At 31.1% G+C, this 72,089-nt stretch overlaps 5 protein-coding genes and 1 long non-coding RNA gene across 6 annotated transcripts in view; 2 read left to right on the forward strand and 4 right to left on the reverse strand.

Annotated features, from left to right (window-relative positions):
• Positions 1-2,015: 2,015 nt before the first annotated feature.
• Positions 2,016-6,838, reverse strand: LOC132746706 (synaptogenesis protein syg-2-like; the record flags this gene model as incomplete). The annotated part of the gene is made up of 3 exons (XM_060735922.1): positions 6,741-6,838; positions 5,542-5,877; positions 2,016-2,156 (listed from the first exon to the last, which is right to left on the reverse strand). Coding segments are annotated over exons 1-3 (529 nt in total), but the record flags the coding sequence as incomplete, so codon positions are not given.
• A 10,322-nt stretch (positions 6,839-17,160) lies between these two features.
• LOC132746702 (uncharacterized) lies at positions 17,161-18,768 on the reverse strand. Its single transcript, XM_060735918.1, has 5 exons — positions 18,735-18,768; positions 18,277-18,624; positions 18,018-18,129; positions 17,700-17,752; positions 17,161-17,300 (listed from the first exon to the last, which is right to left on the reverse strand). Exons 1-5 carry the CDS (start codon positions 18,766-18,768, stop codon positions 17,176-17,178), a joined length of 672 nt encoding a protein of 223 aa, XP_060591901.1. The 3' UTR covers positions 17,161-17,175.
• A 263-nt stretch (positions 18,769-19,031) lies between these two features.
• Positions 19,032-30,523, reverse strand: LOC132746705 (hemicentin-1-like). The gene is made up of 8 exons (XM_060735921.1): positions 30,412-30,523; positions 29,268-29,597; positions 22,955-23,275; positions 22,415-22,714; positions 21,884-22,174; positions 20,395-20,670; positions 19,879-20,169; positions 19,032-19,408 (listed from the first exon to the last, which is right to left on the reverse strand). Exons 1-8 carry the CDS (start codon positions 30,464-30,466, stop codon positions 19,047-19,049), a joined length of 2,226 nt encoding a protein of 741 aa, XP_060591904.1. The 5' UTR covers positions 30,467-30,523; the 3' UTR covers positions 19,032-19,046.
• Positions 30,524-36,101: 5,578 nt separating this feature from the next.
• On the reverse strand, positions 36,102-55,867 carry LOC132746703 (basal cell adhesion molecule-like). The gene is made up of 7 exons (XM_060735919.1): positions 55,784-55,867; positions 55,059-55,152; positions 45,347-45,679; positions 42,712-43,002; positions 41,981-42,283; positions 41,295-41,597; positions 36,102-36,283 (listed from the first exon to the last, which is right to left on the reverse strand). The coding sequence occupies exons 1-7, from the start codon at positions 55,865-55,867 to the stop codon at positions 36,102-36,104; spliced, it is 1,590 nt and encodes a 529-aa protein (XP_060591902.1).
• A 6,092-nt stretch (positions 55,868-61,959) lies between these two features.
• Positions 61,960-69,127, forward strand: LOC132746701 (uncharacterized). Its single transcript, XR_009628027.1, has 4 exons — positions 61,960-62,105; positions 62,234-62,280; positions 66,833-66,894; positions 68,834-69,127. It is a non-coding gene; the product is annotated as an uncharacterized LOC132746701 (long non-coding RNA).
• A 1,835-nt stretch (positions 69,128-70,962) lies between these two features.
• Positions 70,963-72,089, forward strand: part of LOC132746704 (fibronectin-like) — a gene marked incomplete at its 3' end in the record, with an annotated part of 8,277 nt that continues 7,150 nt past the window's right edge. The window contains exon 1 of the mRNA XM_060735920.1: positions 70,963-71,890. Within this exon, the coding sequence (XP_060591903.1) occupies positions 71,869-71,890 (22 nt within the window). The remainder of the gene's footprint in view (positions 71,891-72,089) is intronic.

Raw genomic sequence — 72,089 nt, forward strand, 5'->3', positions numbered from 1 at the left:
CCGGCCTTCCCTCGGCTAATTTTTTTTTTTGCCCTTCCTCCCTTTTATTTTTTCCCCCGTGGCTATCCCAGGTGTATTTTGGGAGAGGTAATTCCTTCCGAAAAACCGGTCAAATTTTATTTTTGTCTGTTAAATCTTAATTTTTGGGCGTGCTGTTTTTAATTGTCTCGTTCCGGTTTTGAAATTGGTTTATCGTGGAAAGTATGGCGCATCTATGAATGTAATTAAATGGCTTCCCCCTTAAAATTTTTTTTATTATGTACTGGCCCTAAATTTCCTAGTTTTCTTCCAAATTATTTGAATTTATCAAACCCCCGGAAAACACACAAAATAAAAAAATTCCCCTTTTTCAAGGGCTTTAAATAAAATCGTAATGATACCAAGGTCTTTAATCCCGCGAAAAAGTTTTGAATAAGATAAGAACACTTTTTTTTAAAGAGGTTAAAAATTTTTTTCTAAAAAAATTTTTTACCCTAGTTAAAAAAACCTTTTAATTTGGCGGTAATAGTTTTAAAAAATTTAATTTTTGTTGGAAAATTTACCCGTCTGAAAAACTTTTTTCCAAATTTGTTTAAAAGATTTTAAAAAATTGTTTTGGATCAGTTTTCCCTTAAAAAAACCCAAATTTATAAATTTTCATGTACCCCCAAAATTTTAAATAGAAAAACCCTGATGAAAAAAAGGGGAGTGTCGATCCTTTTTCGACCCTTTTCCCCCCCCCTTTTTCCCCCCTTTTTCTTTTCAAGGGTGTTTTAAATTTTTATCGGGAATAATTTAAGTTATTTTAAAAAAAACCCTTTTCCTTTTTAACTGTCCCCTTTTTTTTGAAGGTAATGGGGTTTCCTTTCAAAATTGCCCCAAGTTTAAAAAAATCTTCTGCTAAATTAAAGTCCTCACATTTTTAGTTAAAATGGGCCTTTTTGTTCCCCTTGTTAAAAAATTCAAATTTTAAAAAAAGGAAATTAAATTATAAAAAACCCAAAATTTTATTTCCCCGACCAAATTATTTTTTCCCAAACGGTAGGATTTTTCCCTTTTCAACTGGAAAAAGAAAAAGAAATGTTAAATTAAACTTTTGGGACATTTCTTTCAAATCCCGTTTTTAAACAAATTTTTTTGGGCAAAAATTGGGGATTTTTTTTAGAAATTAAAAACCTTTTAAATTCCCAACAAAAAAGGAAAATTAAAATGAGAAAATTTTTTTTTTGGAATTTTTTATGAAGTTTTAAAAAGGGTTTTTTAAGTTTTAAATCAAACTGACCCGGGCATCTCAAAAAGTTTGAAAATTTAGGTGTAACAAAAGAACATACACAACACCTTTTTTGGAAAAGGGATTCATTTTGTCCATCACATGTTTACCCTTCCCGGGCTTTCAAAATTTTTGTTAAAAAGCAAAAAAAACCCTCTTTTTTACGTGTTGGGTTAATTTTAAATATTTGGGTTTCCCCTTTTTCTCAAATCCGCGGGGCCTTTTCCATTTTGGTATTTTTGAGCTTTGGGTTGCTTTTATTTTTGATTTTTTGGGCAGGGTTTTGCTCAAAATAACAAAAATTTAACCGTTTGAGAGGGTTTTTATTTGCTAGGGTCTTTTTTGGTTTGTTTTGGGGGGCCCTTAAAAAACATTTTCAAAATTTTATCGATTTTTGGGTTTAGAAATTTACGGGATATTACTTTTGGGTTTTAAAAATGAATTAAAGAAACTTTTTGCTTTAAAAAAAAAATTACAAAATTTCCCTTTTAAAAAAGAGGGAAAATTAAATTTTCGGGTTTTTTAAATTGTTTTTTTTAGGGGACAAACGTCTTAATATAAAACAAAACCATAACACTAGTTATCTATCTAATATAATATAAAAATAAAACCTACAAAGGAACATCAATCATTACAGTTGTAGTTTGCGTTGTTCCAGACCACAAATGATGTGAAATACAAAGACAAGATGACTGACCACGAAACCTGACCATGTAACAGTACTGAAAACTGTTTTGTCTTCAGTGGTAAATAGATGCTGGTTTACTGTTATAGCAATTCCATGTCATAAAATTAGCTAGTGGATTTCCGCCATGTGACGAACAAGATAAGTTGCCAAACTCAGATTCTATAAGTGAATACTTTTCACCGTCTGTGAATCCAATGATAACAGGTTTCTGTGGAGGATCTTGAAGTGTTTCATAAAATATTTTCAATAAAATATCAAATAATTAAAATTAACAATAGCTATACAAACGTCATTGATATCTTTAAACGTTACTAAACAAATACTTCACTACTCGACTAAACATTTAAGCAAGCGTTTATAATATAGGAATTTTTATTACACTCCTTAAAATATTTGAGTTGTATCGCTGTTTCTACTTGATTGAACAGACACTATGAATAAAACGTTGGATTTATTAAATTAAGATTGCAACATCTTATATGTTTTCAGAACAAGCTTAGATATCTTCCTCCGCTAAATCAGTTCTTACCATTAAGAAAAACTACAACAACCCCCCGTTCCAAAAAAAAAACTAACAAATAATATGTTTGTCATGCTAAAATACTCATATTGCCAGTGTTTTTCTTTTATACGTTGCGGACAGTCTCAATGTCGTTGGGCCGTGACATGGATATTTTTCTTAAAAATGAGATAAATGATTGCATGTTATAGATTGTTCTTTCTCTATATAAGTTTAAGGTCGAAAAACTTAGACAACGCTGATGCAACAATCTTTTATTAATTTAGTAGATTCAATTTGTTCTTAACAAAAGAAAAGAAATATGTGTTTGCATTGATTGTTAAATGTTAGAACGTTTTAGGTTTTAACTGTTTCTGCTTCACGAAGTTCTTAAATGTCAGACTGGGGACCAATGAATATCAAGAAATGATTAAACTAATTTCCAGTTATGTACGCTTTATTTCCAACATTACAGTTATCGATGGTAATTTCTATAAATTTATCAGAATATTGGAGATACAACTAAAATTTTCGCAAATACTTATAAACATATGTGAGCGTTATCTTTTTGTCAAAATTCAGTATTATAAGGAAAAGGGCAAATATCGGAATATAGGGAATTAGTAATGTAGACAATAAATGGAATGTTCTAATCATTACAAACAAAACATTTAAAATACAGCTTGTAATGACGGCTGTTTCTAAGCAATTGTTTAGGGTATCAATAAGAAAAAATAACCATATTTTAATTTCATCATTGATTAAAAGATTTACCAATTCTTAAGAAAACAACTTACAAGCAATATTCAAAGTCAATCTTTTGCTATGGACTGCTCTGGTTTCGTCGTCTGTCCACGCTTCACAATTCAACATCCAGTTGTTTATCGATCTATTTGGGTAAAACTGTAAGGCACTTTCGACATCTATAAGTCCATCCTTGCTTTCACTGAGTATCTGTGTTGACGAGTTTACAGTTATCTTATGTTTAACGCTTTTATCAGATTCATGGAGATACCAACTTACACTTGGTTGTGGTCGACTAGGTGATGTCTTACACTTGATTGTTTTGGTGAAAATGCTCTTTTATGTAACTTTGGTTTCCCGTTTGTTCCCACTTTTCAAAGAAACTGAAAAAACCTTTAAATAAAAAATGTAAGAAAGTTAAAAAGAATGAATTTCAAATTTCAATTTTTTTGCATAAACAAATTTTAATTTTTAAAAAACAGTTTTTTTGAAATAAAAGCTGGTTAGGACTGATAACCAATTTGGTTGTATTTTTACGTTTTCTTTTTAAGCAGCCAAACAAACTTTAAATTTTTAAAGCCCATAAAAAGGGTTTTTAATTTTTAAACCTCCCGGGAAAAATAATAACTCAACAAGAAATTTTTGGAAATTTTTTTTTTAAATTTTTTTTTTACCCTTTTTTATTTTGATAAATTTTTTTTCCCAAACAATTTTTAACTTTTTAAAACATTTAAAGAAACGGGGTAAACGTATTATCATGCATCTAAGATGAATTAAAAAAGCGTTGACACACTTCAAATGACTTATATAGAATAAGCTATTTAAAGAAATACTTGTAATATACTTATTCTATATCAATACATTAATCCCATTTCTTTAAATGTTTAATTTTTGTGTTTTTATTGCTACTGTTCTTTCTAAAGTTTAGTTCAGAAAATAATGTTATCAACTTGAGACTTTGTACATTGATGGATAATGTTAGAAAAATAACATTGTCCAAAAAGCATATTTCTCTTTTGCATTATTTGAGATGGAAAGGGTGTTTAAACCATAACAATAAATTATTATACACACAATTATTTACAATATTTACGAATATTATTAAATGATATTGGAATTAAAGGTTAAAGATGGAGTGTGATGGATAAGGAACGATGGGTGTATGGAAAGGAATTACTTCTAAGGAAAGGACGTACTCCCGTAGACAACAAATTACAATTTTGTTTTCTTTACGCTGATTTCAGACATTTTGGTCACGTCTCGAAATGCAGCCTCCCTCAGCGGGTTAAATCCTACATAATTTATTACAGTAGAACTTCTATGAGTCGAACTTCGATTAGTCGATTTTTCTCGATGTGTCGAAGTAAAATGAAAATCCCGATTTTTCCCCTTATATATTCCTTATAAAAACCTATGTATGAGTCGAGATTTTATGTGTCGAGTTTTTCGATGTGTCGAAGTTTTTTTTTTGGTCCGTAAATAATAAATCTACAATTTACCACAAATTAGTCGAAGTTCTTTGGTTATTTTGACACCTTCGGCTCGAGACATTTTCAAACCTATCTGGCCGCGAAGACGACTTCCGATCAAATTTAAGGACAGGTGTTAATTACACAGCCGAGTGTTCAAACAGTCTTTGTATGCGTTTAAATGTGTGCTCTAATCATTACTATTTAATTGCTGAAGCGGTATTTGAAAGTACATGTAAACAGTAAAAACTATCATTTGAGTATTTCCGTGACCCGGTGTCGCGTGAAAATCACACGCGAAATATTTACTAAAAGCTGTTTTAGTTATTGCCCTTTTGTATTGTTCGCCTTTTGTAACTTCATTGTATACGTCACGTCAACAGGGTGTCCAAATCATTAGCCGTGAAAAGTAACTTAACATGTCATATTTATCATTGTATAATGTAAAATATCAGATTAATGAATGAAAGAAAAATATAAAATAGGTTACATTATAGATATTATAATTAGGGCTAATCACGGGTTGAAATTTTGGCATGAAATTCAGACCGATTCATGAGTCGAAGTCCCGATGTGTCGGGTCCCTCCAACTTCGACTTACCGAAGTTCTACTGTACTAATTTCCAATTTCTATCGACTATTTATACCATTTCTGACAAAAAACCTATATTACCACTGTTATATTTCGCCCTAAGAGTGATATTAAATGAATCCGAATCAAATAAATGTTTATCGGTTGTCATGGTTACAATAAACGATATAACTAAAACAAGAAATTTCGCAACTAACTCTTCAAATTGTGCCAGTATGCATGTGTCACATTTAATACAATATTAATAGTTGGTGTTTAATCATATTCATTATTGTGAAAACGTTTAAGTACCTTTCTTACCTTCTTCGAATATTTTAACAATATTACTTTTTCTGTCACGATCAAAACATTGCCACTGCGTATTAATATCTTCTTGTTGTACACGTAATATAGTTACGGTAAAAGATGTATCAGATGGACAACCAACTATGTAAATGTTGCCATCAGCGAGGATTCCACTACCACTACAAGTATTATCTTGATGTCTTACTGTTGTTGGTGTAGCTTGGTTATTTACAATCCACTTCGTCCATTCTACATTGATGTAACCAATATAGGCGCAGGTTAACGTTAATGACTCGTTTATATCTACGTATGCCTTGGTGGGACTTAAAACTATGCTTTGACATGATATACCTTAAAAACAAACAATATTTAGTCAGTTAAGTTTAGCATACTATTTTTTTTCCGCCGACCGCATATTTATGAGAAAATTTGAACACGCAATTATCCTAAGTATATTCTATGCTCAAATTTTATTTTTAAAAATATCAATAATTGCTACACAGTCTCTTTGTATGTAAAACATAAACATGTTTGGAATTCATTTTAGGTAGATATCATATGTTTTGAACTCTACACACTATATGTAGTCACCATATGAATATATAGTGTCATTAAAATAACTGGCAGTTTTTTAAGAAAAGACCAATTTTACTTGACCCGTAATAGGGAATGCAGCTTCCCATACATAGTTTATTCATTATTTTATTCAAAATAAACATATTCAGTAAGAATTTCATGGATTTTTAATGCATTAATTAATTAATACTTTACCAAAAGATGAGCATAGTATATCTTTAAATTTCGAAAGAAAAAATGAACATTTCCATACCTTTGGGAGATTAACTTATAGTCTAAAAATGTTTTCATTGCATTGGAGCGGATTTTTGTATGAGAGAAAATGAATATATATATATATATATATATTCCGTAAGTGGATATATAGTAAGCTATTAAGCTGTTTTCCGGACGGTAGGTTTATTGGTTTGTTTGTATTTTGTGTGTGTTTTTCGTCACTCAGAAAAGGGTTATACCCTAAACAACTTAATTGCAAATGCGCTGATAAACCATAGCACATTGCTAAAAAGATTTATGACATATGAATTGAAAATGGAAACATATTGTATCGAAGAAATTAGTTCATTATATAAATAAGATGCAGCTGTACTGAAAATTATTATTAATTGCATTAACGATTGACTGATTTTTGTACTTACCCTGAATGAAACATAGAGCAAGGAAACTTAAATGAAATTTCAAGTTCTGCATTTCCGAAAGTCAGCATATTACCTATAAATATTCAGTAACCTGAAAAAGTATTCTGTATAGTTACACATGGCTACATGGAGTCGTAACACTGTTTCAGTGAGCATTTAAATTTTCAGCTTGAAAGGAACGCTGGTTGATTTATTATTAATGTAGTATTAATTATTTTTCACAAAAGAAAAAGCCGTGTTACCGGCGTGTCGTGAAAACGAATCGTCATACAGTTACCTTAGTAACGAAATACCGGAGCACGACACAAAATTTCTTTCTCATTTGAGACAGATTTCCCTTTCAAGTGATATATAATTCATGCTATTATATCAATAACTCTCACGACAATAACTGCAGAGCACGACTTTTTTGGACAACCCTCGTATAAATAATTCGAAAAATTATATAATTATATTATTATAGACTTCCTTTTCTGCAAATTTCTCGATTCTCTTCTCCATATTACTAATTAATCAAAGCGTTTTATAAAGCGTTTTAGATCAATCTTGCGTAACATGTTTATAACGAAAATAAAATTAACTTTATGCAGGAAGTGTTTACTTTTATGATTTTCTAAGTGCATAAACTGAAAAGGTAAAAACTATAATTTCTCCCGTGAAACCAGCAGACAAGCTTATCTGTCCGGATTGTGTTTGTCTGGACGATAACTTTGAAATTGTTGATGTAAGTTTAAGAAACTATAAACAGTGATGAAAGGCAAAACGAAAAGGTGCATAGCGCCAAAACCATTTCTATTTTCATGTCCTTTATACTTAGAATTAGAATGTTAGTTTAAACAATTTTTTATTGATAATCCACACATTTACATAATAAATTACATAAAATAAAATTTACGGATTGAGTAGGAAGCTTGTAAAGCTTTTTTGAAAACTCTCTCCGTAAATTAGAATGTTAGAACTATAGAAAATAACCTAATACAATTTAAAGGAACTTAGTATAGTAATAGTTGGCTTTGAGAGAAAATATTAAACACAAGAACTGAACCTCTGAATTTAGGACGTTTTGCATTATTTTTCTTCATGTTTTTTCTTAAGGTATGTCTCCTTTTAGTCTTGTTGATATATCTATGTCATTTATCAAATAATTTCAATGATCAAATCCCCCTTTGAATAATATCCCGTAATTATAATAGAAACCCGGTTCACACGCTTTAACAATGCATTCATGTCTTTCACCTCACTATTTAAGGCCCATAACTAAGCATTTTATTGAATATAAGGCCTTTTTAGCTACACAACTTTTGTTTAATTTTACTTGAAAGGTCAATCTTAACAGCAATGTTGTATTGTTTTCCATGAGGTAAATTGGAGAGAACTAGAATCCCCGGAGAGTGTCCAATAAAAAATAAAAATAGTTCAGACTCTTCTTTAATGAGCCTGTTAATGGACGGTTCTGCAAAGTGTAGGTTACCATACACCGCATTTCACCGGCTAAAGCAATTTTCCAAATTTAAACAGGTAATTGTTAAATACGATTTTAGAAACACATACGGTGGTCATCATGAAATATTCAATGCGACATTTTTGTGCTATACAACGAAAAGCGGCATATTGTCCCCAGGTTAAAAAAATCATATTGCCCTAAAGGAGGAAACAATGAGCGGATATCAGGTATTTCTTTGTTTTTTATAACTACCGAAGGTATTTAGTTAAAACTCAACATTCATTTTAGGGTCGGAAACGGATGATTGTGTAATGTCTTGCATTAATTTTGATTGAATAACAGCCCGTTGAAAACTAAGAATTCCTTGTTCAAGTTTTATGTGAAAATTAATCTCGACATTTACTTAACATACTTACACCGAAATTCAAATAAGTATGCCATTACGATCGTACATTAGGCTTATTTCCAAAGACACTTAAGTGTAACAAACAATTTTACTGGAAAATGATTTGTTAAAATTTTGCGTGCGAAATACTAGTTCAGGTATTCTCTTTTAACTTTCCGGTAAATACAATTGCACAATTACGGAACAAAGAGTTTACACACAATGTTTCCAGAAAGGGAAATGTTATGGGTATCACACGTTTAAGATGAACAAAAATTTGTAGTTGCAATTTTGTCATATCATACTCAAAAACTAAAATGAAACAACTTAGCAAATGCTCAAGCCGATAAACAAAATTGTTCTGTCTCGCGTTTCTTTTTAAGACGTAAAAGTTTCAGATCTATTATTGTTTTGCTAACGACAAAATATGTTGCCTTTCTTAGCACACCTGATTTTACTCAGGGTTAGCTATAATAATCGATAAATGTATGTCGTCTGAAGTTCGACGTTGTTTACAATTTACCTTTAACATTTGCCTTCATCGAATATCAAAAATACTGACAACTAACACCTAGGGGGAATACCCCTCAAAGTATGCTTTAATCAGATACTTTTAGATGCCTGTTGAGGTCAAGAAGAAATTATTCTAATTATGAATTCATGCGTTTGTTGTAGCATTAAATGAACCCGGACCAATTTTATTACAGACTATCCTCATTCCCTAATTATTTAATGAGGGAGCTTAAGACAAGTTTTATAAAATTTTACGCCGCAGTAAGCATGTCGAAAACAGAACACGTTGGCTAAAATGTATATATATATGCATGTAACATTTTGAAGAAAAAATATGAATCTTGAAAATATATTGAAGTTTAGATAATTGGTACTTTGTTAAGATATTTTAGCGTTACTAAATTGATATCGGATAATTTTGAATATACCAATAAATAACTACTTACGTTAAAATGTATCCTTGTTGATAAAATAACCTGCAGTGGGTATAAATACACCGCTCCATAACTTCCTGATTTGAACGATTTGTGTAAAACAGTAATCTAAGTATACATTACATACCTATAACGATTAAGGTCATTTAGTAATAAATGACGTTATCTATACTATAACGTATAATATTATCGACATTATATATTGTTTTGTTTTCTCCAAGTACAATGATCATTTACAGAATTGGTGATATATAATAAATATAGATCGAAATGCCTTTAGGTTTACCGTTTATTCGTTAACACGATTCATGTGATTTTTAAATGCATAGAGAAAACTAAAAACTTTAAATACCCAATCCAACAAACGTACATTTTGTGTTTTCTTAAAGTATTCACTTCCTTTACATTTAGGGTATAATGTCTCTGTCGGTTGATACATGTCCGTATCAATTTATTTTGCATACGTTTACAGACTCGGGTACGATGTAATTTCTGTCATCATATAGAAGAAAAAAAAGTATAAACAAATCAGAAAAAATAAAGTTTGCATTTACATATATCCCGTTTTATATTACAACTTAAACATAAAACACGCTTTGTCATGCTTGGTACATGTATTAAACGTTAAAAAAGTAATGAATCATGTTATATATTATCTAGAGCATAAGCTCTAATAATTATGAAATTACATCTAGAAAGATGTAACTATTTCACTTATTTAAATATGCATCTAACAGTGAATATAGTGAACATTGATATAGTTTTGAATATGAATTAAATAAATCATTTCTGTTCACTATGGCTAAATAGATAAATTTGCTTAATATGTTATTTTGAACAGGTCTGTTGTTTGATCAACGATATTTATGAAATTGTAAATAAAGTAGACTGAACGTTTCAGTTTGTCCAAAATAGCATTTTTCGCACGTGCGTTTTTCGTATAGCATGCGTACGTACATGGTGCAATGTACGTTTGATAAAAGCGTTTCAAAAGCGTGCATCGTTTCAGAGAGTATATCATTTATCGTTTTTCCGTTTATCGTGCGTTTGAAAGCGTGCGTTTGTTATCCTCAGAAACATTCAACTTTCGCTTGCGTCCGTGTTTTTTTACCGGATTTCGGTTCACGATGATAAGAGATTTAATCATACTTTACAAACCCTTTTTGGAGTAGAACCATCCCAGCCTGACTGTGAATCGAACCCGTAACCATCATAATACCATACCAGAGCTATCCGGCCGCTTACACATTATCTCCCCTAAATAGCGAGCAGTTCTAAACCAAAACATATTTCCAAGCTATATTAAAACTCTTCATTTGATTTCTCAAGAAGGAAAAAATGTGCAGTTTGACAGTGACTCGAACCCGTACCTTCAGAATACCATACCGTAGCTCTACCAACTGAGCTTTCCGACCGTTTACACTTTATCTTCTCTAAATGTCGAACAGTTATAAGTCATAACATATTTCCGAGCTTTATTGCAATTCTACCTCGAATTTCTCAACTTGAGAAAAATATGCAGCCCGTCAAGTAGTTCGGACCCATAACGCATAGAATACCGTACCGCAGTTCTACAAACTGACATTTTCGGTTATTTTAATATTATCTCCCCTACATTGCGAACCGTTCTAAAACATAACATATTTCTAAGCTATATTGAAATTCTCGAATTTCTCAGTTTAGGCAAAATGTGCAGTCTCACACGAACCCATGACCCTCAGAATACCGAACAGAGGCTCAACCGACTGAGCTATCCGGCTGCCTGCACAAAAATAGTCATTATCTTCTAGAAAGTGATTAGTTCGAAACCGTATTAAATCTCCCTACTAATTGAAATGTGTCCTCATGGTCTCATGTTTACAGAGCAATGTGAATTGAACTGGGCTGGGTCTGGGCTTTATAACGGCATAAAATAACCTGAGCGGGACTCAAACCCGTGACCTATAAAATACTTTAACGTGGCTCAAGCATTTGAGCTATTTGGCTGTTTACATATTTGCTTCCATAAATAATGAAAATTTCTAAACTGTGGCCGATACTTTTAGACATTTCAATTAACAGTTTTTTTAATTAAAATAATAATTGATACTTATTTATTATTATTTCTACTAAAAGGACGGAAACAGTTTTAGATATTGTTACTATTTATATCAGGTCAAATTAAAAATAAAAACTGTACTAATACATGTACTATATATGTTTCTTTGTGCAGATAAAAAATTGAAAATCCTTTTAAGGTAAAAATAGTTTATGGTGGCTGATTTATGCCATATTGTATTTAACCTATAGACAAATCATTGCATGTTTCATCGTTTAAAAAATTAAAGGTAAGTCACATCCCTTGAATAATAATAGTATCATAACTTTAACTCAGTCTGTAAATACATACATATTATACAGTCTCATCATATCGATAGGCATACATGTATAAAGCATTCATACTTTGCAGTATCTATTAAATATCATTACATGAACTCCATTAATATTCGTACTTGGATGGAATTTGGAATATATTAGATAGAAATACTAAAACATATATTCTAAGTATAAAAGTAAAAAGTAAAAAAAAACTCTCAAATAGTCTATATTTTGTGAAAATTGAGTTGTGTCTAAACATCACATGCATATCAATTACTGTCCGCCTTCAAAAAAGAAACACTGAAGTGAAGTTCGGGGCAACTACCAGGTTTATGCGCAATGGTAGAGGTGATTAAATTAATACATCTGTATGTAATTAGTGACATTAAAAACGCACTGTTGTTTTTAACTAAGCAGATAGTATACCTACTTTTTAGAACACAAATTGTCAAAATTGTCAATCTATTTCCCATCGCTGTGTTCAAGACATTTACCTGAAATAACAATATTAGGCTACACTAGTTTAAAAAGATAAGGCATAAACTAAGGCTATATAAAATTTTGAAACAAAAAATGAAATACTTGTCAGAGAGAAATATGTTTGTATGTTTCCTTAAAAGCGAATGTTGAATGCACAAAAAAGCTAAACTGTTATCATCCTCTGTTGTTCAATGTATTTTGTCTACTTTAATCATTAGAGCTTAATAAAAGAGGCATTGTATGCTACATTCCTATCAAAATGTTCATAAGATTTCCGACCATATTCACTGTTTATAAATTATAATTAATTTATTTAATTGGATATAACAGATTACCCATTGGGTAATTATAGTTTAAAAACATAAGTACATAAAGCTATTTACAATTTAAAAAAAAAACAAATTTTTACAATACCTGTTTAAAAGAAATATATGTGTATGTCTTATTAAAAGCGAATAGTGCATGCACAAAATCAATGCTTAAGGGTTATTATCCATTTTTTTTATAATGCATTTTGTCTACCTGTTATATTTATCATATGTACTAAATAATTCGTCTCTGTATGTATTAGATAAGACAGGTAAGTCACTGTTTTTAAATCATCTTTGCCTTAAGAGTAAATGTGTAAGAGGCCAGATAAGTAAGAGCTGTGAACCGGACGCACACATTGCTTCAACTGTGACGTAATGATTTTAATTAACTGGACAACGATTATAGAAAATAAAGTTCCGTGTCAATCAGTATTTGATCCAATTTATCAATATTTGCTTGGGTTTACCTGCATACGTATAGTTGGTAGCAGTAAGTAATTTAAGTATTTATAATAAATTAATATATATAACTGATGCTATTTGAAACGTACGCATCTACAACAATAATATCTAACATTTAGATTCGGCTAGCGCCTAGTCCAACGTACATTTAAGAAGAATATGTGCTCGTCGCATACGAGGAGTGATGTACTGAACAATGATTAATAACTTCATATTATTTTATATGGATATGCAATTAAAAAAGACTCTACTTACCTAAATCCGTATTGTAATATTCCATGCAGGCATTGTCCTTTTATTTGCAACCTTGGATTTAAATTGGGCACTGGTAAACCGCATTTATATAGTGTGCATAGGTTTGCATAACTTCCTGGTTTAAACATTTTGTGTAAAAGATATCTTACATGTACATAGAATAAAAAACTTTTAAAGCTTCAGTCAAATAAAAATATCTTCTATCGCTTTTATCTATGTTTAATATTTAAATAAATTGAGATTGATTTTTAACGACACTCTACTACCGAAGTACTTGTAAATGTTTTACACCACCTTTTATTTGTCGCATTAAATATAATTTATTACAACACATGCATTTAACTTCATAAAATATTTGACTGAATAACATGAATATGACTTTAATGTTAGCTTATCCAGGGTTATATTGTGATTCCTACCAAGTTCTGTCTGAATCTAAATAATACTACCACAACGAAAGATGGTTTAAATAAATCTGGTACGATATCAATATACATAACACAGACATCGTGGGGATGGATATGTAATGATATATACAATTATTTAATTCTATTTCAAATTGTATTGCCATTAAAATATGTTGGTTACCACAGTATGTTCAAAGGTAGAAATTATATCAGTGTTTTGTTATGTGGATTCAATATCGGTCGTGTTAGAAGATGCAAGCTGGTGCAAAGCTTTTATTTGTTCTTCTCCATACTCATGTGCGTTTATTTTTGAAATTTATGAAAAATGTAGACTCATCAGTCAACCAAAAAGGTATCCAATTGCGGTATAGTTATTGTTCATGTTCACAAGCCAAACGTAGCTTATATGCCAAAAGCACACTTAAGGCAAGACGTCTGGCATTCATGCTACCATCATTTAATCTATTTATTATTGTCTGGATAGGTACCCTACATTTGTTGCATTCCTGAAGTTGTTTTTTTGACGAAGTACCCTTCCCCCCGGTAACGGTTGCACCGGGTCTGAACAACAATATATGGGTCTAATGCATGTGTCGTACAATTAAAATTACCACCACGGTTAAAATGTGCTAAACTTCTTTCGATTTGGAAACGATTTCACATTCGATGAACAACAATACAGAAACATTCAAATTTAAGGTACCGGCAACCTGTATCTGAGACATGCCTGTCTGCAATATACCACATTTCAATTTCCTCACCCTTTCATCGGATCAAACGTTTCCTTTTATTTATCGAAACAAGTAATAAAGTTAAATTATAAATAACAGAATAAATGACGTAAACGGACCAAACAGACGTCTACGTTAAGTGAAACCACATTTGGCACTTATGAGCGTTTGGGTTATGCAATTAAATAAATCATAAATTTCTGCTTTGTATAAACAGAAAGGACACTGTTCTTTGTTTCACTAAAAACACATCAACACTCGTAAGGTCTTACATTTACTTGGAAATGACTATCTCAGGCCAGGTGCCTATTTGTTCACGAATTCAGGCCCGAGTAGAACCTACGAACTTCCGAAAGCTAGCTTGATAGCTTCCTGACACGAACTAATCATAATCAGGGGTGAACGACCTAAAACACAAGGGACAGAATCTCTAACACTAGGCAAACCTGATAGACAAATACTAAGCACTACATTGTTCTTAACTAAATTTTGTGGTTGAATTGTTCTAAACTGTAAATGCATGTACATAGCGCTACAGGAAGATGTAAATGCATTGTATGTAAAACGTACAAAAGGAAGTACTTTCGAAGTAATTAAAATAGTTTTTTCTTGAGCATTGTACTTCTATTTAAATATTTCAATTATTAGTAAATTTTCAAGTTCAGTTGAATACTTTTGAGTTTTGATTTTGGACAAAAAAATAAATGTATGCAAACGTTTCTTTTTTGATTGAGCGGAAGCAAAGACGTCCCAGCCAAAAAGGCGCATATTTTGTGTAACCAAACTTAAACGCAATCCGACGTATTATTTCATTAGCATTGGCAAAGAAAGTAGACGCACTATCCCAAAGAGAATTAAGACATATTCAGGTATACCAACTAGGAGAACACTTTGTGGAAAGAGCTAAAAATGTATTTAATATGTTTAGAATCTAATACACAAGATTTGCAAATGGAAATAAAAATACTAAATGAAAAGGACACGTCAGTCAATTCATTACAGATATGTTACATCAATGTTTAAGCTGAGTTTAAACGAATTCACATCAAAATAAGGAGAGCGTATTTTTCTCTGTGGAAATCGATCTCGGGCATAGAGTAATTTAAACGTAGACATAAGTCTGTCACTGCTGAATCAAAAATCAAGTCTGATTAGTAAGTAGTCGGTAATTTGCGCATAAAATTGTTAATTACTGGTTGGTATAACTGAAAGTTTTTTAAGTGGATCAGCCGACGAGTTATGACCAAAATGTAATAACATTGGCATACATAGCCAAACAAAAGACAAACAAACAGTTTATAACTTGACAGCATGTCACAAAACACGTATAATCATATGGTTAAACTTTGTATCTCCTTCTCTCTACGTCGAAAGCTAGCAATTGTCTGCTTGAATGACAATGTCATAATGTAGTGTAAAGATTGTTTGTTTCACTCTTCAGGATGTATAGTAAACTTGTTAAATCAATCGGGATGTAAACTACTCTTAATAGTCCTCGGGATGTACAATATATTTGTTAAGCCCTTCAGGTATTGTATTAATACTTCCTTAACTGTAATAGTGTAAAGGGTCTATGTAAACAATCGAGTGGACCCGTCATTGTCTACATTTAATTTAGTACAAATTAACACTTGATATATACTATCTGTTCAGTATTTGTTTTCATAATAAAATATACACTATAAAAGAACATAGCAGACATTTTTGATTATATTAACATTGATATACACATTGATATTTCAAGATGTACATGATATATATTATATGCTACATATACAAGTTAAAAACGATAACAAAACTGACAAATATTTACATGATTTACAAATATTGAAAACGCAAAGTTTCTTACATTTGTCACAATCTAACATTAATATAATCTAAACTATAAAATGCAATTTTACAGTAATCTTTGGTAATAGTTGGTATATAATTAATCGAAAGGCATAAAAGATATAATTTTTTATATAAAAATTCACTGCATAAACATCTGATAAATTTCAATAGTTTAAGAACATTAAAGTACGTTTTACTTAGCGTATGTACGAGTGTTTTCAGTGTTTGTTAATATTATATGTTATTTTATAATTCGTTTATAGACATCACTATTTAGTTCTTACACAGCATATACAGTAATTATGCTGAAAGTTCAAGGCAATTACAAACATAATAACTATTAACCAGTATAGATTTCATAAAGATTTTTGTCCTCATATTTTCATATTCATATATATTGCTTTATCAAAGTCTTTTTGCAAGGTCTCCGGAGCTGAATCAACAAAACTGTTGTTGGAAATATCATCACGGTTGTCATCCACTGGTTTAAGTTTACTGTACTGATTACTGTCTTTCAAGATGTTATCAAGTTCTTCATAAGGATTTTGTGGAAAAGCTTCCGTACGTGTGCCTTAAGTGAAATCCAATGTATGATGAACAAAATTTATTTTAATGTGTGACTTAAAGAACAGATTAAACTAATCATTGATTTCATGAATTACCAAATGTCGTCCAGTTACAAATATATTGACATTATAGTTAATTATAATAGTTAAAAAAATGTCATGATATAAAAAGAAAATTTAATATAATCACATAACCTATTATCTTTAAATATCATAACATAAAAGTATTGTCAATAAGCATACACTTATAATTAAATTAACACACACAAAAAAATGACATACCTGTGCTGTTTGGGTCATTCGGTTTTATGTTTGCTCCAACTGCATAAAGATCAATGCCCTCGTATTCAGTTGCCGAATTGATCGTTTGCGTTGATGGTCCTACACATTTCGATTATATAATACTGATTTTAGTTTGACTGACTATGAAAATTAATTCATTACTGTCTCGTTTGAATTTCGTTTATTTATCAGTGTAGGCATAAATTCAATTGAATAATATAATTATTTATAGCATTTACAAAATCCTTTTACTTCAGCTTTCTAACAAATTCGTTGTTACAAACTATACTTATAAAAGGCTAGACAAAATTGTAAAAAGAACTGCTACATTTCCTCTAACATTGGCATTTTACTATATTTCAGTCAGTTTGTATGTGACAAAAAATTTAATCTATAATCAAGTGTGCATTAATCAAATATATTTAAAAATGTGTGTGCAACATTTATGGCATCAATAAAGTTACCCCATTATAAAGAATTCGAAATAAGATTACAAACCATTAGTATTTTGATATACACTTTTACTTGTATGTTGATATCTCAGCATAAACCTGAAATTTATGCAAAGTTGCAACACACTATGTAACGAAAAATAAATTCACAAAAAGACGTTTTTCTAAATGGTTAGACTTTTCAGTGATTTAACGATGTATGCACTGTTGCAACAGTTGTGATATTACAGTATATAATTTACTAACAAATTAATGCACTTCAACTATATGAATAGGTGTGTACGTTAAAGAAAAAGTATTTTGACGAAAGTCATCTTTACAATCGGCGTTATACATAATATGAACAGTTTTTAAATTTATTTACCTTCTTAATGCGTATATACCAACAACTAGAACAAGCAAAAAGAGCACAACACCGATACAAATTCCTATGGTTGTCCCAACGACACTGGTGTTACCATCTGTATACATCCCTTCTGAAAACACACGAAATAGTTGCCTATAAAAGCTGAAAGATTTGTTGTTGATTGTTTAAGATAAAATATGTGACAGTGTATGAAATGATAGTAAAAATCATGACTTAACAACTTGTGAATATGTAATTCTTAAAACAATAAGAGTACCTTTGGTCTTGATTTCAAGACGTTCAGACAACTTGGATGATCCTAATATGTTAACGGAATATACAAATATGTAATAGACAGAATTGCTTGACAACCCATTTATCGTATAAATAAGAATTGGTTCTCCCGTGTCTTCTATTTCTTCGTGTGTCCAGTGTTTCTGTAGAGATTTCGAGTAGTTCAATACAAAATGTTGAGGTTGTCCACCATTAAAAGAAGGAAACCATTGTACTGTTGCACTTGTAGCCGTTGTTAATTTATTGAGAACCCGAAAGCCCGTCGGAGGAGTTGGTCTGTCTAAAAAAATACCGACAGTTGAACACGATAATGCGATTAAACAAAAGAAACCTCATTTAAATCAGTGACTTATGGAAGTTGTATTTGTAAAGTAAATAAAGCATTATAAGTACAGCTATATAACAATCTAATATAAATGATATACTAACGTCAAAATTTACTGTATTTGTCACCATTAAACCGGTCAATAGGCATGATAGGTTCGCAAAGTTATACTGCATGAAGGCTTCATGAGACTCTTAATTAATTCATTAGTACAAAGAACATACATAAAATCATTTACATTATTTTGTACTTAGTATCATAATATATAAATATGCAGTCAATAACAAATACCTTTGTTTACAGAATGAATTTTAAACGTATATGTTCATGCCATTTTGAATAATATATCATTATATAATGACCAATTTTATTAAATGCACATTTTATTAAATGGAAATAAATAATTTCCTCTTTTAATAAACATTTTATCAAAGATTATTTGGATAATAATCTAAACACATAGAACATGAAAGTGTGCATAACTTACCTTCAGCATTGATGTAGTAGTCTTGTATGTATGAACCAACATCATTAGAAATAATTAGCCTATATCGCCCGAAGTCGGTCTCCATCATGTTGTATATAGATAAACTTACATTTAACTCATTATTTGATATATTGATATTACTGTTTGATGTAACACTTATCCAATTAGACTTTGAATATTTCTGCCAAATAACACTTTCTGGTTTAGGGTAGGCAAGGATAGGAAAATAAAGAACGGCAGTAACATTACTTGCTACTGTTAAGTTTGTATTGAATGGAACTGTTGGATTAGCTCTCGGTGAACCTATATCAAATCAAAATAACATGATATGAGCAACTTAATTTGCTTTATACCAAAACAAACATAAAACTAGCATATATTATACAAATTTGTAAAATCAAATAATTAAAAATATGAGATGATGTTTTGTGTTGTTGAATAATATAATTTATTAGATTATTCAGTGTAATTTATCGCTATTATTTGCTGAAATTGACAAGTAATATGTGTGTTAGTTTTGAACTACATATGTATATCAAACGGTTTGTATTGAAATACATTTGCAAAATTTACTCGGTTTACAATTCATATTGCAAATACCGTTCATTAACTGTATTGCAAACAACCAAGTCTACTAAATTTGATATACATTATGTTCAAGGAAAAGATGGACAGCTTTGCTATCTCATATTATTGAGTTACTTGATTACAAAATCATATTCTGCTTGTATTTATATCATGTAAAAACAGAACTTAAGTTTTTATATACTAACATCTTATAAATAAATTCAGTTGCTTTGTTGAACCGACTCCGATGTTGTGTTTGTTTTTGCCGAAACAAAAAAAGGTTCCAGAATCTGTACATTTGGCAGAGCTAAGTGTAAAACTCAGCATATTTGAATGAGTCCAAACCAAAGTTTTGTCCGTCGTAAATCGTAGACTCGTATTCGAAATTGGTTTACTGTCAATGTCGCAAATAAAGGTAACGTTGTCATATTCAGTTGATGTCACATTACGCTCAGATTTGTATCCATTCACGTAAAAATCCTTTATTGTCGCAGAGTCTGAAAATGAATCATTTTGTTATGAATTAACTTCATGGGAATTTCTCTTCAATCACTAAACGGAAAGAATAGAAGTTTAATAAGTATGTAGAATCTAAAATTTTGCGATAGATAAGATAGATAAACAACATTTCACTTATTGTGTTGAATAAATACCTGTAAGACAATTTTTAGAACTACATGTATATAATATTATATGGTTCATGCAAAAAATATAGTACATACATTCTACAGATAGATGCCACATTTTACTGTCTGTTCCTTTAACAGGTGATTTTCCAGTTGGTGTCATAATGTTGTAAACACTGCAGTTGTAATTCATGTCGTCATCCCTTGAAATGTTACGTATTGTTATATATTGACTTGACCAGGTCATGTGCCTCTCAGATGTCCATAAAAATACCGTTTCCTTTGAGTTTCCATGAGTAACCGAACATGAAAAGTTAAGATGATCTCCTTCTACCAATGTCAAGTTTTCTAATGTGTTAATTGTAGGCGGATCTAGAAACGTTTCAAACGTCTAATAAATAATTTATTATTCATATCACGGCGACATTCCATTTTAATTTTATTTTTATTTTCTTATGATTTTTTAGTTTTATTTATTTATTTATTTTTTGTGGGGATAGGGGTGTGATAATTATTGTTTTTATTTATTTTTTTTTGTTTTGGGGTGGGGTTGTTTTGTTGTTGTTGTTGTGGTATTTCATTCCAGTTGTTTTGAAGGCTGAGCTCCACTGAGGTACAAACCCATAACATAAAGTTTAAAATCTTAATATGCTTATCTTCTTTATTGTAAGGTTTGAAAGCGGATAAACAAAACGTTTCAAACTTTTATTTATTTTCAAATCAACGTATGGTTTTACTTTTTTTTTTTTCAAGCATCTATTTTCGTGCACACCCACTATTTTAAAACGATTTGTATTTGAAGTTAATGTAATAGTCTTAAACATACTTAATCTTTAGAGAAGCATCTTTCCAAACATTTGCTCATTTGTACATATTGTCATGACTTGTGATATTTGTACTTGCCACACATAATTACCTGATTAAAATGGAAAATTGCAAACATAATGCCCGGCTAACAAATGTTTGACCTAATTTTCAGATGTCCTAGAGTTCTTCTGATAATATTGAACATGTTCTAGATTTCTTCTGATAATTTTTGTTACTGCCAGCTTAGTCACGGCGTGTTTTAGCGTTTTTTACAGGTCATTACGTTTCAAATATTTGATATTCTTAAACATATCAGTGAACATGTCATATGAACCATTTACAGTAGTTTAAAATCAACTTCTGCCTTAAAAAATTAAGGGATAGAAACATTTAAAATTTGAAGTTTAGAAATAATAATAATAAAAATAAATACATTGTATACATTTGATTTATCTTAAAAGTGGCGGCTACAATTATCGATATCTTATCAACATTATGATTATTATAATACTGCTTGTTTTGTGAACATTAGTAGAATAACCGATGTTCCGTTAGCCAGCCAGATACACGTAGCTTCCTCACATAAAAAAATCCAACATCCCTGAAAGGACATAAACCCATAGCGGAAAGGGACAATTGCTTTGAAATCAGCGACTTGCATTCTACAAAAGTTCTAGAGAGCTGATTAAAGCACGAAACTACATGTCAATTTATATTTTAGTTTTTGTTACGAGTGTTACAAGTAAATTTCGGTGAAGAAAAGTAGTACAATACTTACAAAGAACATGGACTTCAACACTGCTTCTACTTGAACCATTCTGTATTCTCTCGGTTGCGTTCATTGTATTTGTAACAAGACACGTATAATTTCCTGCATGCATTTTGTCTGTCACCAGAATTTGCAATGTTTTATTGAAAGTCACTGGTATGTGTTTTGCTTCCCATTGATAAGTTGGAGGGGGCTTACTTTTGCTTCTACAATCCAACAACAATTGTTCGCTTTGTATGATATATATATTTCCTGACACATTCAATGATTCATACGTGAGTATTGGTATGGTAGGAGGATCTTCAAACAAAGAAAAATAATTAGTTAGTTTATACTTAAATGATTTAATGATATAACTGGAAATAAAGCTAAATTAAAATATCCTTATATTTGATATATAGCCGACAAATACAATGTTCAGCCCTTGCTTATATGTCTTAATTCAAAATTCATACATATTGTAAATTTATAAATATTAAATAACACGTTCATTATCAATTAGAACTTATTGGATTTAACAAGTGTAAAGTTCAAACTTACATAAAACACTGACATTGATAGACACAGAGTCATTTCTTTCCATTTGTATGGACTGACAAGTGCATGATCTATCAGTGTCAGACATTGCCCGCCAAGTCAACGTATTTGTGGTAGATTCTGCTGTCGAGAAACTGCCAGAACTTGTATAAATTTCATTATCAAAACATCTAGTCCATGTCAATAAAGGCTTTGGATTTCCGCCAGTGATTTTGCAAGTTAAAGTACCTGTGTTATTTTCAATTCCATAATAAATTCCATTTGAGAGAAATCCATTTATCATTAGCGTTGTATCAGGTGGATCTGAAATAATAATTAAAACATATTTGTTGAAACAAAGGAAATAATAAAAAAACAGAAGACAAACTACAAACAATGGGATTTAAAGCTAAATAATTAATTCACAGTCATGATGAAAAGACAATTTCAAGTTAAACTATATGAAGATAAAATAGAAAAAAAGAAAGAATCCCCTGAGAAGACTCAAAACGGCAAAAATTAAAAATATTGCATGCTCAGTTTGACTGAGTCTGTTAGACTTACATGTGACATAAAGTGATATTAAACTTGATGATATTTCTTTCTTTTGCACTTCCGACCCGATGACAACACAATAAAGTTTCCATCCGTTGTATGTTCTGTTTGGTTTGTAATTAAGAGCACTCTCCGCTGAAGTCAAACCTATAATGTTAGATTTATTTGTTTGCTCTCCAGTTAATTGCAAATGGCTGCGATCCTTTAAAATCCATTGAATCTCGGGAATCGGCCGGCTGTAAGAAGTGTTGCAAGTAAACATTGTTGTGTTGTTTTCAGAAATCTGTATCGACTTCTCGGTAGGCGTGATAGTCAATGTTTTGACTGGAACTAAACGCACATTACATATCAATACCTTCATATAACACATCCGATATTGAAATTTGTAAGAATATTGCCTTATCTCCAGTTTTGATTTTCTTTGTATTTTAGATTATATTTATCCATTTTAGGAATGTGTTTATTTATATTCTAATTTGCATAAACATTAAAACATTTTGTTATGAGGATATGATTCTACTTTAATAAACATCAATTCCTGAGAGGATATGTATTGCTGTTAACCCTATGGTCATCGGCAGTTGTAACACATCTTCATTTATTATCAGGGTGTCGAACGTACAGCGATGCGATACTCCTTTAAGCGAGGTGAAATCATGCGATACGGACGAATGGCGGATTTATTCGTGTAAACACACGTCAGAGTGAGTGTATTTTATTAATAAGTTTATAAATTTACGATTACAATTGCATATTTTGTATTGTAGATGTGAAGATAGGACCGACACACATTTCATCAAAATTAAAGAGGCTTAAACTCATTATTAAAAAATTTATTGAAGGTAAACTGACGGCAACTGATTTCGTGTCGGTGAATAAAATCGCTTAAAGCAAGCTTATAATAATATACTTAATTTCCTTTTTTTTATTATATAAGGGTAATCATAATTGAGTTGCATAGCAAGTACCTTTGTGCTCAGATATACATAGAAGCTTACTGGTCAAAATATTTAATGTATTCTTGGTTTTGGTGCGATAAAATATCTGTACGCTGTTAAAAGTTCATCACATCTGTTGTACCTGTTTCCCTATAATTACACTAAGATATATACCATATATATGTCCGTTTCCGGATTTCTGAAAAAAAAGTTTTTATATCTTCTACTTTCCTTAAGGATTTACTTCAAATAAAAGTTTGGTATCACAATCTATATAAATGTTATTATTTGAACTAAATTTTAATAGTTAGATATCTACCTGTGATAATAAGTAGTTGGAAAAAGTAGCCTTTACTCTAAAATCTTAGATATCTATAGTTTGTGTTCTCTCATTTTTTAACAGCATTCATAGTTTCTGTATCTTCATTCAAAAAAAGTTTCGCCCTTTTCAACAACAAGAGTCTTGTTTTTTGTACTGTATCTTGTTTGTGATTTATTTTTCCTTTTGATCATGGAACTTGTGTTACGTTTTTTCTGTAGTCTAATTTATTACTGAAGAATCTATGAAATTTAGATGTGTTGTTTATTTTCCACTTTCGTTCATCTAAGATATGTCCGACATATGATTTTGCCAAATTATTTCGAGCTTATTAAATGAGCGCTTTTTGCGTTGAATGCATTCCTGCGAATGTTTGTATCCGCAAAAAAGTTGCATGTAGCAAATTCGCGAACATTTATAGCTTAGAACTTCCACAGCGCTCTTCATTCAAAATCAAAATGTTTTGTAACTCCAACTTGCCACTAAGGCAAGAAAAAACAGCAGTTCCCACACATTAAGAAAGGCACTAGCTTGAATAGGAGATCAACAGAAGCATGTTAAAGGACTCTTTATGGACCTTAACAATAATAACACAGTATATGCTATCATTCCTTATACCATGTTGTACATTTCATTCTGCAACTTTTATATGTTGATATAATACATTTTGTAGTTTATTTTTATTTACAAAGTAGGGATAGTAGGTTTTTTGTAAAAAACAGTAAGAGTATGGCAAAAAAGTAGAAAAGTATACAAAAGTAGGACTAATTTTAAGCATGTATAATAAAAGTGCCACAATGGCTTTAATTTTTGACTTAAAATGACTTTGAATAAATAAGGGTAATCTTATAGCCTTTGTCAATGTTTTTTTTTTAATTTATTAAGTAATTTATAATATCCAATCCATAGATGAAAGCAAACCATTATTGTTTCATAAAATTTCAAGACCCATTGCAAAAATAACAGCAAAAAACCACAACAACACAATTTATTACATGTACTTCCCAATGTATTGAATGAACATAAAAACGGATGTGGGCTTTTTTCCGATTAGTGCATGTAATACAATAGTAGATCCACTTCTCATATTTCTATTGTTTAAATAAAGTTATTTTTTCTGAAAACATAAATATGTAATTAATAAAAGAAAAACATATTATTAAATGATAAATCCTTTACTGAATAAATGGAATAAACAAAACGAATATTATCGTTACTATTGGTTATTTGATAGAATTTCAAGTTTAGAATTTCAAGTTTCTGCGCAATAACTTATCTAATTTTAATATTTAACCTTTGTGAAAAAAGAATATTTAACTTACATATCATAGTAAAATACATTAATTGACACTGATGTTTTAATTGTCACAGTGATTTGCATATGGTTAACATACAAACACAGGACTTCATCAATATTGAATAAGAATGTACTGTAATGAGGAAGTCCCTGTCGCTACAGAAAAACACACCAAAATGTGTGCGTACAGTTGGTTTATCGAACCAAATATTAGGCGTACGATAAGAAAACTGGAAACATTGACTATATTTTGGATAGATATGGAACACTTCTCTTGTGTATCGTATTGTTATCAAAATTAAACATGTTGGGACTTAATCTAATCGAATATCTCGTTTTAAAACTACTGATTAATTATTCATTTTCATGTGCTTATCAGGTTGACGGTTGAATTTGCAGCAACAAATACCTGAATAACTTTAAATTCTCAATACTATAAAATTTAGTATTTTATTTTGACGATCATGCACAACTATAAGTTCTGATCAGCATGCACAAAGCTATTCTTAAAGAAATTACAATATACAACAAATATTTGAAAACAAACATGCTCGTAGTCACTTTCGTTTTAGCTTTCGTCGGCCATAAGTCCGTATCGCATGATTTCACCTCGCTTAAAGGAGTATCGCACCGCTTTACGTTCAAACCCCTGTATTATAAATTGCCAGGTAAAAGTATATTAATTTACATTCATTTTTCGCTGAATTTATGCATTCATATCATTATAATAAATCAATTTCATTTTAGTTTTACCTCATTTGACATAAACAATTGTGTTTAAAATGAAATATTGAATGCAGTTTATTCTTGTTCAATTGGTACCTAACAGATTTTATAAACCATTTCTATAATTTTTAACAAAAATAATACATAACTTAAGCTTGAAATTTTGACTATGATAGGTTATTTCAATAAGAGCGGACCGATAAATCCATTTATAAATATTGGATAATAAGATACTTTATTTTTATACGTGCCTTTGACAAATAAAGATGCTCTTTGATTTAGGCTGTATGTCATATTTACAACTGTACAAAACCAGGAAGTATTGTGATCAGCACTTGAAATGTTTGGTATTTGTAAAGAAACGGTTGTTTCGTTCTTAGAATCGTTATCACAAGTACACGCGATTCTGTCTTGTGTTGCCGTTAGAGCAAAACAATCACGTGTTGTAAATGCGCATATATTACTCCCATCTTTTCGTTTCCATGTCATTCTTAATCCTGTTCCATTGTGAACACATTTGAAGGAAACGTTGCTTTCATCAAAATCATCAATTACTTTTGGTATGATCATGACATCTATTGATAGATATCCTAATTCATGAACAACAAAGCAAAATATTGTTAAATATATGTCTCAAACGTATATTAGTTAATCCCCTGCAATATACCGGTATCCATGTTTACATTATGAATAAAAAACGATTGTGCATCTCATTTTTCAACTTTTAATGAATGAAATATTAATATAATTTAAAGCGTTCGAAATAAAGAGGCGGACGTATTATTGAATTGAATTATTTACGTTAAAATTGGGTTTATTATGCTGAAATTTGAAAAAGAAGTATAAGGATAGGAGTAACTTGTGTTAGAAGAACACAACCATTATAATTTTAAAACAAATACGGTACTAAAAGTATGAAGATTGAATAGTTTCTTTATGTTTATGTGATCAGAAGCAATCAAAATTGATTATCCAGCAAAGAAGGGATCAGTACTAAAACACCCATCAATTAGAATATCAAAGCAAAAGCAAAAACATGAAACAAAAAATGGTTCAAAGCTATGAAATGGGATCTTCGTAAGTACCTTCATAGTTTTATTTTCCCATCACATATAACCATGTTATTTCTTGATTTTACATAATGCGGAGTTCATTTATATGTTGACCTATATTGTCTTTAACTTAATCAAAGTTAACTGAATAAGAAGAAAATACACAAATGTACATATTTGCTTCTCATTGACTACACACATAAACAGAACATATAATTAATATATAAGTTACCATAATACTACATAGATATTTATATTGGAAATTAAACAGTAGTTCTTGTTCGATTAATTGTTGCCAACAATTATCAAAATACAATTTCAAATATATGATGCGGACTATTAAGAACTACATTGACATGAAAGGTGCTATGTAGGTATTTGATAGACGCATGACCTCCGCTTATGTCTCAAATACTACACGACCCCTTTCCATTGAAAAGTATTATGAATTGAGGGTAAATCAATGACATTGAATATTTACATTAATTTGACCGACATAAATGTAAAATAGTATAAATGTATTTAAAAGGTCATACCTACATTTCACATTGAATCACAAATACATTTTTTTACCTTGATTTAAAACGGCCATATAAATCACAAAACATAACCAATTATTGAAATGTAAATCCATTTTCAAGATTATTTAAACCTTTTTTCCAATAGGTTTAAACACTTCGTCCTGGCAATGAAATTTTGTTATAAAGCTTTTAAAAATTAGCAAACTGTTCACAAACTTCCTGGTTTGCATTAAAGGTAAAATTTCAAAGGTTTGTTTTTATGACGAGTATCCTACATAATTGCAGTGACAGTCTGTTGCACGCACATACCAGGTTCAGTAATATCAATGCGGTGTTAACATAACAGTTTACTTTTAATGTTTGAACAAACGAAATGAATACTTGCACGCTACAAACTAATGAATTAAAGTTTATTTAGCATACTACATAATAATTATATTCAATACAATGAAATGTAATTTTAAGACTCAGTGTCCTACACATCATGCAAAAGAGAGTTATTTGTTTCACAATGCACATCTTTGCAATGTAAAAATATGTAAATTGTGATGTTGAACCGTACCTCCTACATATTGTAAAACTATTCACTTCTTTTCCCGAACATCTTTGCATTTCTGAAGTTTAAACTTATTTCTATAAATGCCCCATGAACATAAGAAAAAAATGATAGCAAAAGGCAATACACCTAATGTAATAAATATGAAAGGTTGTAGCAATAAACATTTCTTCAATTCTTCTGTTTCTTTCTTTTTTTTTTGTATCTCTCTAGAAGTGGGTTATTCGTAACTGGATGTATCAATATAAAAAAAACTATTCAATTTACTGAAAAAAGTACTTAGTCCGACAAAGATTGCTTAGATATATATGTTGAAAACATATTTGTTTGACCTTTTGTTTGAAATTAACACAAGGAGCTATGACTAAACACGGACCGAATACGAATTTTATTGTTTGTTAATTAAACATCTAAAAATTTATTGCATTAAACTTATATCAGGTCTCCGTAACTTAATGTCACGTTGTCTCTATTTTCCCATTTGTATGTCCGTGTGTTCGGAAGAATCTACGTGTCGATATTGAAATGTCAACCCTGCATGTGTTTCTTATAGTATCATTGTATCACATTTTTATATTCCTAAATGTCATGGTCAAAAACATTTTGACTGTTTTAATTTGTTTGGTATAACAGTCAAGATTGGACATATTTAGGTATATCATTGCACACATGTAGCCTTCGAAAACAAATACAGGCAACGAAATTGCGCAGCAACAGTAACTCGTCATGCTTATTGTATTGTTATCATGCAACATTAAGTTCTCTTGGTTACAGGTTTTATAAACACTTTCTAACATTTATTTTATAATTTGCTATTTTAACATTTATAGATCTACTTAGAAAATCATTATTTATGTTATTACATGTATAAGTGTTTTAATGGAAAATAACACTTCCCATCAATTATACCTACCTTTTACATAAAGTACTGCCCCTTTGCTCTCTACACCACTTAAGGAAAGTATCATACAACTAAAGGACGTATTATGATCTTCCCTTGAAATAGTCGATATTTGTAAAGTCAGTATTGTGTCACTAAATGTTTTGAGACAGCTGCAGTTGAATTTATTATTTGTTGGAAGCGAAATTACAATGCACGAATCTATGTCAGAGTGGCAAATGTTATTGTCATTAATGACCCATCGAATTCTTCCCGCAGTACCATTGTGTAAACATCTGAAGCTTGCTGTATTGCCTGTAATTTCATCTAAAACTGAAGGGAATATTCTTACAGAAGACTGAACTGTAATGAAAATGGCATTACATTACATCATAATATAATCATTAAGATATAACGGTAAAGAGTTAGTAATAATATGAAATCAACACATGTCTGTCATGGTAAAAGTGCATGAAAGCAACCCGAGAACTGAAGTAACATCCGATGCGGGACCGAAGGGTTTATTGCAGTTCGATGGTTGCTAAAATTTACCCTGAGAGACATGTGTTATTGTTTACAGAACACCCTTTTTCAGTAAAACATTTTTTATATTTTAAACTGTTTACGTAAATAGAGCGGCAAGTGGGAGTATTGCAAAAACGTCACCTGTTTACTATTTCCTGGATGATAGATCAAAATAACTATCTAGAAAAGAAAAATGTTTACGTGTAGTAAACTGAAACAAAACACACACTATCTTGTGTATAACATGTAAATGTATATTCTGTCATACATTTATCCATATATTGTTATTTCTTGGATTATTTGTTATGCAAAAGCGTCTCAGAATGAGGCATATGAAACATAGAGTTTGTAATTACAACAGGAATAGAAAAATCACAAATGAATAAGTGTTTTTGAGAAAATACAAATTGGCTGTTTACTGAAAACTGTTTGCCAATAATTTGGGTTAAATATTTTATAAAACCAAAACATAATTATGTTTGTATGTTGAAATATGGTAATTATGTATCCATGTCAACACTGCTATTAATATTGATATAGGTAAACAGTACACTTGAAAATTCAACTCTTCGTAAACAGATTAATTCAATAACAGGCTATATTTATATAACCGTTTAATGAATTTTAAAGCCACAATTACTTTTATATTCACCTTCATTAGAAACTGTCATGTAAATCACAAAACATAACCAGTAAAGTGAACCCATTTCTCGCCTTTTTAAACTTTCCTTTCATAGTATCATCACACTTATTTTGTTCATAAATTAACTTCCTCGTTTGTATTGATGGGTACACTAAACGGTATAAATTGTAGTCAATACCCTACACACTCGAAATCTGATATATGACTCATTCGTAATAGTACAAACTATTTTTTTATATAATATTTTTGTCTCATTGAAAAAAAGATAAGTCTTCGCTGATAAGCAACTTATTCAGAATACAAAATTAACATAAATGTTTATGTAACAACCGTAATCTATTAGTTGATGTTTAATAATATTGCGCGCGAATAGCTTTCAACACATTTGATCTTTTAATGAGCTATATTTTAGCTATTTATATAATATATGTACCGAATGAAATATTTAATATTTAACATATATTGAAAACACACATTTTTTCGTTCAATTTACATTTAGATAATATGAAAAGTCAAGGGATTAATGTAAACTTAAATTATCTTTCCAAACTTTTGAGAAGAAAGAAAATTAAAGAAACAAAATCATATAAATAGTTTATGCAGAGATTATTCCTTTTATCACATTAAAAATATGATTGAATACTGTATCAAACTTGATTTTTGCCCAGCAATTGTAAATAGTATTAACGTTACTGTGAAAAATAAAACGTGTTACGACGGTAAGGGTCATAAGGGTACAAGAGTTATCTCCCTTAAATAATTGTATACTTACTTACGTATTATATACTTTATATTTGACTAAAATTATTTTGAATTTTCATTACATTTCCTGAAACTAATATTATTATATTACTAACTTAAAACAAGCCTGAAATAAGGACTTTAAACAAACGTAAGAATTGAAGATTTACGTTTTAATATTACTATTCAACATGCACTATGTACGCTATAGCTTCATTTCTATGAGTCTATTACAAAATAAAATAATAGTGATGTAATTTCGAAAAGTTTTCGCAAAACATATACCATATATAGACGGTGTAACATAAATGAAACATTTTCTAAATAAGCTAAAGTTAAAGTAAGTTAAACTAATTTGTTTTGTGAAATTATTGTAACTAATATACTGTACCACAATCCTCAAAATAATACATTTCTGGGACCATGTAAATATAAATACGAGTCAAAAGGTAAAGGAAATATGTCATTAGCCCAATTTTGAAATGAAAAAAAAAGGTAGGAACAATGTCCCTATTATATGATTCTAACTTTTCAGTGAATGGAACAAAGATATGATGTGAAAAAAGTCGACAGTATGCAATTGTTATAATTCAGATATTTTAATAAATCGTTTAATATGTAATATTCGAATGTTAATTATTTTATTCAAAATCTGTTTGTCCTCATTAGTTGGGTGATTCGTTGAAACTAATTAAGAAAGTCTTGGATCGTTTAAAACTTGAACATTTGCATTGATAAAAAGTGTGTGTCAAACCTGTAATCAGCTAAAGAAATTAAGTGTGCAAGAAACTTGATTGACTACCGCTTTATTATAAGATCATGATCATGTGCCACGCATTTCATTCTCCTCAAAAATTCACGTCTTTTGCATGTACACTAAATTTTAAGGTAGAATTTTAGGTTAAAGACAAACTTTTTTTTCTTAATTTTCATGACAATAAGCATGAACCTGAAGTCATTCTTCTTTGAGACGTTTAATGTAAGTATGAATGAAAACACTCCTTTTACAATATTGCATAATAACTTTGACGAGTCATCATAGACATATTGTGTTCTCCCTTTAATTGTGAGCTTTGCTAAAGTTAAAACACTACTGCAATGTTAATGGAGTCTGATTGTGTTGAGTCTGATTGTGTTCAATCCTGTTACCAACACTGTTAAGATGATACGGTGACACTCAAGCATTGTCGGCTGCCAATATTATTCGCCTTAATCTTAGCGTTAATGCAACAAATATTTTTGTTTACACGCATGTATCTGTTATGTTCTTTTAAATCCTAAAAATTGAATTTGTCCTGTCTACAACTAAGAAGGTATTTGTTTTGTGTGTGTGTGTGTTTTTATAATATAAGTGTGATAAGTGGTTTTTAATGGTTCTGATCTACTGACGGACCATTTCATCTTGTTCTTTGGTTTATAAGAGTTAAAGTAATGTAAATGTTTTGAAAGAATTATTTTGAAAATCATTTGTTCTCAATAAAAAGCAAATCATTTTCTCGGATGAATATATATATATATCACTTTTGATATCGTCTTCTTGACAAGACCGACCGAATGTAGATTAAAATTATGTATGAGAAAACACTTTTTAATAGGGATCAAAGAGGCGACATACATTGAATACTGTTAAGGAAGATTATAAGGGTAAAATTTGCATAATTGAAGTAAAAGTTCTCGGGAGTATCGGCAATGGATCCGGATTGTATTTTAGTGTCATATTTAAAGATGTCTGCCTGTCTTCCAATGTTATCCGTTTTATGTATTTACATTAAATTTGAATTGTATGCGAACATTTACATGTTGCAAATTTCAATTCTTCATGTAACTATCTATACATTATCTTTCGTGTTGAATCATTTTTGTTTTCGGATTTTGGCAAATAAACTGAGAGATAATGAAAGACAACTTTTAAACGAGCAGTTATTTTTGCACACGTGTATTTAAGTATTATGTTTGGAACAAAAATATATTTTATCATAGGGATATACAACATACAGTCAATGCTATTGTAAACGAATATAAGAACACATGGTTAAATTACATATCATCTATAAAAAAATAAAACATTTTTTCTTCCTGTTTATTTTAATTTAAAATATTTTTCTTCCTGTTAACCAAATATTTTAGGCAATTTATTTCAACACGCAACTTTTGTCAAGTGTGTTCGTACTTGTGTTCGTCTCTGTATGAGAAATAACACGTACACGAGTAAGGTGTATTTGGTTTATATGCATATTTGAAATTATAATATTCGTTATGTTTCTTGTATTTGCTAAGTAAATATTTAAATAATTTTACATGTTTTCAACTAAGTGTACTGCCAATGTGATTTCATAAATATCAATCTTTAATCCTCAATAAAGTTTGCTACAAAGTTTAAACGTCGAAACTTACATAGAGAACACATTTTATAAAATTGTTTTCGCTTCTTTGCCTTTTGAAAATTGTTAAACAATAAATGACAGCTTGTGTGCGAATATATTCTAAAACCTGTCTTACAAAATAAGTATAGCTGAATTGTAAATGATGATTTTATAGTTTCACGTATATAATTTTATATCATCTTGTACGTTAAGTTTACGCGGGTGATAAAGTATTGTACTAGTTTTTAAGGGTAAAGTATTTATATGTTCTATCAATATTCAATCCTCATTAAAGTTTGCTACAAAGTTTAAACGTCGAAACTTACATAGAGAACACATTTTATAAAATTGTTTTCGCTTCTTTGCCTTTTAAAAATTGTTAAACAATAAATGACAGCTTGTGTGCGAATATATTCTAAAACCTGTCTTACAAAATAAGTATAGCTGAATTGTAAATGATAAATCTTGTACGTTAAGTTTACGCAGGTGATAAAGTATTGTACTAGTTTTTACGGGTAAAGTATTTATATGTTCATATTTATATAAATATTGGACTGGACGATATTTCGTTCTTTTTCGCCACTAGAAAGACTTATTTTAGTTCCAACTCCTGTACCAGTTTCTGTCTCCTTCATACTATGGAGCTGAGAGTACTGGTTAACATCTTTTCTATTTTCTGCTAGTTTCTCATATGTAACTGAAATGTCGCTTTCGTCTTCTATTTCTGAAATTTAAATGAGGTATTTTATCAGACACAAATAAAGAAAATATAGACCTGTTCTTGCATTACATACATACGTACGTATAGCTACAAATTTGAAACGAGACTGAGAATAAAGTTAATGAAATGTAAATATTTTTCCTGAGTGGAATGACCTTTTCTCCTTGTTATAAATTTGTGTTGAGAAAAGGTTTCTCACTTTAAAAACACAAAAACACAATTGCTTGTTTACAATTAAAAGTATTATTTCTGTCTCACCTTTATCGAATTTTTGTATTTCCTTGACTGTGCTTTCCACTTTTTTAACATTCATACCTACTTGTTCATACGTTTTGTCATTACCTATCTGTTGATTGATTTCACCTATTAAGTAGAACATTTTAATTTCAATGATAAGAAATTAAAGTATATCATGTAATTCAAGAAACACGACAATGCCATGAATCCGGTTTTTGAACAATTGCTACTGAAAGCAAACGACATGTACTCAGTAAGCTTAATACACAAGACGTCTTTCTTCTAAAGATCTATAACCAAATCTTTCAAAATGATACCTGATAGATAACATCCTTTGTGTGTAGTAATAATACTTACCCATTACAAAGTTCAATAATGTAATGGTATGTGTTTATGAAGAAACAACATACTTATCTTTCAAACACCATAATGTTAACAATAAATCCTAGTGTTATTCGATGCTTAATTATCGGTAAGATATTAATATTATCTTTCAATTTTGTATTTCATAACTTAAAATTAAAAATGATTTATCATTATTATTGCAAATGCTTATTATGTGTATTACAATTACTTTCTTTAGATACAATAATTCATCACTTGCATTCAAATTGATGTATCTGTGAAATGTCCTTTATCATCCAATTTGAAATAAAAACCAATGAATAACGTACGCACAACGTTTAAAGAAAACCATTAACTGTCATCACTTCACAACAATGGAATTACAATTAATGCTTTTATTCTGCGCCGTTTAAGTACAATAGTCTCTTAATTAAAAAAAGAATAAATCCTTAAACCATTTTATTTGTATTTGGATTGTAAGGCTAGCAAATATCTACGATAATTGTTTGTATTAAATTTTAACCTGACCCTCGTAATACATTATATTATCGCAAACTGATTGCTTTGTAAGTTATATAACAATGTATCGTTCCTTACTTAAGTAATCCATCGAGAACATAATTATTTATATTTTAGTAATAGAGACCATGACCTTGACGAGTGGTCCTTAGTGAGGTCACAAAATAAGCTTGTTATATTCTTGATTACAATATTTTATTTCTTTCTTAAGTCTCCAAACGGAAACTATTTACTTTTTTTATTTTAGTGATTATAGTGACATTGACATTGCATTTATGTTCCATATTAATCCTAAGCCAAATCTTCAAATAACCTTGTGATCTACCTTTCTTTGATTAATTGAATAAATTGCCAGTTATAATTACTGATTATGTAAATATATAAAGGGAACGTAAAGGATATTAAAACTTAATTTGAGGAATCAGTTCAAGTCAAGCTAAAGTAAGCCCGTTTAATGAGAGAATTTTAAAAAAAAAATGAAGAAAAATCAGGTTTGTTATTTTAGCTCAACTTATTCTACTTAAAGGTCTAGTTAACACCAGATACAATTTAAGATTTCACTCTACCTGATACATTTTGATACGAATGGTTAACATCTGTCTCTCCTGTTTTATCCTAAAATTAAAAAAAATCAGTAAAATGTTTATGTGTGTCGGTTATGTATAAAACATCATTGTCATTTATTTGTAAATCAGCAGTGTCATTATCATCTTTCAAATTGCATGTTTCGAGTTATATCAAATTAAATGATTCATTGAGATAAATGTTACGTTTCACAATATGTGAATAGTATCAAGGATAAAGTAAGTGCACTCCGACACAATGGAATGAGGAACATACCTTCTGCACAAAACCACACTTACACTAGTTACAGTTGTTACAATGAAAATTAAAGCTATTGTTAATCCAATAATGAGTCCAGTTTTGGCAAGTTCATCAGACTGTGTTGAGGCCGCTGAAAAAATGAATTAGCTTATTATTATTACTTTGTAACATTCCATGTTTTAATTTTACCACACTTTGTATTATTTGCCTGTTTCCTTTTCTTCTTAGTGAATCAAGTATCTCCTATAACACTCGTCCAAATCAAATAAAGATTTAAAAAAAATACCACCCTGGATGAAGAAGTTTTGTCACGTGACCACAAATGCAAACGCCGATTTAACATTTCAGCAATTACGGACCCGATTTCAGGTAATTATTTGAAGATATCTTTTTTTCTACTGCATCCACAAAATTATGACCTAGACCTTAGGACCCGGCCTTAATTGAGCTTTTATTTTATATATGTAGTAATTGCGAGACTTATGTGTTCTTTTAAAACACTTCGACACAAATTTTCTTTTTGCAAGGCAAACGCCGATAGGTTTTTAACTTTTCTTATCTTTTTTGTTCACTGGAAACCCATGTAGAGGGAAAATAATAGAAGATATATGTCTTTTTACAAGTAATGTTCGTACCTAACTAATCTATAATTTCATTGGCAAGGTTATATTGGATATAAACCCATGTTTTCCACTTATTGTCGATTTGCAAACGTCGGTTGGTCATGTGAAATATATGCAAGCGCCCGTTGATGTCTTTTTGAACGCTGAACTATATCCGTCTCATTTCCAGAGTTCTTCATCATATGAAACAATTTCATTGCAAACTGGTTCTAACAACTCCATTCTGGCCACGACGCCCATGGTTTCCAGATTTATTGAATCTATCGGTAGCTCAACCGTTATGTCTTCTATTGGTTACAAATCTGTTAATACAACAACCAAATCTCAGATATGTCATCCAAATCCAGGTGTTCTGAAACTGACTGCATGGTTGCTATGGACAGACAGTTTAGAGAAAAAGGTTTTTTTTTTCCAAAGCTTCTTACAGCCATCTGAAGAACTGGTACTCAGAAAGATTACGACAATTTATGATATGGTGTCGTCAAAAGAATATTGATTCCTTCACAGCATCCTTAAATACTTGTGCTGATTTGTTATCAGATATGTACAATAAAATAAAGGTTTACAGTAGGTTACCGCTCTATTTTATCTGCAGTTTTACCTCCAGTAGATAACACTGGTTATAAAAGTTTGTTATTGAAGAAGAAGAATGTTTTAAAATAAAAAGAAGGAGAAAAGAGAGAAGTCTTTTGTTCAGAGAATTGTAATATTTGCAACTTGACTTAAATAACCACCGGTTTATAAGAATCTTACACCGGCTGCCGGTACAGACCGGAATATCTGTCGAGTTTCCGCTAAACAGTTACCCGAGAGCTGGATATTCCCGTCTGTACCAACAGCCAGTGTTTGATTCTTTTTCTTGCATATTACATGTCAAATATTTCCGGAACAGAAATTATAAAAACTGATATATATATATATATATATATATATATATATATATATACTTATATATCTATATATATATATATATATATATATATATTACGCACTTTTCTTATAGTAGCGTATAACATACAGCTTCATTCATAAGGAAAATGACGTCATCCTAAGAACGCGATTCATTCATCATAAAAGGCGCGCGTCAATGACGTCATTTAAAGCACGCGACTTGTCTTACATGGGGGTGTAAGACAGAGTTTTCCAGCACCGATGTAAACGGTAGATAATCTTGTCTGAGATGCAAGAAATATATATATTTAAAGACGTTTTCGGGAGTTTTCATATAGACATATAGACAAAATAAAAACTGTTCAAAAGAATTTTTTTAACTTGGCTTGTTGAACAGAAACATTTTAAGCGAAAAAAAAAATTGGGGTCACCGTTCTCATTTTTGAGATATCTGCCCTTGAAATGGACTTTTTTGTTAAATTCAAGGGCAGATAATTTACAATGAATGGTAACAAAACAATTTTTTCTTCCTATTTTCATGAAGCTTATCTTCGTTTTAGTTGAAATGCAAAATTTCAAGAACAAACTTAGAGTGGGTAGTTTTTACATCAACTTCTTTTTTTAACCTGTGCATTTTTTCTAAAAAAATGGACTAGATCTATTTTTTAAAAATTTAAAGTACCTTTATTTTCATTGAAAAAAATTAACAGAAACGATGTAAGGAATTGCATGTTATTATGTATTATAGCATAAAATCGGCTATTTTTTCCCTCTTTTGCCAATGTTATAACGGGACCAAAACCATGTGTTAACATAGTCACGCGCTCTTGTTATAGCCCGGTTTCACCTATGATTGATTCGAGGGCCTCAGTCGCATATTCAAGTAACTATGCCGGAAAAACGGCGTATAGACATCGGTGCTAATATTGGTTGTCGCCCTTTCTAAGAAACACGGACAGTTGTCAATGTAAACAAATACAGTAGAATCTACCTGTCATTCAGTTTAACACTCCGATTAACCTACAAAACTAGACAACACAAATTTTTAAATTAATATGAGAAAATGTTTTTTATTTATGTTAATGTTGATAAATGCTCTTTTTATTTCTTTGAGAGAATAATGCTTAGTGCCTGATTTTTTTATAAACTTGTTTGCTTGAAAAAAAAAAAAAACGATTCTGATCAGACTGATGTCACTGATCTTTTTTCTACAGTAAATCTGAAATCATTCTAAGAATTTCTGAGGGTCATGTTTTGTCTTGGGTAGAGGGTAGAGTAGACTCGTCGGACCCATGCTCGCCCAATAAAGGCAATTATTTGATTATTATTTTAATACAATTTGACTTTTAAAAACTTTTTCAAATTTGTTTTATAGCTGGTCATATTCGTTACGTAATGTGACCCATTTAAAACATAAACACTTACATCCGGGCACTGTCTGCCAGGTCAAACACCACCAAATAAATATTGTAAAATGTTGAAGGAGGAGACCCATGCTCGCCCACCGGTATATTACGAAAATAAAACGGATATTACCTGTAATCATTCATCATATTTATAGACTGATTTGTTAATATAAAGCAGGTATTTATATTTTTGCATATAATTATATTTTTACAGAGTAAAACTTATTAAGATATACTTACTATGTACACTTTTCATTTTTTTCAGAAGATAGTCAACTGCTGTTGTTAGAGTGTAACTAAAAAGTTTCTGTGACTAAATATCATGTAGATAATAAGTTTTTTTTTCAAATTCAAAAAGTTAACTAGTAACATGAACTATAAACTATAACAAGAACAACAGTTTGTGGTCTATATTTTCAATAATTACTCCTCTGCACAATATCTACAAAGCCACCTTGTGCTGGTAACTAAACTTAAATCTACATCTGTTTGCACATTAGATGGCAAGCACTCATAGTGGTACCACTTGTCACATTTGTCACACCCTACCCACGAATATTCTGGTCTGTCACCAACCATACATACAACACAAACTTCTTCATTGTCAAGCTGGTCCTGTTGATTGTCATCAGATGCAGGTAACAATTGTGTGTCATTGTTATTCGTAAGTGACAATTAACTCATATTTCTAATGTTTCACTTTTTCTTTTTCTTTTCAGGTTCACTGTGCAAAACAGATCTTGCATTTTTATATGTTTTCCTTTTGGATGCAGACTTTTGCTTGTTAGGAATAGGAGGTTCAACTAATATTGAACTCAGATCCTCAGATATTATACCTAGTTTAACAAGAGCATTTTCCTTAGAGTGTCCACAATGTTCACATACAGATTTTACTTTCAATAGGAACAGATTTGGCTGCTTCAGGTGTTGACTGTTTAGGTTTTGTGTCAGGAATAAGAGCTTTTTACAGCATTTCTCGTTGAAAGGAAATATTCCTGTACATTTAAAAGCTGATGCTACAGTGCTGCCTAAAGTTTTATTGAAAGCCTGCATTAACACCCTCGGGAAAAGATGTCTAGGTAGTGTTTTGATTCCAAGATAACCCAGCTGGGTGGAAATGTCAGCAACTTTTTTGCTTCAAAACATGAAAATATCCTGCATCTTGGGGTTGTAAAAGATGGGAAGAATGTGCTGGTAGATATAGCAAATCTACAGTATGTCTACGTGCTGCATCAATGAATACTTTGGATACATGTGTTGCATGATTGTCTAGTATGAGAAGAACAGGGCGCTTGTCACCAATATATGGAACAAAACTATGTTCAAACCATTGGACAAAATAGATCTGTAGTTATGTAACCCTTTTCAGTTGTAACAAATGTCCAGCTATCAGGCATACCATCACAGACCATCCGAGGTAGACACTGAGAAAAGATAAGCATTGGTGGAGTGGTCTGACCTGCTGCTGATATTGCATTTAAAAGTGTAACATGACCAGAAAGGTTTACCATACTTTGGTATGCATGCCTTGTACCTGTTGGCACAATAACTTTTTTGCTTGGATTTAGCTTGCCTGAAAATCCAGATTCATCGCAATTATATATCCTGGGATGGTTCATTACTTAAATTCAATTTGTTCAGAGTATTTTCCAAGCAAGTCAAAATAATCATTTACAGAACTTTGAGACAAACTGACTCTATTTTGCTCAAGAGGGTGTGCTATACGCACTGATAAAGTGTGATGCCTCTGAAGAAACTTCCTTACCCATTTATCAGAAGGTCCAGTTGTTACATTAACCCTAGAATCTCCCCCTCTTTGCAAAATAATCTCTAGGGCAATTCTTTTTAGAACTGGTCTTGTCAGGGGTACACCCCTTGAAGCCATATATGTTGCATAATTAACTACAGTCAATTCATCTGCAGCATCTAATAATGGACTTTGACCAAATTGTGTTGTATATCCTTTATACTGTCCATTTATATGGACTTTTAGTGTACTATATTTAACTCATTTGCAGCTCTATGTAAAGAATATCTCTCTTGCATTTTCAAATGTCTCGGGATTAAACAAACCATGATATGCTTAGAAATATAACCATACGAATGTACAAATAATATCGACAACAACTGATTCTCGATAATTCATCTGTCTGGTTATATCTTTAAGACATGTTTAAGTTAAAAAACGTATCTAAATTGTGTAGAAAATGTTCTTGCAAACCTTTTTGTTCAATGTAGAAAATGTGAATGTAGGATCCAATGGCATTAGAAATCAATAATTTGTATTCTCCAATATCTGCATTCGTTGCCCGAATAATTGTCATACCAAAATCCAAATCTGATTGATAAATCCGTATATTGTTGCTTTCATTAACTGCAATCCAGGATTGTCCAACAAACTTACTCCATGAGGCACTAATAGGTTTTGGATAAGCAAGTGCTGTAAAGTGGAGGCTTATCGGCATATTTATTTCGGCAATTACATGATCCATTGTTGCCACAGAAGGATTTGGTCTAGGAGAACCTTAAAAGAAGTTATTGATTAAACTTCATATGCAATAATTCTAAAAACTGCAATTTTTAAATGAACATACGTTCAAAACGTGTTCTTATTCGATAATGCTAATTGGCTTAATTTACTAAGTTCGTCTATATAACACTTAATATCATTTTGAAAATCAAATGTAATTTAAAGCAGCTTTTTTGAGTGTTCATCATGTTTTAATTAAATAAGGAAATTAAATAGGACATACCCATTAATAGTTTCAAAATAGTACTAGTGTTTATCGTATAGTTATCATCTAAAGAAACATATATCTTCATTGTGAAATCCCTTTAAGTTACAGTCAAGATTGTTTTTAAAATTATCTTTAAAAAAAAACAAAAAACAAAAAAAAACTTACTTACATTGTACGAATACATTGATATTTTTCTCCGTCGATGCTGCCTTGTTGATATCATTGGAACCTTTACATGTATATACACTATCATGAAGACAACTTGCATTGAAAGTGGTATAGCATATCGCATAATTTTGTGAATAATTGACAAATTGTTCCTTATCCGGATTATTATCATTGTATATTTCACATGTGGGTGTAGGATTTCCTTCTATTTCATATTGTAAACCAACTGTTTCATTTTCCGAAACCGTGACAGAAGTACTTGCTTCGTTGTTCAGAACAAAATATTTACCGGCACGAGCTTTGTCTGCAATCACAACCAACAGCAAATTTAATTGTAAATAAATAAATCAAAATTAATAAAAATAACTGATCAATTCTAATCTGTATAACACAATTTAATGTTTCAGATAACGAACTGGTTATATTTGTTTTATCCTTTTTTTGTAACACAATCAACAATTTGTTTAACTGCAACGTATAAAAGTTATTTGATTCTTCGTCTAATGCCTATGTAAAGACCGGTTTGATTGCATGGCTTAAAATGGCTTTCTCGGGAAATCCAAATTATAAAAAAGGTGAAACATATACGGTCGTCGTCAGATCTACATAAAATAGAACTAGATTTGAACTTTCGTCAGATTGTATCCGATCACACTGTTTTGCATTTGTAAACAATCAATGCCTTGCATTTAATTGATATTCTTTCAAAGGGCATTGCATACTTAAACTTACATTGAACATTAACTGTTACAATCGTTGTCCTTTTCCAATCACTTAATATGTGGTGTGACGTACAGGAGCATGTGTTATAATTGCGTGAAGCTGTCCATTTAACAGTGCTTGTTACTGTACTCCCTTGTGTTGCCGTCGTTGTGTCATTACTGCCAAAACAATTCCAAGTTAATGATGGAACAGGGTTTCCACCAGAAATTGAACAAACAGAATATTCCGTTTCTGACTCAATAACACGAAAAATGTTGATGTTTCCCAATCCAAGTATAACAGGTTTACTTTCAGGCGGGACTTTGATAATAATAATAATAATAATAAATAATAATAATAAATAAAACTTTTAAAAGGATACTTAGGCACTTTAATGACAAAAATATTAAATTGAATTTATGAAATCACGCTGAAATGACAATTTTTTTTTTAAAGTTCCAGCATAAATGTCTGTACAAATTCTATATATTTTGGGTTTGAAGCATACATCTATACACGTTGAACGAAATTAAGACGCCGTCAGAATCACCAAGTAGTTTAAAAACAAGTCATGTGACTTGAAGTAACCGTTGAAGATACAAAAAGACATTGTGGATATTGTATGATTGAAAAAGGTGTTAGCCATTTATTTGACATGTTCGTTAGCGTTTCCGGAGTTCACTGTGACAACTATTGTAAAATCTTAACGCTCTAACCTGACCCACGTGGGTCAAGCTAGGAAACCGCCATTTTATTCTTTATAAGGAGAAATGTTTTGTTCCAGTGACTGCCTTGTGTATTCATTTTGAGGATATTTACAGAATATTGAATGTAAAATTTAAATCGGAGAAATGAAAAGTTTGCCCGTGTTTCCCTTTAAAAAATGTAACACATTAAACAGATTTAACAGATTTATTGACAATGCAGACTTCTAAATAAACTTATCACTCGAAAAATAATAGCATATAAAAGAAATAAGTTAAGGGTGATCAAAGTGTGAACATATATCTTAACACACATACTGAACATCATGCAATTTATTTTATAAATAACTTTGTTCAGTGCATCATTTTATCTGCTATTAACAAAGTCAAAACCCTAAGACAGATACTCATTATTAGTAAACATTTTATCTTAAGAAATAAGAATAATAATGACAAAATCTAAGAATGTCACGATCATATCTTGTATATATAACACACAAGAACCACACTTAAATTTATATAATAGATTTAAATATAATTTGAAGCTATTTAAAATATTTACAATTTTGCTTTGTGAACAAAACTAAGTAATAAATATCTGTATTGCTTTTAGCAGCTTAAAAATCTAAGTAACGTTAGTTAACGATATTGCTCATTTTCTTAACTCTTAATAATATACGAGTGTTGCTAAACAATTGTTAAGGATAAATATGTATGTGAATTATGTCATTATTTTCCAATCAAGAAGGTATGACATAATCGCAGGGGAAGAACTGTTACACGGAGTATGAATTAACATTTTCCATAACTACTTGACAGTTATCTGACAAATTCCTGACAAGTTATCATACGAACTCCATCCTTTGTGTAACAGTTCCTCACCCATGATATTGAATGAATCAATCGTAAAATCAAATCTTATTAAATACGTTTTTTGCCTGTGGTGTAAATTATTAGATAATGTATTAAATATTAGTGAATACCTTTGGAAGGCATACTTTAAAAAAATTATAGTTTAAAATGTATTTATAATCTGTCAAACAATTGTATGTCTTGGAAATTGTAAATTGAAGTTATTTTGAAAGTACGATTCGAATAGCGATGGCGCAATAGTACGATGGTTAAAACGCGATGTTATATCGCGTTTTCACTATCGTACCATCGCGATTTCACCATCGTACTATCGCGTTATCTTGTTTTCACCATTGTACTACAGCGTCTCGCCATTATGTCATCGCGTTTTTACCATCGATGGTACAAGAGTGAAAACGCAATGGTACGATGGTGAAAACGCGATGGCACGATCGTGAAAACGCAATTACAAGATCGTGAAAACGCGATGGTACGATTGTGAAATCCCGATGGCACGATGGTGAAAATACGATGGTACAAAGGTGAAAACGCAATAGCACGATTGTGAAAACGCGATGGTACGATGGTGAAAAACGCGATGGCACGATGGTAAAAGAGCGATGGTACGATGGTGAAAACGCAATGGTACGATGGTGAAAGCGCGATGACTGAATGGTGAAATAGTACCATCGCGTTTTCACCATTCAGTCATCGCTCTTTCACCATCGTACCATCTAGTTTTTATCATTGTAACATCGTGTTTTCACCATTGTACCATCGTACCAACGCAGATTCACCATCGTACCGTGCATCGCGGGTACACACAAAAATTTAATATCAGGATTGTCCAAACGGAACACTGTATGAAAGCGTTATGACTGTAAAATTTTAAATAAGTGATTTGTTTAACGTTTGATTATTAAAGCCTGGTCGACGTAAAACATAAGCTAAGATGTTGGTATTATTACTTGCAGTGTATAAAGAAAACTCGAACTTATAATGTACCATAAATCATTTTAAAGATTTACGATGTGAAAATCAAAATCTTTTTTTTTTGAACGAAACAAAGTGTATTATAACCATCCATGAAGAAAAGGGTAAAAACTTACATGTTACATTAATGATAATATCTCTGCTTGTAATATCAGCTCTACTAGATCGAGTCCACACTTCACAAAACAGGCGTAGGTTATTAGCCGTCCTGTTTAATCTTAAGTCTAGTACACTTTTAACTGATTTGAGGCCATATTCACCATTAACGTAATTGTTGGTTGAAAACTGTGTCAGATTTTGTACGACCTGTCCTGTTCTATTACGGAGATACCACTGTACTCTTGGGTCAGGTCTACATGGTGATGTTGTACATGTAATGATTTTTGTCTGATTCTCCTTTATATAATCCCAATCTTCATTTTTCTTTAATGTTAGACTTACAGCAGGAACTGTAATTAAAAAAAACTTTCTTAGGCTAGTCTCCCCGTACATTTAATCAAAGATGTTATATTTTCGATCCTTGAAGATCGTTCAGCACGACATAATTGTTGTGTATACATGTTATGTGTTATTTTTAGTTTCTTCTATTTGGTCTTTTTCAACTTGGGTGGTTCCAGTATTCCTACTTGAATACTGTCTAATCATCCTTAGGATATGTTGCCTGCTTTTTTAATTGTCTTTTGACGTCTTATCTGTGATATGCAGGCTTCATAACCTCAGATCCCCTTTCAAAATTCCATTTTATTTAGTTCCGCCCATTGTTTTCTCGTTTAGGAAAAGATGATAATAATTCAACATAAATGGTTAAATTGAAATTAAGCAAAAAATGCCATTATTTTTAATAAACCCACAACATTGGTAGAAAATTATCGTACAATAAACGATCCCTAACTTCAGTATGTCAACCAATAACAATATAGTATAATGTGAATATTTTTGGACTGGCGTTTTAAATTAAGCCATGATAGATAACCGTATTTGCGAGATTGTGAGGTATATTCCCTTTGGAAATACTAAGACAACCTGCCGGAAACCTAAACTTTTTCATGTCAGCATTCGCATTCTCAAGTAATTTCAACAGACATACTTTTACAAAGCTACTTCGCATCAACTTTCCGTGCTTTACTACCGTAGTCAATTTGCTTATTTACTGAACGTTTTGATTGTTTGTTTGTTTTATTGGGTTTTACGTCATACCGAAACAGTTATGGTCATATGGTGACGCTCCAGCTTTACTGGTGGAGGAAGACCTCAGGTGCCCCTCCGTGCACTATTTCAGGCACGAACCTGAGTAAAACTACCTTCGTTCCGTAAACTAGCTGTCGGGATTTGAATCCACAGCGGTGAGGGGCAATTGGTTTTTATAGTATGGCTATCACATTGGAGTAGTATTAGAGTGACACCATTTGTAACATTCGACTTCCCAGGCTTTTCAAAACATGTACATTACTATATAATGTTGTGTTTTTTATCACTAACTTATTACATTTGATATGCACCAGGAATATATGACAATTATGTTAATAGATAAAACAATATTAAGTTCATAATTTTCCCATTCATCTTAAAGCAGTGTAAAGTGTATTACTGTCTATGCTTATTAGGCTGATAAAATTGCTGACGGAAACATAACGTAGTGTTACGAGCCAGGCGTAACTAGAAAGAAAAGCCAGCAACAAACTTGTAACAATATAACAAATTTATTACAGAAAAATATTAAAGAAAAATAAAATAACAATTACGTTTACAAATACCTGAAGTCCAAATAAAAGTGAAAATCTTAAATGTCTAGTCTGATCCTGGAATGATCCTTTTTGAATAACACAGTTAAATCCAAGTTAAATCCAAGAACACTTTAGAATAAATTCCCACAATAAAATCCACAAGAATAATTTATTTTAAAATCCAAGCTCCAATAAATCACTTAATATCCAAGTTGAAGAATACTCCAAATATATTGATGACTTAAAAGCTCACTGATGACTTAAAAGGTAACTGATGACTTAAAGTTAAGATTAATGAAAAATGTCTCCTTATATATTAACTAAGAAGTTTCCAGAAAGGTCTATTATGTTCTCAAGTAATCATAATCTAGCAACTTCAACAATAAAGATCATTCCAGAAGTTTCTATCTAAATATAATGCATGAGTTTTCTACAACAGTTAAGAACCTTCTAGTACATACATGTAGTTTATGTTCTAAAAATAGAACAATGATAATATTGGAAAAACCAACTGGTCAGATACAAACTATATACATGTAATATGTTGCATACATAACACTTCCCCTCTTCAAGAAAAAGAAATATGAATGAAATGAATATTTCTTTTACATAAATCCAAACAATGTAACTTACAAATAACATAGGAGAAATGTTAAACAATTTTATACATTCATTCATATATATGTGTATTACAAACAATAGTAAACAACAACAAAAAAAATCAATCATATCATATACATGATTAATTTAAAATACTGCAAATAAGAGTTTTAGACACGTGAAAGTGCATCAGGGATCAAATTATCTTTCCCTTTAATGTGTCTAATGTCAAGACTATATTCTTGCAAAAATAAACTCCACCTCATCAACCTTTGATTTTTGTTTTTAAGTTTATGCAAGAAAGTGAGGGGATTGTGATCACTAAAGACAACAACAGGCAACTTTGAAGAAGTTAGATAAACTTCAAAATGCTGAATAGCAAGAATAAGAGCAAGGCATTCTTTCTCTATAGTAGAGTAATTTTTCTGATGTTCATTAAACTTTTTAGAAAAGTAACAAACAGGATGGTCAACACCATTGTTGTCTTCTTGGATCAATACACTTCCAGCACCTATGTCACTAGCATCTACAGCTAACTTAAAGTTTTTATTAAAATCTGGTGCCAAGAGAACTGGTGCACTCTTAAGTATGGCTTTAAGGCTGTCAAATGCCATTTGACACTTGTCATTCCAAATTGACAAATTTGTCAATGGTTCTGCAATTACCGAAAAATTATTACAAAATTTACGATAATACCCTGCCATACCAAGAAATCGCATCAGTTGTCTTTTACAAGTAGGCACAGGAAATTCAGAGATAGCTTTGACCTTAGCTTCAATTGGTTTTACTTTACCCTGTCCCACTACATGTCCTAGAAATGTTAAAATTGCATGACAAAATTCACTTTTTGCAAGATTAACTGTCAATTTAGCATCACTAAGTCGGTCGAAGAATGCTCTTATAGTTTTGAGATGTTCCTCCCATTCATCAGAGTAGATGATTGCGTCATCAATGTATGCGTCACATCCGCGTAGACCAGATATTACCATGTTTATAAGTCTCTGAAATGTTGCTGGTGAGTTTTTCATACCAAATGGCATGACTTCAAGCCGTCTGGTGTTACAAAGGCTGATATTTCTTTAGCTCTATCAGTAAGTGGAACTTGCCAGAAGCCTTTTAGAAGATCGAACTTTGTTACATACTTTGCTTTTCCAATTTTGTCAATACAGTCATCAATTCTTGGTATAGGAAATGAATCAGTTTTTGTTACAGAGTTCATTTTACGATAATCTGTACACATTCTATATGTTCCATTTGATTTCGGTACAAGAATACATGGAGAGCTGTAACTGCTTTGACTTGGTTCAATAAAGTCATTATCCAATAAATACTGAACTTCTTGTCTTAGGTACTTTTGTTTTATAGGATTCGTTCTATATGGATGTTGTTTTATTGGTTCAGAGTTTTCAAGAATGACATCATGATGTATTTTATCAGTCCGTGTGGGAATATCAGGAAATAAGTGTTCATATTCATAAATAAGCTGTTTCAGTTCATCTCGTTTCGACGGTTCTAAGTGAGCAAGTTTTTCATCCAGATTTTTCAGAATATCAGAGTTTTCAAGCTTTGCTGAACCAGGATCAGACTTTTCAAAATTTTCATAACTATTAGATTCAACTGAACATTGATTTTGTGGAACAGACTTTACAAAAGATATAGGTTTACTAATTTCGCTATCTCTGTCAAAATATTCTTTTAACATATTTATGTGACACATTTGTTTTTGCTTTCGCCTCCCAGGAGTATTGATAATATAATTAAGGTCACTGACTTTCTTCTCAATAGTATAAGGACCAAAGTATCTTGCCTGTAATGGTTTTCCAGGTATAGGTAAAAGAGCAAGTACTCTATCACCAGGGTTCAAACTTCTTTCCTGAGCATTCTCATCATACCTTGATTTCATTTTGCTTTGTGTTGATTTTAAATTAACCCTAGCTAACTCACATGCATTAGTCAACCTATTTCGAAAATCCGATACATACTGAAGCAAATTTAAAGAAATGTCATCTTCAGACAGGAATTTCTCTTTTAGAAGTTTTAAGGGTCCTCTGACAGTGTGACCAAATACTAATTCAAAAGGGCTGAAGCCAAGAGATTCCTGAACAGATTCTCTTACAGCAAATAACAATAAATGGATGCCTTCATCCCAGTCTTTTTCAGTGTCAAAACAATATGACCTAATCATATTTTTCAGAGTCTGGTGAAATCTTTCTAATGCACCTTGACTTTCAGGATGATAGGCTGAAGACCTATATTGAGTAATTCCTAATTCATGCATGACCTGCTGGAAAATACCAGACATAAAATTTGACCCTTGATCAGACTGTACTGATTTAGGTAAACCAACAAAAGTGAAAAATTTCACAAGAGCCTTAACAATAGTTTTGGCTTTAATATTCCTTAAAGGAATAGCTTCAGGGAAGCGCGTAGAAGCACACATAATAGTTAATAAGTACTGAGAACCTGATTTAGTTTTTGGTAATGGACCTACACAGTCAATAATAACTCTACTAAAAGGTTCTTCAAATGCAGGAATAGGCTGTAAATGAGCTTTAGGTATTGTCTGATTAGGTTTGCCAACCATCTGACAAGTATGACATGATTTACAGTACCTAGATACATCTGCTTTAAGGCCAGGCCAATAAAAATGATTGAGAATTTTATGGTAGGTTTTATTAACACCTAAATGACCTGCCATGGGTGTTTCATGAGCCAAGCTTAATATTTCCTGGCGATATGATTTAGGGACCACAATTTGGTGATTAACAGTCCACTCCTCTTCAGCAGGGACATCGGGCGGTCGCCATTTTCTCATTAAAATCCCATTCTTTTCATAATAACAAACAGGGACTTGTAAAGCTTCATCTTCACTAAAAGCCTTTTGAAAAAGGACTGAAATCTCAGGATCATTTTGTTGTTCCTGGATAAGCTGTGACCTTGACAGCATGTCACGACCTTGATCTTCAGATCTTGGTGTAGAAAAATCAGATATTGAAAAATCTGTCTGAGTTTCAGGCAGAGTAGGAGTAAGAGAAAAATTCATTTCATTATCAAAAGACTGACCTATAAAAGTATCAGCTAAGTCAATATCTGAACAATACGAGGGCTGTTCAAAAAGTTCGTGGACTGCGGCTCTACTGTTCACATCTTTTAATTTGCGTATATGATTTTACAAGAGTCATATATGAACCTATGTCCTTAATAAACAGTGAAAAAATCAATACAATATGTATACAAATAAAAATTCTGTGACAGTTACAAATCACAAGGGGTGCACAATCCGGCGCACGCTGATGATGAAACAAAATGACGTTCGTGACGTCGCAATATAAATGAAACATTTTACCAGCGTCATTGTTTCTGAAAGTACTCTTTTTAGTGTTCAATATCTGCGGATCATATACCAAAACCATTTTTCTGTTTGCGATGATGACCCGAGATATAAAGTGGTCATCTATTCGCTCCATTCTTCGTATAAAGGTCCGAGTGCTGCATACTTTCCACTCTTTATCGGGATTTTTGAGTAATTTAGACACTAAACGGACAGTGTTATTAAGTTAATTCAATTGTTGATTGATAGTATCAATTTGAAACCGCCCTTGTCCGATCTTTAAACAATATGATTATCGATGATAAAGAAAATATTTTATCAACTGACAATTATTCTATGCGGTAATCTACTGAACACCGGCTAGCATCAATTATCAAACAGACCGGGGTAAATACAGGAAAAACAAAAAATAACTACAAGTATTTATTGTAAATACGCATATATCCTGATGAATGAAATATAATTTTATTTTAATTAAATTAAATTGTTTTGTCAGAATTGAATGCATAGACCCGATGCAGAAATTAAACATGTCGGACATCTCGCAAAACTTGCATATGCCTGAACTTCTGTAAATCTTTTGCAATTGACGTTACAAACGTCCCAACAATTTGCCGCTAAAATTGTTCGTCGCCCTTTCTGTCTGTGAGCATGTATTTGCCGTATTTGAATCGCTTGCGCGACCTTAAACCAAGAGATTTGCCCGCCAACTCATTTATCTTCGTTAATTTAATCACCTCATAAAAATATAAAGGGGTATCCTACATTTATTGGTAAAAATTTCCGAAAGAGCGAATTTCTAGTTTTTGAACGGGGTTTATACTTCCCAACTTACCCGTCTGTCTACTGCTGCTCAAAACTTGTTTGTTCAGCTATTCAACGTCCAAACGACGCCAAAAGTCAGATTTATGTCATTTAAATATTAATAGATGATTACTTGTATTTAACTTCATAAAACAATCATTTAATTTGTTTCAACATTTGTTTATATTTAAACATTATATGAAAATTTCGACGTGCGCCGATGTTGCGTTGCCATGGTTATTAAAGTGCACATAACTCGTAAAGGAAATAAAAGTTAACAATAAAAGTAAATCTTACTTTTGAAATTAAAGACACTCTTTCGATTCATATCCACTAAGGGTGTTTTTATGAACCAAGTAAAAAATGACAGCAAAAATCCACGAACTTTTTGAACATACCTCGTAATTATCTTCTTGAATGGCCTTCTTAGCCATAGCTCGAGTAACTGCACACGAAGGATAAAGGTCAGGAATTTCCTGCTCAATGGGGTCAGGTATCTGATCCACACAAGGAGTGTCAGTTACAAGTGGATTAACCACTACCTTATCTCCAGCTAAGTCATTACCTAACAATAAATGAACACCTTAAAAGGGTAAGAAAGATCTTATACCTACAGCCACCGGCCCAGTTACCAAATCTGAGGACAAATAAATATTATGGAGAGGGACATTAAAAAAACCACACTCTACACCCTGAATAAGGACACTAGATCCAGAAGAAGTCTTCTCAGAAAAAGGCAGTGTATCTGCTAAAATAAGAGATTGAGAAGCTCCTGTGTCTCTTAAAATTGTAATAGGAGTAGGTGGGCAAGTATCACCAATAAGTGACACGGAACCTTCCGAAAGGAATGGTTCATAAATCTCCATTATAGAATCAGACTTGGGTTCTTTGACCTTCAAAATTGCATTGTTATCGATACAAGACTGAGGTTCAGACCTTGAAGTGGTAAGACCTGTGAGTTTGGCCTCATTACGTTGCTGTTGCCTCCTTTTTAAGGTAAAGCAATCAGAAATAAGATGTCCAGTTTTCTTGCAATAATTGCATGTAGGACGAGATAAGGGACTATGACCTTTATGTTCATCAGATGACTTTGGTTTGGGAGTATTTGACTGACTAGATAAGCCAGATATATTACCAGAACTGAACTTGGAATTAAAATGTGAGGGTGTGAACTTCACTTTATTTATAAATGAGACTTTGTGGGTTAAAGAATAATCATCAGCTAGACGGGCAGCTTCTTCTAAAGTTTCTACCTGTTTTTCATCTAGGAAAGATTTAACATCTGAGTGAATACAACGTTTAAACTCTTCAACTAACATGAGCTGTCTGAGCTTTTCATGATTTTTATTTATTTTCTTAGATAGACACCACCGATCAAAAAGTTGTTCTTTTTCTCTTGCAAATTCGACATGGGTTTGACCAATTTCTTTCTTAGAATTTCTGAATTTTTGCCTGTAGGCCTCTGGTACTAACTCATAACCTTTCAGAATTAATTCTTTTACATTATCATAATTAGAGCTTTGTTCAACAGTAAGTTGTGTATAGATTTCACGAGCTTTACCAGTTAAGACGCTCTGTAAAAGTAATGTCCAGTGCTCTCTTGGCCATTTTAAATTTTCAGCAACCTTTTCAAAATGAAGAAAATACTTATCAACTTCTTTTTCTTGGAAAGGTGGAACAAGCCTAATATTTTTAGTGACATCAAATTTTGAATTTATTCTATGTTCAAACTGATTTGCTCTCTCTTTGATTTCTAATTCTCTCATTTTTAACTGAAATTCTCTCTCTTCTCTTTCTTTTTCAAACTGCCTTTCCCTTTCTTTTTCTTCCCTTTCTTTTTCTAACTGTAACTGCCTTTCTTCCCTTTCTTTTTCTAACTGTAACTGCCTTTCTTCCCTTTCTTTTTCTAACTGTAACTGCCTTTCTTCCCTTTCTTTTTCTAACTGTAACTGCCTTTCTTCCCTTTCTTTGTCTAACTGTAACTGCCTTTCTTCCCTTTCTTTTTCTAATTTCATTTTTTCTAATTCAAATTTAAATTGAAGTTCAAGCTCTTTTATCTTAATTTCTGGATTTGTTTCAACAATCAGAGAAAGTGCATCTTGTCCAAAAATATCTTCATCCACAAAATAATGAATCAGAAGATTTTTAATTTCTTGTTTACGCATTGAAGATTTAATTTCTGATAAATTATACTTTTTTGCAAGATCGAGCAAATCAGTTTTCTTAGCCAAATCTAATACCTCCTGGGAAGGTTCAGCTACAAACTTTTCTAAATTAAAAGACATGACTGCTTGTTGCTGGTTTTAAACTCAGAAAGTGATGTGTTTCAAAAATTTCAAAAATAAAAGGTACACTTAATAGAACAACTATGATATCAACTCAGATGAGTAAATACGGTAATAATAAAATGTAAAATAAACGGTAATAATTTCCAATAATGTAGCCAAAAAGAAATATTCAAATCCCGGACGAGCCCCCAATTTCTGTTACGAGCCAGGCGTAACTAGAAAGAAAAGCCAGCAACAAACTTGTAACAATATAACAAATTTATTACAGAAAAATATTAAAGAAAAATAAAATAACAAATTACGTTTACAAATACCTGAAGTCCAAATAAAAGTGAAAATCTTAAATGTCTAGTCTGATCCTGGAATGATCCTTTTTGAATAACACAGTTAAATCCAAGTTAAATCCAAGAACACTTTAGAATAAATTCCCACAATAAAATCCACAAGAATAATTTATTTTAAAATCCAAGCTCCAATAAATCACTTAATATCCAAGTTGAAGAATACTCCAAATATATTGATGACTTAAAAGATCACTGATGACTTAAAAGGTAACTGATGACTTAAAGTTAAGATTAATGAAAAATGTCTCCTAATATATTAACTAAGAAGTTTCCAGAAAGGTCTATTATGTTCTCAAGTAATCATAATCTAGCAACTTCAACAATAAAGATCATTCCAGAAGTTTCTATCTAAATATAATGCATGAGTTTTCTACAACAGTTAAGAACTTTCTAGTACATACATGTAAGTTTATGTTCTAAAATAGAACAATGATAATATTGGAAAAACCAACTGGTCAGATTACAAACTATATACATGTAATATGTTGCATACATAACAGTAGCAATACAATTATTAGATAGTCATTCTGTACTTTTTACATTGGTTTATCGTTTGATTAAGTTTGTAATTAGTTCAAATTGTAATCGAAATATATATAAGTATATTTAATACAAAAAAAACGTAACACTCTTACAGTTTTGTAAGTTATAATAGTAAAATCATTAATTAAACAAGTAAGTAAACCAAGAATCTTCTATAATAAAAGTGAGTAAAACAATGACACAAAATTAAATACCTGATACGTGAATGACGACCTTATTACTTATATGAGATTGCGTCGCGAATGCTGTGTACTGTTCGTCGCAAGATACGCTGATAAGGCTCTTGTACTATATCCACAGGCGAGTACAGTCAACTCCATGGCTTTGTAGAAGAGCCGGGTCGATCCGTCTTCATAAGAGAAACAACCGAAATGATAGGTAGCTATTACCATTATCATTAGAGCACTCCGCTGCATAAATCAGCTATCCTAATAAGAAACCTAGATCAATAGCTGGGTCAATCAATATTGAGCGCGACGAGGCGTCATCAGGCGGTGTTTAGGTGCGTCTCCTGCGCGATTTTGTTTTGACGCTGAGTGCGCGATCTGGAATTTTGCTCGTGGACCACAGGGCCTGTGGGATAGCATACGCGGTTCACTTTGAGCGAGCGGAGCTAGGCACTGTATGAATTCTTCCGAGATATAATTTGACCTTGGTGTCCAGCTTTATTTCCATTGATTACGTATAAACTACTCTTGTACGAATATTGATATTTGGAGACGCAGACGTTTAAAAAAACAGTGATACAGATAAGGAAAATTGCGTGGAGAGAGAGGTTTAAACCTATTGAAATTTACTAGCCAATTTTGTTTTTTACGACAAAGAAGCTGTGAGAGTATTGGCGAACACATACCATCCAGCGGCGCCATGGACGGAGGATTTAATGTAAGCGAGCCCTACTTTCGAGCGCGGTGGATACAATCTCATAATCTGCAATATGATCATAGTTATGTTGACGGATGTTTACAAGGATAACACGAATGGCGCATCCAGTAGAGGACATGCGCTGTGTATGAACGAAGATCTGTCCTGAAATTAACACTACTGCCTTCTGTTCCGTTCAGCGTTGTAGAATGAATTAGCGGGAACGCAAGAAACTAGCAGGAATATGAGCACGATCATATTCACATAATCAAGGATAAAGCATTTTTTTCTTTTGCTACGTGACTGAAAATGAAAAACACCATTTTTCTAAGTTTGTATATATATATACAGTTATCACAGACTTGTTTGTTTATTAGATATGGTTATACATGAAACATCATTTAAAGCTGCTTGTTAAATGTTTTAAAGTATTTGCTGGCGGCTTTAAGTTGGGCATTTTGAAATTCAATCTCTTTTACCCTATTGTTGTTTATGTTATTGCATATTGTTCATAAAAGAGATAATAAACACGACGTGTTTATACATATATAATGACGCCCAAGTTTGGTACTGATCTTTACATGATTACAAACATGACCTGGGGGCTATTTCAAAGTTTATTTTATACTAATATAGAATTAAAAAAAAGTTGAGGATGTTATTTTGGTTTTCTATTATTGAATATCTTTTTGATTATCTGGAAATTTCTGCTTGATTATAATCCTTAAAGATAATAGATAAATTATGGCATGATGATGCAATTTGTAAAAGGGGACTCGGCTTATCATCCATTGTTGAACAATTTACAAGTTATCTCTAGCACTTAGTAGACACATATACTGCAATCGGATATAAGAGGAGATTTGAGTCAGTTTGTAAAACATAAGATATCGATAAAATACGGTTATTGTCTGTTATTGATTTTTAAGACAATTTCTACAGTTTTATGAAAAATTAATCCTTACATAGAATTTTCTAAATTTTGTGTATGAAGAGTAAAATTTAATGACGAATTTAAAATAAAAAGAAAAATATATGTTGACGTGTTGGATTTCTTGTAAAATGGCAGTTTCCTTGGTAACCGTATATCTAAAAACTGTCAAAATAGCTTAACTGTGTTATAACGAATAGAAAATGAAACACACAACGAGCATTGTTTTATGCAAATATAATCTTATCAAATGATTCTGTATGAAACAAATGATAATCTGAACATATTTCTTTAAAAAATGAGTTCTCCATGTTCCTCAACCGAACAAAAATGAGAAAAATAAACATGAATTATGAGAATAATTAGAGATATTGAAAAAAGTGTTTCATAGGATTTTCTAATTTTTTTGTATGTTGTGTAAAATTTAATGACAAATGCAAAAAGAAAAAGAAAAATATATGTTGGCGTGTTGGATTTTTTGAAAAATGGCAGTTTCCATGGTAACCGTATATCTCAAAATAGTCAAAATAGCCAAACTGTGTTATAATAATGTATAAAATAGCTTATTACACTCACAATAAACATAATTTTATACAAAGCTTGCTTTATCTTAGGGTTCTGTATAAAACAAACGATAATTGGAACATATTTCTTTAAAAAATAAGTTTTCATGCTTTTTAACTAAAAAAAATGAGAAAAATAAACATGAATTCTGTAAAAAATTAAAGCTATCAAGAAATTTCTTTCATAGAATTTTCTACATTATTGATATATAAAGTAACATTTGATGGTGGATTCAAAAATAGAAATAAAATATATATGTTGACGTGTTAGTTTTTTGAAAACGGGCAGTTTCCATGGTTACCGCATATGCCAACTGTCAAAATTACCACGCTTTCTTAAGAAATATCAGTGTTATACTAAATGTATTGTCAAATATACAACAAAAACATGTTGTAATAAAAATTTCTTTTTCTTTTGATGTTATATTATTAAGTAAATGATACTGAATATCTTTTTAAAACATATCTAGGGCCATATTATTTTTTTCACTCGACTAACATACCCGAACAGTAAGCAAGTATTCAGAAATTTACAAAGAAAATAATGAAATTTCTTAGATATTTATTTTGTTTTTTTTATTCAACACTCAATATATCATTTTAAACTTCTTTGCCCAGTTTTCTGCCAGTAATCAAGTCGCGACGCACTTTCGTCACTATACCACAAGTGGGTTGGGTAACGCGCGCAGAATTATCATCAATGCTGTCGCACTAATGCTTGGAGAAATCCTTTATGTGATGTTGTCTAAACGACTTCTTATTCTTTTGAACCGATCTCCTTTTGAACATTTAGAATTATCTATCCTGTATTATTTACTCATTATTTGCTTATAGCCGAAATTTAAACACTTATCCGAATACTATTCAACTTCACCTTCATTTGAAGAGTAATTATGCGTGATTATCTTTCTTGGAAGCGCATAACGATGCGCACAGAAAACTACCGAAAACGTCTTTAATAAAACATACCATAGCCAAAGGTAACCAATATGAAAACAAAACAAGTCGAGGCTCTTCGTGCATTCATTCCACACAACATTGAGCATTCCTGAAATTGTATCTGGGATTCAATATGTTTTTCATCAGCGAAATTACGCCTAATATGTTTTCTGAAGTAATTATTTGTTCGCCTACAAGATGTATTTTATATGCATTTTGTGAAATTGAATAATTTGGAAATTATGTTCCAAAGTTTTTGGCTTGAGCGAAATTTCTTTTAGTTATAAGTACTGAATAATATCATAAGTACTAAATAATATCAAAGCCCTGGACTATACAGACTTTTACAAAATGATATTAAAAATATTTAATTGTGGATGCAAATTATGCATGGCATTTAACTATTTGACCAACATTTACCAAATGCATGCGCATTCTATTTACTTTTTGTTAACATCGGCACATATGTAAATACTAACCGAGTTACAACCAAAGAAACCAAGATACAGATTTACTTCTAATACTTTGTGATAAGATGTTGTTAAAGGGTTATAACTTTAAACAATTATGTAGGATACTTTTAAATATAAGATACAACTTAATATATTATGACAATTATTCGGGAGTTATTTAAGCTTAACATTTTTAAATGACACTATTTCAAAGAATAACAACAATGTACAACCTGGTTAAATCCTTTTTGTCACTTATACTCATACAACAACAACAATAACAAATAAATTGCCATTAGTTAAAAAGTAGTCTGTACCATTTTAGAAATGGTAATAAACATCGATTTTTGTCAAAAATATATGTAACAAATAAAAGAGCATAGTTATCTAAATTATAATTGTAGTTAATTTAAACGAGTATCTGTTAGGGTTCAAAAATAGAAAGAGGGTGAGTTCAGAAAACCTGGCAGATGTTATCACTTTTAATGAGACGTCGCTATATCTTTAATGATAATTATCTACATACAATTGCAGGTGTTCTTGTGCCATAATGGAGGTTTAGCATAGTTTTATTTTAAGCTGTAAATATATACTTTTTATTCAATTCTCTATTAACCTTCTTATTTAAAGATTTAACAAAAAACTTAACAATAAGCATATATTAAAGGAGCAATAAATCGAACATACAGTTCACTTCAAGAAGGGATTGAACCTTACTAAATAGGTATACTATTTAGAAAAAAATAAGTTTAATAAATCGAATGTATTCTAAATTTTTAGTCGAATTATAAAAGTTTTTTAAAGTACGGACTAGTTTGCTAACTATTTAATATAAAAAATTATATTGAATTGGTATAGGTTAATCTTTGAACCATTAGTAAATATTTACTTACTTTTAAAGGTGTCCTGATTGATAAAATCACAGGTAGTGTTATACATTATACATACGATTTCAAAACTTCCTGGTGTAGACGTTCTGTGTAAACAATATTTAACATTCTATACCACAATCGATAAATGGTAGGTCATAACGTGATAAATGACATAGTTTACAGCGTCCATTTTGAAATAAGGAGTTGCTTTGTTCATATATAAATCAAAATGATGTCGTCAATGACCCATAAATTAAATCTTTACATCCTTAAACACTACACCATGTCATGTAAAATCCGTATGATGAAAATGATAAAACAGTTTATATTGATTAAAAGATGACCTGCACAACTTCTATGTTAATTAAAAAAAATCTTCTTCGTAAAATAGGTCATTTCTGTTTGACTTATAATATGTGTATTGTACTTTGAATATATAACATGATAATACATGGTGATATCTAAAAGTTTCTAATAAATGGCTTGCAGGTGGTCTTGTGCCAAAATGGAGGTTAGCATAGTTTTATTTTAAGCTGTAAATATATACTTTTTATTCAATTCTCTATCAACCTCCTTATTTAAAGATTTAACAAAAACTCCACCCTTTAATGGATGCGAAAGGATTTTCCTCTCGGGTACGAAACAGGGCTTGTCTCCAGTCATCTCCATCAAGACTCAGTTTTGAAGCCGTAAATGATGATGAAGTACGTCTGTGCTATTTCTGCTAATTATTTTTTACGAATTCAATGAATTTGGTAATAAGTCTACTCACATATAGATACAGTAAATAAAACATCATACTGACACTGTCATAGTGTAATGCAAACTGTTAACTATTATCTTCTAGTAAAACACATAGCATATTCATACTGTGTCAGTATAGTATAATATGAGTTTTGAATACGTCTGCTCACGCGGTCTGAATATAGCATAAATTCCGTCATCTGTTAGGAATTATACAAAAATGTGTGTCCATAGCTTCTTTACCTAAATAGCGGTAAAGTATTAAGTTTTGAGTTTAATCAATTTGTGCAGTAGACAAATTTAATTGTTGAAGTTTAAAAGCGTTTATATGATTAAGTTGTTTTTGAATATAAATAGCGTTGAATTATCAAGTTTATGTTTTGCATATCATTCGGTAGTGTAATTAATTTATTCATATTCGTTTAGATAATTTAAATACAATTGGTAAATTAGCATAACTCAAATATTTAGCATGATTTATTTAAATCATAGGAAGCACTGAGGAGCTGTACTTATCTGGGTTGCGCTGAAATTGTTTTTCCTGAAGGTTCTGTGAAACGGGTTATACCAACGCTTCAAAGTTAAGTCGGGTACATTGACATCCATTAAGTTGCTCCTTTCCGCTTCTGGTTCGAATCCAGCTTTGGACTTAGGATTATTCATGTTATATTTCATTTATATCCTATCATTATAAAGAAGGTCGTTTATTCAAATCAGATTAACGCTTGTGCCTTGTTTTATTTTAGTGCACGAACAGGCATCTTTCTGCACCATGTTGTATTGTCACCGTACGATGTTTACAGTATCAGGAGACTAAAAATAAAACAAAACATATTTTCTACGCCGTATCAACTTAGAAATTGAACTTTAATAATATTTTCAGTAAGTAATGCTTTGTCACAAAACAAGCTTATTGCCGATTGTGTGACGAAATTCACAGCGACGTCCTCTATTGTATTTCTTATGTACTGTATTTCAGGCACAAAGAGCTCTCAAGTAGAACTAGCTAGTATAATAGCTTTGTCAAATGCAGTATCCGGTCATGCTTACGCCGTTCGAGCCTACAGCAATGATAAACAATTGGGTTGAATCAACGACTTTGACCCCGCTGCCGAGAACTTCCCGCGACGCTTGTAGTTTTTAGTAAATGAGTTAAGCAAACAATTTAAACAAAGAAATATATTACCTATATTAATGACATTGTAACCTTTTAAAACCTAATGAATGATTTATGGGCCGGTAGTAATAATGTAGGAGCTAAATACGAGTAGCGCGCTTACTGGTACGTTTACGGGTTGCAAAGTACACATTTATTAAAGCATAATTTTAAGAATTTACATCAAGGACGTTTCGATATATTGTTAAAATCGCATTATACACATTGGAATCTAAATAAGACGCAATTTCAATAAATTAGCCTTATTTAAAAAAGTCCAAAATATTATCGTTTTTTTTAAAGTTGCCAATTATCGATTTAAGAATGCACCAACTTAGCAAACTATGTCCTTCCTTTGGGGAGGTAATATTTTATTTTACAAAATAAAAAAGCACTTACATTACAACGAACAAAGATCGATATGAATCAATAGCATTATATTTCAACTGTGTGTGATAAATTATTATAAAAGCTTCAATTATATTTAAGTCTTAAACAGGTTATACACTGTCAAATTATCAATCAATGTAAAAAATGTGAAAGAGAAGATCAACAAGGAAGGCCACCATTCAAAGGCACGCAATCATTCTAAAACCGGCCCAATATTGAGGATTCGATTATTACAAATTTAAATTGAAGCGACTAAATTTATAGGAAGGAATTTATGCGTAGTTTTCTTGTTAAAATTAACGAATAATGTGAAATAGAAATTGTTAAAAGGTAACAAATTGTTTATTTTGTCTTGATCGTATGTGTTGAATTAATTAAAATGTTAACTTACTTATTTAAAACATAATGTAAAATCAATTTATTTTGTTAGTTCTCCTTTTTTTCTCTTTTTTTTTCAGATTACGACAACGTTTATATAGATAAATGGGCTTACATCTTATTACACGTATGTTTATTTTAAATACCATTATTTGAAGCTTATGACTTTAAATCAATGTACTAGCTAAATGGCTTCCATCTGTTTTATATCAGCTAACAATAAGATTTTCATATACCAACTGTTAAAGTGAAGTCTCCGGAATGTTTAAATCCTAAGATGGCCCAAAAAGGGTTAATATTCTGGTTCGGTATGAATAATTATACACTTAAAAACACGTACAACATGGGCTATATTCTGATATTGTCGTTTGTGATTAAACCGAAAAAAAATCAGTCATTAAGTTCTTCCGCTTTTGAAGTAAAAAAAATTATATATATTGCAGGAAGACAATATTCCTGTTTTGATATTTGAAAGAGTACTCATGTTTGTGGTTTCATGTTTCTTCAAATGAACATCGATTAAAATAAGTCTTTGCGTGCATGCTTTGGTTGAAAAAATCGATTATTGCTTTAACCATTATTCAAAAACGGTTTCATTATCACAGGCGAAATAGATATATAAAGAGAAAACCATGCTAGTATCTCACATTACAAAATTTATTTGGTAAGGCTAAAAAATAAAAATTGAAAAAGGCTCTACCAAGCCTTTCATTTTATTCGTGCCGAACTTAGTAAATTTTATAACATCAGACAATTGTTTGGTATTCTGTGTATCGTGTTTGCAATTTTAATATGCGTTTCTGAGCGCATAAATATGCAAGGGATCATATCTGTAAGAAATATTTCAAAATGTTTTAGTCATATGTAAGATAATTATTTAAAATTTCTTTTCGATTCAAAGTTTATCAATTAAATATTTTCAAACAAGTAAGAGTAAAAAATATGCAATTCTCTTAGTTTCAATTTCAATATGTATTGATGAGATAAGTGATGGAATGTATCGGGCGTGCATTTTTTTCAACATAAATCAATATACAGACATTGTCGATATTATATACATCTATGTATCATCTTTTTTTATAAACTTTGGGAAATCAGTTTAACAGTAAGAAATTTCTTCTTAAATGTTTAATGCCTGTATCTATATCCGTTGACCTGCAGTTCCACGAAGCATACATACAAGTAAACGGATTATATAAAGTGTATATTTGTATTATGTGACATTATTGTTGTCTGACGAATGCACGTAGATGAGATGATCGTATTATAAGTTTAAAGAGAGCTGTAAGAGACTCGTTTTATTTTCGAGTGAAGAAACTCACGTAAAAATTTACCGAAAATAATTGCATAATAATGTATCTCTATCATTAGTTATTTCAGAAAAAATTGTCAAATTCTTTCTTCAAGTTGATATATTAGCTCGATCAATGTGACTTATAGTCGCAGATTAAATACTGACACTGATATTAAATAAAGGAATTTAAATGAGTGTAGGTTCAATACTAGATTAATTGAACTCGTTGAATAAAAACAAAGAAAGTTTCACAATAGTTTTTTTATTCAACTAGTGCAATAAATTCAATAATGAATCAAAGTGAATATAATATTCAATTTGTTACATATTCAGAATTATAACTTTTATAAGATCGTTTTTTACCACATAAACAATGGCATATGAGTGCTATAAATCGAGGATATTGACTGAGTGTAAATTCAATGATTGATTAATTGAACGACTTGAATTAAGTTCTATTATGCGGGCTTCTGGATGGTATTATATTGCTTTATTCAACTAGTTAAATAAAGTAAATGTAGAATCTACACGAATACAATATTCTTTTTAGCACCGCATATTTAGAAAAAAAAACGGTACACAGTTAAACAAATGAATTAGTCGTTGTTTGTTCGCCTAATGCCCCGGTCACATATTCACGGATAATGCCACGGAAAAGCTACGGTCTAATCATTTACGGATTACTACGGAAATGTGAAATTCCGTAGTCCGCTACGGTTCCAGTACGGACACACAACGGTATGAGTACGGAGTCCGACGGATTTACCACCAAAAGCCCCCGGAGAGACACGGATTGTTACGGACCGACACGGTTTGATACGGAGCGACACGAATCAGGACGGACGCACTACGATACACTACGGTCTGCTACGGTATAAGCACGGGTTAGTACGAATAAGTACGGTCTGATACGGAGAAGAACGAATTGATACGGAGAAGAACGAATTGCCACGGATCTATACGGACCTAATACATCCGTCCACAACCTCTTGCATGCTCATTTTCAAAATGCCTCGCAAGAAAAGAACACCTAGAAAACGAATTGCAGAGTTCAATGATTTTGGCGGAGAGGATTCGGCCTAATCGCGTCCGACCCCCGAGACACATCAGGTCCGATTAAAGTGAATTTCTTGAAGGACGCTGGATCCTCAACAAGTTCGGCCATGAGAGCCTCATACAAAACATGAAGCGGTCTTCTCTAGTCCACCATCTCGTCTGTCTTCTCTTACCTGATTAGATATGGACTAGTAATCATTACTGAAAAATGTTGACCAATACTGCTTCTCTTTTAATTTTAAGATTTGCTGTTTATTTAACAATTACATTAATTAATGTTAATGTTTTAAAAATATGTAAAAAGCTTGTTAATTAATCTTATTATCACCAAAGGGCCAGCGTCCGAGACTTATGAGACACTTCGTTTTATGTACATATTTACTCCAATTTCACGATTCAATGTTTGTAAAATATGTAACATTAAATGTTATGCTATTACTTATGAATTATAGTACGATATTAACATAAATTTAACTTCTATGCATGTCATCAAGCAGCTTGACCACTGCCTCCGCATTCCGAACCATTTCAATAAAGTTGCAGCCAGTAAATGGCAATTATCATTTATTGAATGTTCCTGCAAATATGTCTGTTTTTAACATGAAGATAGTATTTATACCCTTAAAAAGGTACATGATACTTAATTCATCCGTACTAAACAGTGGCGGACCGTACCATCCGTACCATTTCGTATTGCAACGCAATAAACCGTATAAGACCGTGCTAATCCTTGCCTCTCCGTAGTACAACGTACTACGATCGTGGCTTTCCGTGACAATGTCGTATTAATCCGTATTAAAATCGTAGCTTATACGTAGGGTAACCGTACAAATACGTAATTCTCCGTACCAAAATGTGGAAATCCTTGACAAGTTGGTGGACTACGAATCAGTACGGACTAGTACGGTTATTGTACAGACCAGTACGTATCAGTACTGATTAATACGGACTAGCAGGGATACGCTACGGTTGATTTTTCCGTAGCAAATTTTTGTGCATGTTCAAAAATTGTCAAGGATCGCTACGGATATACAAGGACTACTACGATTGATTACGGTTACAACACGGAGAGCTACTGACCAGTACGGGTAGCTACGGACGATGCGGAAATTTAGTCGTGGCTCTTCCGTGGACGTATTTCGTGAATATGTGACCGGGGTATAAAGTTTAACGCTAACATTAGCGCGTGTAATATCATTATTATTATTATATGGGCTAATTAGACCCCTGTAATGTAGATTAAGCTATTAAATAAAATAAAAACACATTACATTAATTAGATGAAATAATTGTCAAGTATTTCATTTGTACTATAATGATGACACTAAGACAATAACTACATGTATATGATCATCAATTAAATCATTAAGGGAACTTTTTTTATACGAACGTATCTATATGTAAAGTTATAGCCGACTATCTTTTTACAATATATCCGATTTGAATAAAGGATAACCGTATTAATAATAATTATTTTTTTGGCAATCACAACCTTAAGTATAAACTTGTGTTTATGATTTAAATGTAAAATAATCGATGTCGACATTTACGACAGCCGATTTATTAGCTCGCTTTTTAAAATCATAAGCCAAAAATAAATACATAATTATAAGTGTATACAAACTGCATCAGAAAAAATGACTTTTGAAGTTTGTTTAAATGTTACATGCAGGTATCCTTTAATGCATATACATTGTATCTGACATATGTTGTCAATTGTTCATTACCTTATAGTGCTCGGCGGTTGTCAAACCTTAATACTTGAACAGTATGAAGTGTATCAATAGCAGCTTGAAAAAAAAACGATGTTATTTTAATATTCTGAATTTATTAAACATAGTGGAATGCAGAAAAGGTATGCAAATATGATGCGAAAGCAACTGATTTTAGCGTGACATTCTGCATTATTTCATGAAAAAAATTAGAATTATGCGTTAAATTCTTTTTCCACAGCAGCAGCGTTTTAAAGTAATGCCTCCCAAGCGGCGCATGACGTCAGAAAATGATATTGTTATGCGTGTTGTTGTTAATGTCCTTTTATCGGTAGTAACATTATGGAATAGTTAACTGGGGTAAATGAAGTACAGTAACTGTTATAATTATTATTAATTTAAAGCATAAACCTATCTCATTCTTATGAGTTTTTTTCCCATTGAATTCGAATTATTTGCCAGACCTGACCATGTAATTCGGAGCTACACATCTAATGCCAGTCAGATGTTGTTGCTAATTGTGCATGCTCTGTGATTTTGAAATGCATGAAAGAACTTATGTTGAAATTTACTGTCATATCATCATTTTCATGGTATTATTAATTGTTTAATTTCAGAGTCACCATGAATTCTGTAACTAAGACGATTTTACTCTTTCACTTTTTTCTAAGTGTAATCGGTGAGTACGAGGTTTCATTATTTATTTTAACAAGAAAATAATTATGAAAACAAATTGTGATGCATTCATTTTAATATATTATTTTAAGAATATGTTGTATAGTTAAATTTATGTAAACTTTATAAAAATAAAAACTTTACACATTTTTAAACTTTAGCATTTTGACAAAATGCAAACATTATCAAACGTTCTGATATGAGCACAAACTTCAGTTATATTATCATTTTAGCATAATCGTCGGTCGTTAAGATTTTAGAGTACTAATATAACATATATTCTAACTATTTACAGAATATTAATCCCGTTACAATCTTTATACAGTATATAATTATGCTGAAATGTGCAAAGTTTCAGTGAAGAGATGCAACTGAATCCTAGCACTGTTGACAATTATTTTACATTTTTTTGCCTAAACTAGTTTAATAGTATTGTGAAAAAAACTAAATATAAGTCTTTTACATATTGTTTTGAAGACAACAACAAATCCGTGATGTGCGGCAATATGTATGGCACATTAAACATGAAAATATGAAATATTAATATTTATGGTTAAATTATGGAAATTATTTTGAAATTGAAGAACTCTTTTTGTTGATATTAAAACAAAGGATAAAAGATATATGGCTGGTTTGTTTTAATAACATATTCAAAGACTCGATAATAGCACTGTTTAGAAGACTTGTCAGTTTTAGTTTTAGCAAAAATGTAGGTGATATAAATATCAGTAAGCACGTTTACGAATGCCATGCCATAGATTAACTGTTGAATCTGGACGATGGAGAAATTCAGAAAATGGACCTTTTAATGAATGAAACTGTCATAATATATGTAACATATTGGAGGTCAATACCGTGTAATATATTTAAAGAACTTCGTATAAAAGATATCAAGAGAAACTTTTGGAATCACCCTAGTATTTCTTAATTTATTGCTCTTATGACTACAGAAAATGTAACATATATTTGTATTTTAAGTATTTACTCGTATGGTGCTTTTTTAAACGTCTGCAACGAATAGATTCAATATAAACTGCCAATTTTACATGTAGAAAAATCTATAGCATAGTTTTATGTTTGATGCTTACTAAAACACAAATCTTTTGTAAAAACAAATTTGATTACATTATACCTTAAAATATTTTTTATCAAGCTATTGATATTTACTCTTTCAGTCAAGTGTAAACACTTACTGCCAATTCATCTAAAATGAAAACGATGGCTCGATAAAAAAAATACATATACCTATGTCATTTTATATTGCTAATTTAACTATTCACTTAATATTCAAACAAAATGTTTTATGTTTTATGTTTAATATTGATAATAACGTTGGTTACGTTAATAGGGACTCCTTGTATTTCTGTTTAATATGCTGGTGTGCTGTATATTTTGTTTTCATTATTCGATGGGGCATTTATATGTTGGTGAAAATACGATTTTTAGCACTTTGTATCATTTGTTGTTGACGCTCTTTTGAAGAAAGTGAAAATTCTTTATATGATATGATGTTATCTGGGAGCGTCCAAACTCAATAACAATATTGTTATATGGAAAGTAATATATTTTAAAAAATATCATACTGTAATATTTATAATGCTCTTCTTAGGGCTTCAGTACATATATCAGTTATTCTCATAAAATTTTTTTATCTTTAAATTAATTGTCTTATTTACAATGGTCATACACAGAACGTAAATGGTTTATATTGTCTTAATTCTAACTGTCGAGATATTTCAGATCAAGCTATATGCAATTTATTTTTTCAGTAAATTAAATACACTGTTCTAAGATTTCGTCTTATACAAGTATATGTTTTGTAACTAAATTCGGATTAACTTTGTTTCATTATGATAATTAATCATGTTTAATTCACTGACACAATGATGTTAACTTTTAAAGAAGTAAGTACCTCTTATTTGTATGTATTCCTTTGATTTTAGTTGCTATCGATGTAACATGTGACAGCGTTAATCCTTTGATACAATCTGATGTGACATGCGTATGCAAGAACGCACCGGGAACAGATATAGACTGGTTGGTTGATGATGAATTCAACTCAAACTGTGGACTGTCCAAAGAATGTCTACCTATATACAGTGGTTACAATTACTCTATCAACACGACTGGAAACGTTTATATGATGACTATAAATTTATATAATTATAGTAATTGTTCAAAGGTAACATGTAAAGATACAAGTGATGGTAGCATTAAGCAGTCGATTATCCCTTCGTCTTTAGGTAGGGTATTTTTTTTTTTCTTTCTATTTGTTGTTATAGATATTTGTTTTATGATCTATTTATTGATTTAAATGAAAAGAAACAAGAAAAAATTTATGAAAAAGAAATAAATAAAAAAAAATGCATAGGTTATATTCAGAATTTTGCCATAACTCTAGCATCTATAAACACTACACGATATGTTTCTAATTAAACCTGTCTTTTTTCAGTACTCATATGACTGTGTATTTTTGAACACTTTAATTTATGTTTTATAAATGTTCACAAATATATGACATGTTTCAATTTGAAATCATTTGAGCTAATTAATCATCATATTTTACCAAGCTACCGAGATGTGATTAGTAGTCTCGTTATTTGGCCAAACTTTATATAATGTCAATTTGAACTCACTTATTGAATTAGCTATTCGCTAAAGAATTAATGATATTTATATATATATTAGATGTGTTTATTTGTTAACAAGAAGCTTTGTTCAAACATTTCAAATATCCGAGGCATTTAACTAAAAACCTAATTTCCGGTCATCCTTAAGATTATTTAACATTTGGACTTATGTTTCATAGACTTTTTCATCACAAAAATAATTTTGGAATGGTCAAGAAGCTTCCCTTAATTAAGTTTGTGATTCTTTAATAACCATTAAGATTCTTGTTAATATTCAGTTCTTCAAGTTAATGTATGGAAAGTAAAACCGTTCCCAGACGAACTTTGTCCGGAAAGCAATATACCATTCAAAACAAAAAGTGTATATTTCAGTATTCGATACGACCTTCCCAACATCAATGACAGAGCCAGGGTCGAACAATACTAACGGTATTATATCTGTGACAACTGGTTGTATTTCTGGTTTCATGGACGTGCAATATGATTGGTATATCATTGTTGTACGTAAATTGTATTTCATATATTTTTATTTCATATATGTTCTGAAATGATAGAGAAAAAACTGAACGGCTATCCTCGCTGTAATAAATTAGTACTTACTCTTACAAAAAAAGTCACTGATACACATAATTAAGCTTACTTGGTTCAATCATTCAATGTGAAATCATGCATTTTGACTATTGTTTTTAATTTTATCGAATTTTTAAATGCGAAACATAAGAATCTTTTTTCTAAATTTATGCTGGGGCCAGTATAATTTGTTTTTTTATATTTTTTTTAAAATGTTTTGTATAAAAAAAGAGTTGTTAATAAAATTATGCTTTTTAGAAAAAATTCTCTTGTAAATTGCAAATTTTTTTATTTTGTGTTAGGGTGGTGGAAGAAAGATTTTGATTGATAAAAATTTTGAACGGATAGGAAAAACCCCAAAATTGGACACTGTGAATGGCAAAAAATTTGGTTTTGAATTAGGATGGGGTCGGAACAAAAACCCGGGACTTTTGGGTGTCATTGATCAGTCTCGAAAAAATTTTTTCAACTTAATTTAACATCACGATATTTTTACACACTAAAAGGTGAGTTAAAATTTAAGCACTGCACTCATAAAGTATAATCGCTTTGTTATTTTTGTATTTGCAAAATTCCAAAGGCACTGTAACTCAATAATGAGAAAAGACCAGGCATATAAAGGCGTTATATGAGTCTTTGTCACTAAAGAAGCAGCATCAATAACAATCTGCAGATATTGTTTTATCGTTTGCAAGTCACCCGACGATAGTTTTATACATGCAACATTCATATCCGCGCACCTTTCTTTTCGTGATGCGTTTTAAACTAGGAACTTACATTTCAAAATGCCGAAAATACAAGCTTATTTAATTTTATGATATATTGTCTAAAAAAAGCAAATAACCCCCCCCCCCCAAAAAAAAAAAAAAACAACAAAGATTCCGATCTGAAAAGAACCACCCCATTCTGCGTTCACACAAAGTCCAGTTTGTGATAATATTGCAGCCTGATATTTTTAAATTACTTTTGCCGGCTACATACACAACATTCGAAAGTCATAGACAATGAGTATCACCTTAATCTTTCACCATTTTGAATCCAAAACCTGTGCTTTGAATATCATTGCATTATTGATATTAGTGTTTACTTTACAATCCAATTTGCTTTGTCATAGTCAAACTTTATAGAGTGGACACAAAATTGCCACCCCGGGCAAAGAAATGGCTGGCCAGGTGCATAATGCGCCGAAATTATGTCGAGCGCAATAACATATTACATCATACATGTATATCATTATCTATATAGGATTATCGTATGTGATTATTACTTTTAAAAGACAAACGTAATAACAAGAATATCAACCTGATCACTTAATAATTAATAATATAATTCTTAATAATTACTTAATCGAGAAGAACACTTTTAGAAAATTGATATAAATATAACATTAAAACAGTTGATTCAGAAATCATCGCAACAGGTCTCTTAATTTCCATTGCTATATTGTATGCACAAATTGCATGTAAACCACACTTTCTTTCCATTTACTTGATGTTTCAGATGAATACTTCTTCATTTTAAATCGAAAACTGTTATATTTATAACCCTTACAATAACACATTGTACAATCTATATAAGTGTACAAAAGGAGTTCTATATTAAGTTTGTTCCTTTAAAGTTACCACTTACAATAACGATGTATGTATTCATTAATTTTCTGATACATTGCAGCGAATAAACAGATTGAAAGTGATGGTGATTTGTTACTATGTAATACATCGTGTATTACCGGCATTAGTTTAGGAATTGTCCATTTACTAATAATCTTTATAGTTACGATGGTCATTGTTTACTACTTCGGTAAGTTTTGTTCATTTTTTTTTTCGTTTTTTTTTTTTGTATTGCGACAATTTATTTAAGGTTAATGTACTCTATGGGTGCCGTCATGACATTTTGTACCTTCGGACCAAAGTCCGCTAAATTGTTTACAGTTTATGCCGGCTTTTCAAGCACCCTGTTGTCGCTATCTTGATGATGAATTTTCACGATTTGTAGACGA

This window comes from Ruditapes philippinarum, unplaced genomic scaffold (assembly GCF_026571515.1).
Source record: "Ruditapes philippinarum isolate M1 unplaced genomic scaffold, ASM2657151v2 ctg8133_1_1_1_1, whole genome shotgun sequence".
In the NCBI taxonomy this organism is placed as follows: Eukaryota; Metazoa; Mollusca; class Bivalvia; order Venerida; family Veneridae; genus Ruditapes; species Ruditapes philippinarum.

Bases quoted from the DNA above. Each gene is read 5' to 3' on its own strand.
- LOC132746705 (XM_060735921.1), bottom strand. From the start codon at position 30,466: ATGGGTTCACTTTACTGGTTATGTTTTGTGATTTACATGACAGTTTCT. The intron at 20,170-20,394 runs GTATGTACTATA...ATTCATTTTCAG, and splicing joins GTGGCATCTATCTGTAGAAT to ACTCTGCGACAATAAAGGAT. The intron at 19,409-19,878 runs GTTAGTATATAA...GATTTGATATAG, and splicing joins ACTGAATTTATTTATAAGAT to GTTCACCGAGAGCTAATCCA.
- LOC132746702 (XM_060735918.1), bottom strand. From the start codon at position 18,768: ATGCCTATTGACCGGTTTAATGGTGACAAATACA. The intron at 18,625-18,734 runs GTAAATTTTGAC...GATTTAAATGAG, and splicing joins GTTTAATGGTGACAAATACA to GTTTCTTTTGTTTAATCGCA. The intron at 18,130-18,276 runs GTACTCTTATTG...GTGTGTTTTCAG, and splicing joins TCTTGAAATCAAGACCAAAG to AAGGGATGTATACAGATGGT.
- LOC132746703 (XM_060735919.1), bottom strand. From the start codon at position 55,867: ATGTCCTCTACTGGATGCGCCATTCGTGTTATCCTTGTAAACATCCGT. The intron at 45,680-55,058 runs GTATTTAATTTT...TTTTAATTACAG, and splicing joins GGTCGTCATTCACGTATCAG to TTCCTGCTGTAAGTCTAACA. The intron at 42,284-42,711 runs GTAAGTTTAAGT...TTGTGATTGCAG, and splicing joins TGTAACAGTTAATGTTCAAT to ACAAAGCTCGTGCCGGTAAA.